This window comes from Bos taurus, chromosome 29, assembly GCF_002263795.3.
Source record: "Bos taurus isolate L1 Dominette 01449 registration number 42190680 breed Hereford chromosome 29, ARS-UCD2.0, whole genome shotgun sequence".
In the NCBI taxonomy this organism is placed as follows: Eukaryota; Metazoa; Chordata; class Mammalia; order Artiodactyla; family Bovidae; genus Bos; species Bos taurus.
The window spans coordinates 41,830,439-41,902,290 of record NC_037356.1 but is presented as its reverse complement, the minus strand read 5'-3'; the positions used below and the strand labels follow the sequence as shown (position 1 = coordinate 41,902,290).

At 45.0% G+C, this 71,852-nt stretch overlaps 2 protein-coding genes across 2 annotated transcripts; one reads left to right on the top strand and one right to left on the bottom strand.

The window, feature by feature from the left end:
* Positions 1-20,845: 20,845 nt before the first annotated feature.
* Positions 20,846-38,721, bottom strand: LOC618367 (uncharacterized). Its single transcript, NM_001105009.2, has 4 exons — positions 38,654-38,721; positions 34,730-34,832; positions 29,329-29,597; positions 20,846-21,615 (listed from the first exon to the last, which is right to left on the bottom strand). The coding sequence occupies exons 1-4, from the start codon at positions 38,660-38,662 to the stop codon at positions 21,517-21,519; spliced, it is 480 nt and encodes a 159-aa protein (NP_001098479.1). The 5' UTR covers positions 38,663-38,721; the 3' UTR covers positions 20,846-21,516.
* Positions 38,722-43,381: 4,660 nt separating this feature from the next.
* LOC536947 (pregnancy-associated glycoprotein 1-like) lies at positions 43,382-71,604 on the top strand. The gene is made up of 8 exons (XM_059883151.1): positions 43,382-43,618; positions 64,917-65,034; positions 65,133-65,251; positions 66,434-66,627; positions 67,550-67,666; positions 69,336-69,484; positions 69,572-69,663; positions 71,353-71,604. The coding sequence occupies exons 1-8, from the start codon at positions 43,382-43,384 to the stop codon at positions 71,500-71,502; spliced, it is 1,176 nt and encodes a 391-aa protein (XP_059739134.1). The 3' UTR covers positions 71,503-71,604.
* Positions 71,605-71,852: the final 248 nt, after the last annotated feature.

The following is a 71,852-nucleotide window of genomic DNA, read 5'->3' as shown; positions in this document are numbered from 1 at the left end:
ATAAGATGGACAGTTTATGTGACAAGTCATTTGACATCCTGAAAACATTAATGTTATCAAGGAAAAAAATTGAGGGTGTGTATAAAGTGTCCTAGACTGAAAGACATGTTGAGGACAAAGTTACTAAATATGAGAAAGGATTCTAAAAGCAATTTGGGTTTACTGGGGAAATTTGAATGTGAACTGGATAATGAATATTAAGGAATCATGAATCTTATTAAGTGTGATAAAGGTATGAGGTTTACGTAAAACACATGGCATAAAAAATAGATGCAGATAAAGCAAAATGACCAAAAATCAGCTTTTGACCCACGCCTTAGGTATATGGGTGACCATTTTACTGCTACTTTTGTATACTAAAACATTTACATAGTAAATACTTTATAAATAGCTGAAACTTGAAAATTTAAACAAAATAAAACTTTCAAAATTATTTTAATAAATTTTATAGTAATATTTTTAATAAAAGAAGATATACTAGGCAACTACTAACTAAAAACTGGTTAATTCATTGATATTAATTAACTGAAAGCTGGCATAGCTATATTGATATCAGAAAATATAAGCTTTAAACCAAAAATGAGTAGTAGACAGAAAGTGTGAAAAGTGTGGCATAATAAGAAATACCCTTGGTCCTTGTCCTTGGTTCTGGGCCAGAGCTCCTAAAACCCTCAGAATTTCCTTGTTGATAGGCTTTATCTTTTGCTATTTCTAAGGAGACCCCTTTGATCAACCTGAGTTTGTGCTAATGGGGTGACGTGGACCCTAAGATAACCTTAGGATGGGGCTGGTCATCAGGAAGACCCAGTGATTAGAGGGTTGGACATTTCAGGCTGCTGATCTCTAAGAAGGGAACGTGGGAGGGGTTGCTGAAGATTAAGCTCTATAAAAACTGTTCAGCGAGGAGACTTGATGAACTTCCTGGTGGTGAACACACCAAGGTGTCCAGAGAGTGGCTGCCTGAAGAGGAGAGGGAAGCTCCTTGCATCTTCTGCCCCCACGCCTTGCCCTCCACCTCTCTTCCATTTGGTTGCTTCTGAATTGTATCCATCCTAATAAATTGGTAAACATTTAAGGTGACTTTCTGAGTTCTGTGAGCCTTTCTGGAAAACTGCTGAAATGTAGGAGGGGTTTTGACAAAAGTACAGGTGAGTGGTGAAGGACATCTGATGTGAAGGAAGACAGTCTTAGGGGACTGAGCACTTAGGCTATGAAGTCTGTGTTTAGTGTCAAAATCGAACCGATTCAGTGAGCACCCAGTTGGTGTCTGGAAACTCAGAATTAACTGCTGGTGTCGAGAAACGTTCCACAAAGATCCTGAAAACACTTTCAATTCCCTAGGAAGGTATGATATTAATACTTCTAAAATTGTTTGCATCTAATAAAAATCCTAAAAGAGATATTAAAAATTTTGGTCTGTTGTAAGGAGAAAATGACCAGTTCACCATAGTGGGAGATCTACCTATGCCTCTGTCAGGATCTGATAAATCAAGGGGACACAAAAATCAGTTAAGATACAGAAACTTCGCAAAACATACTGACAAGCTGATTCAATGAGCACGTAGAGTGAACTAGGAAATACAGATTCTTTCTGACTGCACACAAGGGAATGCTTATGAAAACTGACCATGCCAGGGTAGGAGGCAGACGGCCCTTTAGGAGGCATTTCAGACCTACTGGGAGTCAGGACTCACTCTCTGACACACACACACTCTGCACATACAGTGCGCTCACACCCAACCTGTGTACATCACTCGGACTCACTCCCCTGCTGCATGTCCACCCACACTGCCTTCTGGACCCCCTCACCTTCTCTTCTTTGTCCCCCAAACAGCTTTCCAGCCCAGTCACCCCAGTTAAGGGAGGGACTTCTCACCAGTGCAAGAAGGGCTCCCAACTGTTGACTGCAGGTAATGAACAGAGGGAGCCTGCAGGCTGGACTGGAGCTCCTTGAGGGTCAGGTTCTAGAATGTTCCCTGCCAGGGCTCCCCTCTGCCTGTCTCTGGTTTTCCTGTCTCAGGCCAAGCGAAAACCGAGACTTGGAGACCTGACTGAGATTTCTGCCTCTGGCTATGAACACTGGGCCTTCTGTATGAGCAGGGTCTGTGTGAGCCATCTGGCTCCCTCAAGCAAGGACAGGTTCTCTGTTTAAGCCCCAGGGTTGAGGTGGAGAGGGGGAACAGTTGCACCATCATGCACTGGTTCTCCCTTCAGTGCCTGGCACAACAGGCACTCAAGGGCCATTTGCTGACTTCATCATGCTCCCCACCCCCACAGTGTACCAAGGGCTCGTCGTCATTAGAAGTGAGTTCATGGGCAGACTGTTGACTTTATTCCATTAGAGAGTGGGGTTCAGTTCAAGCCAACCCCGGTTCTTGGGAAGCATCTCATCTTGGGTCCAGTCTCCTTTATATTAGTTGTTTTGGAGTGACGAACAGAAATAAGACACAGTTACTTCCTTTCAATAGTTTACAACTGGCTGCACAGTGTAAGGAAAGGAGCGTGGGCCTCCCAACTGGACAGAAGCAGTTGGGGATCCTCAGTCTCCTGCTCCCTGAATGTGCAACTTGCACATGTGACTTCCCCCACCCCCCTGCTAAGTTCAGCTGCACTTCGTGCAGAGCAGATAATAATCCCTACCTGCGGGCTGTGTAGGGATGGAGTGAAAGCCTGCGTGGGGAGGCACTGGGGCAGGCTTGGCCAAGTCCTGGACCAACTCCTTACTGCCTTCCATAGCATCGCAGCATTAAAGAGAATGTCCAAACCCTGGGAACCACTCAATAGCAAGAAACTGGCCAAATAAAATAGATGTCTGCATTTAATGGCGTGTTATTCAACCATTAAAACAGATGGACAGCACGTGTGTGTGTGTACACATGTAGGCATATGTGTTTATATATATGTTTATATTCAAAATAAGTATAAATTTAGACTTATTGAAAAACATTTAGTAGTTATAAATTGACCCTTTTTGTATATAGTTCTTTGCCTGTTGACACTCTCACATATCCATGTGACCATCAGGAGAACGCAGATCACAGGAGAGTCACTCGCCCCTAAAGCTCCCCAGGCCCCTTTGTCTTCAGCCAGCCCCTCACCCCAGCTCCACACCTCAGCTCCTGCGATCTCTTTTCTCTCCCTATAGCTTTGCCTTTTCTAGAATGTCATACAAATGGAATCATACAGAAGCTTGCTTTTTGTGTCTGGGTTCTTTAACTTAGCAGAATGCGTCTGACGTTCATTTTTGTTGTAGCACGTGGCGCACTTTGTTCCTTGTTACTGCTGAGTGGTATCCTGCTGCATGCATGGGCCAGCCTTTCTTTATTCACCAGCTGAAGGACATTTGTGTAGTTTTTGATATTTGACAATAATTATTACAGCCACTCTAGATATTCCCATACAGGTTTGTTTGTGTGCATGAACGTGGATTCTAATTTCTTTTGGGTAAACACTAGGTGTAGGATTGCAGAATCATAAACTAAGATTAGTGAAGTCCCATCACTTCATGGCAAACAGAGGGTGAAAAAGTGGAAGCAGTGGCAGATTTTATTTTCTTGGGCTCCAAAATCCCTGCGGACTGTGACTGCATCCATGAAATTAAAAGTCGCTTGCTCCTTGGACGGAAAGCTATAACCAACCCAGACAATATATATATTAAAAAGCAAAGACATCACTTTGCCGACCAAGGTCCATATAGTCAAGGCTATGGTTTTTCCAATAGTCATGTGCAGATGTGAGAGTCAGAGCATAAAGAAGGCTGAGTGCTGAAGAATTGATGCTTTCTAACTGTGGTGCTGGAGAAGACACTTGAGAGTCCCTTGGACTGCAAAGGAGATCAAACTAGTCAATCCTAAAGGAAATCAATGAACATTCCAATGAATATTCATTGGAAGGGCTGATGCTGAAGCAGAAGCTCCAATACTTTGGCCACCTGATGCGAAGAGCCAACTCATTGGAAAAGACTCTGATGTTGGGGAAGATTGAGGGCAAAAGGAGAAGAGGGTGGCAGAGAATGAGATGTTTACATAGCATCACCAACTCAATGGACATGAATTTGGCCAAACTGCAGGAGGTGGTGAAGGACAAGGAAGCCTGGCATGCTGCTGTCCATGGGGTCACAAAGAGTTGGACAGTACTTAGATACTGAACAACAACAACGGTAAGTGAATGTTTATTATAAGAAATGACTCAGTTGTTGTCCAAGTACCTCACAGCACTGCAGGAGCACACGCCCTCTATTGGGGAAAGAAGAGGCCCTCGAGAATGCAGGAGGCGCTTGGGGGTGTGTGTAGTCCCTTCATCTGTTCGTTTTCCCTGGCCCTGGCATCTCTATTTCTGAACTCTTCCCACTGAAGGTAACTCACTAACTTGCCTTTCTTTCTCTCCCTCACCCCTTCCTTCTCATCACCTGTTTCTCTAGAAAGACTCTCCTCTGTCTCATTCTCTGTAGGTGAGAACGTGGGCCTGTGAGAGCCGTGGAACTCGAGTCACAGAACAAACGCATCCAGACTTTTGCACCAAGGGACCGTCAAACTCCAGCAGGGCTTCTGGCAACATAAGGCCATATCTGCAGGATGACCCCTCAGATGCCTGCCTGAAAAAGCTCAATACTGCCAGGACCTGAAGCCATCTCTTTGAACGTCATCCCCAGGAAGGATGGGGCCACTGTCTCCAAGTCTCTGTTGGGTATAGAAGCCCAGCTTCCAATCTTACCAGCTGGCCCACCCCGTCCATGTCACTGTGTCCGTGAGTACAGCAGAGCTGGGCTGAGTACACTGGTCTCCGGGGTCATCCTCACATAGCTACTGCATCCTTTTGTTTTTCTGAGTATCCATGTCTTTATCTAGATTCATTTTCTGACCAGTGCTGTTGGGACTTGGGGTGGACTACTCCCAAATATATTACAATGGAACATTGCTTATTTTGAATTAAAGTTATGAAATGGCCAAGGCAAGAGGGATGCTCTGACTCTCCTTTCTGATGCCCTGAAAGCAGGAAATACACCCCTCGTGAAAGGTGCCCCCGCTGCCCCTGGACGTAGAAGGACATCCTTATTGCCAGGGACAGGGAATCCGGGGGAAGAAGCCTGGATAAACGCCTCGTTACTTCTTTAGTTTACCACCCCAAGCGCAAACTCTGCTTAGATTCCTCACTAATTGAACATGCAATACCTAAGTTTTGGGACTTCCCTGGTGGTCCAGTTCAGGATGGGGAACACATGTATACCTGTGACGGATTCATTTTGATATTTGGCAAAACTAATACAATTATGTAAAGTTAAAAAAAAAAAAGAATCCATCTTCCAATGCAGGGGACTCGGGTTCGATCCCTGGTCAGGATACTAAGATCCCACATGCCTCAGGGCAACTAAACCTGCGCAGTGCAATGGACGGAAGCCTGCAACCAGAGCAAGCCTTCAGCTAGAGAAACCTGTGCACTACAACCAGGAGCCCTTGTGCTGCAACAAAGACGAAGGGCAGCCAAACAAACAAACGGCAACAATAACGACAACACAAACCACCCAATACTCAGAACACAGTAGTTTCTTTGCCCTGTCAGTTTCTCACAAATGTATTGTTTCTTTGTCTAAAATGTCTAAAAGCTGTCTGCTTTGGCTACTTCTTAGGGACCGTTTCCACGAGGCTCTGTGTATGCATTAAAATGTTTTTCTTTTTTTCTATGAGTCTATCTTGAGTCGATTTTATCATTCAGTTCAGTTCAGTCACTCAGTCATGTCCGACTCTTCGCGACCTCATGGACTGCAGCATGCCAGCCTTCCCTGTCCATCACCAACTCCCGGACCCTACTCAAACTCATGTCCACAAGTCAGTGATGCCATCCAACCATCTCATCCTCTGTCATGCCCTTCTCTTCCCACCTTCAATCTTTCTCAGCATCAGAGTCTTTTCCAATGAGCTGGTTCTTCATATCAATTGGCCAAAGTATTGGAGTTTCAGCTTCAGCATCAGTCCTTCCAAGGAACATTCAGGACTGATTTCCTTTAGGATTGACTGATTTGATCTCCTTGTAGTCCAAGGGACTCTTAAGACTCTTCTCCAGTACCACAGTTCAAAAGCATCAATTCTTCAGTGCTCAGCTTTCTTTGTAGTCCAACACTCACATCCATACATGACTACTGGTAAAACCATAGCCTTGAGTAGACAGAGCTTTGTCCGCAAAGTAATGTGTCTGCTTTGTAATATGTTGTCTAGGTTGGTCATAGCTTTTCTTCCATGGAGCAAGCGTCTTTTAATTTCATGGCTGCAGTCACTACCTGCAGTGATTTTGGCGCCCAAGCAAATAAAGTCTGTCATGGTTTCCACTGTTTTTTGATTTTATCATTAGTTTTATCTTTAGTTCAGCCACAATAACGCAAGAGGCAGAGAGGGGAAATTTCCTCTCCCCAACAGCACACAAGTGAGACAATATTATCTCATAAAAGCAGAACCTCAGTGCTACCCCGAGTTCAGTCACTTGTTCAGCAGGTCAGTCACGAGCCTGCTATGCGCCTGGAGGTGGTCGGGCACCTGGGACACAGGGCGGTCCAGGCAAGCTTCCTGCCCACAAACTCTGGGCAGCAAGAGGGCACGGGGTGGTTTTCTCCCCTTTACACCGGCTCCCAGGATCCCAGTTGGTCAGCCCTGACCTACGTCATCTGGGCACCCATGCCCTCCAGGGGTATTACACCCACAGGGCCATTGAGTTTCCCTCCTTTGATCCCTCCCTTCCCTGAATTTCATATCTCGGCTCCTCCTCCCACTTATTCTTTCCCCTCTGGCCAGCCAGTTTCTGCCCTCCTTCCTGGGTGTCCGGCTTTCTCCGGATGTCCCCTTTCATGGCTGTATTTATTCCTGCTGGAATTGCTTTGAAGAGGACCAGATCAGATGGTCTTCCCTGAGCTGAAGGTTCTTGGTGTTCTATGTATCTGTGGTCAGACCCCTGGTATTGAGTGTTACCCCGCTTCTCTTCTTGCTGCAGGTCACTGATGTGCTCATGAGTGTAGGTGTGATCGCAGGTGTCATTGTACAAGTGGGCCTGGTCCCTGCCTCACTGCGATCCTGCAGAAGCAAGAGGGAAAAGCAATAAGTTTGAGGAGTTGTCATGAAGGCAGCCAGTTACTATAGGGAAATCTTGCTTAGCTAGCAGGCATGGAGTTTAGTTTATCGATTTCCCTGTTTTGTGATCATTTAGGCTTATTTTAATGGAACTCAATAAAAGCACAGGAAGATTTTATTTGGGGAAATGCAGACTAGCATGATTCTATTAAAGACACAGTTGAGGGCTTCCCTGGTGGTCCAGTGGTGAAAAATTTGCCTTCCAAAGCAGGGGGCACATGTTCAGTCCCTAGCTGGGGAACTAAGATCCCACATGCCTCAGGGCAAGTAAATCTAAGTGGGGCAACTACTGAGCCCATGCCCTCTGGAGTCCACATGCTGCAACTGGAGAGTCCATAGTGAAAGTGAAAGTCACTCAGTTGTGTCCGACTTTTGTGATCCCATGGACTGTACAGGCCTGGATCACTTTTGTGATCCCAGGACTGTACAGGAATTCTCCAGGCCAGAGTACTGGAGTGGGTAGCCTTTCCGTTCTCCAGAGGATCTTCCCAACCCAGGGATCGAGCCCAGGTCTCCCACATTGCAGGCAGATTCTTTACCAGCCGAGCACACAAGGGAAGCCCAACAAGAGAGTCCATGCGCTGCAACAAAAGATTTTGTATGCTGCAACTAAGATGCGATGCAGTGAAAAACAAAAAAAAAAGACAATTTAACTCTGTTACGGACTGCTATCGGAGAAGGCAATGGCACCCCACTCCAGTACTCTTGCCTGGAAAATCCCATGGACGGAGGAGCCTGGTAGGCTGCAGTCCATGGGTTCGCTAAGAGTCGGACACAAATGAGCGACTTCACTTTCACTCTTCACTTTCATGCATTGGAGAAGGAAATGGCAACCCACTCCAGTGTTCTTGCTTGGAGAATCCCAGGGACAGGGGAGCCTGATGGGCTGCCGTATGGGGTCGCACAGAGTTGGACTCGACTGAAGTGACTTAGCAGCAGCAACGGACTGCTATTTTGTCTTGTTTATGCCTCTCTCTCCATGCCAGCCACTGTCATTGAGGTTCCTGGCTCATTTGCTCTGTGGTTCTATATAAGTCCTCCTCTTCTCACTGCTTTTATTTATTTATTTTTAAAAATGTATTTAGTTTTGGCTGTGCTGGGTCTTCGTTGCTACACAGGCCTTTTTTTGGTTGCGGAAAGTGGGGATTACTCTCTAGTTGTGGTGCACACGGTTCTCATCGTGGTGGCTTTTTTTGGTTGCAGGACGCGGGTGAGTAGCTGCAGCTCCTGGGCTTTATAGCACAGACTCAGTAGTTGTGGTGCCCGGGCTTATTTGCTCCACAGCATGTGGGATCTACCCAGACCAGGGATTGAACCCATGTCTCCTGCACTGGTAGGCAAATTCTTTACCAATCAGCACCAGGGAAGCCCTCACCTGCTTTTATCACATGTCAATGGAAAGCACTGGACCTGGTGTTGTCCACATTCTCCCAACTTTAAATTCTCTGATTCACCTCTAAAGGCTGGCTGCTTGCCTCACCCAGTTTTTTTCAGTCTTCAAATATATTTTTATTGGAAGGCCACGCGTTGCCTTCATTTATTGGATTTCAAATCACAGTACGTCTACTTTGGTGAAACATGCCTGCATTTTCTAGTACAAAAAAGCTTTACAAATTGTTTCAGGCATGAAAAGAAATATCTAACTTAAATTGCAGAAAAAGTGCAGCATACTTCCTGCTGCCCTGCAGTCATTTCTGCATTCCCCATGTTTCTTAAGTAACTATTGTCTGACTGCACACAATGTGAAGAGCAAGTATGAAAATCAGACATTTACATATACTTCTAAAGTCCTCTTGAGAATATCCTGTTGGCATTAAAGGCTCAGCTGCGGTGGCAGGATATGCATATGCCTGTTGGAAAGTTGGAATGACCGCCTGGTGATGCGCCTGGAACTGTCAGGGAGGGGCCGCTGGACACTCAGGACACAGCGGAGCTCACAGGAAGGCGGCGGACGAATGTCCGTCTCTGAACAGCCGAGTTATCGAACGACCAACTTCTAAATGCACTCGTGTGTGTTTCCCCTTTAGCTCACCTGTTTTATTTTCTTTCAAAAAGCCATTTAAAAAAAGTCCCTGCCCCAGCTTGCTCCAGCTATAGGAGCAGGGATGGAGGTAGAGAAAGAGACTGCTGAGTCAGTACCAGGAGGGGCAGCGCTTAAGTTTTGCCAGGGTTGCCGATCCCAACGAGAAGGGGAAGGTGGAGGTAACAAGGTTAATATAGGCATGGGTATACGTCGTCAAGAACTGATTCTTTCCCATGAGAAAAGCACGTTGTCTCCTCTGTCTCTACCCCCGAGAATCCCCCAACCTCGAGTCTCTCCTGGGTTCATTTTCCTTTTTCTGCCTCCCAGACTCCGCATCTCCGCGATGGGCTTCTTCCTTTCCCCAGTAGAGGGCGCCCTCTCCTAGGTTGCTGAGGGGAACTTGAACAATAGCATTTTGTTTTCTTTTTTTGAGGGGGTGAGTAGGCAGTTTCTTAAGATTAACTATTTACTTACCGGTAAGTCCACAACCCTACTTGTGTTTACCCAAAAGAAATGAAAAAATACGTTCATGCATGCAAACAAACCGATATAGTAACGTCCATCAGTTCACTTCAGTTCAGTTCAGTCGCTCAGTTGTGTCTGACTCTGTGACCCCATGGATTGCAGCACCCCAGGCTTCCCTGGAGCCTACTCAAACTCACGTCCATCGTGTCGGTGATGCCATGCAACCATTTCATCCTCTGTCGTCCCCCTCTCCTCTCGCCTTCAATCTTTCCCAGCATCAGGGTCTTTTCCAGTGAGTCAGATTTTTACATCAGGTGGCCAAAGTATTGGAGTTTCAGCTTCAACATCAGTCCTTCCATTGAATATTCAGGACTGATTTCCTTTAGGATTGACTGGTTTGATCTCCTTGCAGTTCAACGGACTCTCAAGAGTCTTCTCCAACACCACAGTTCAAAAGCACCAATTCTTCAGCTTCCCTGATGGCTCGGCGGTAAAGAATCTGCCTGCAATGCAGGAGACACAAGAGACGTGGGTGCAATCCCTGGGTTGGGAAGATCCCTTGGAGGAGGAAATGTATACCCATTCCAGTATTCTTGCCTGGAGAATCCCATGTACAGAGGAGTCTGGTGGGCTACAATCCCTCAGGTTGCAAAGAGATATCACGACTGAGCAACTGAGCGTGCACGCACACATTCGTACATCACAGGGTTGTTTCAAAAGCTAAATAAAAGCCTTTCTCACACTGCAGGCTGTGGTGAGCACTCAGGGAATGTGGATATTTTTGAGCCAGAAGGGAGAAGGACCACGTGGAGGAGGATAAAGGGATGGAGGGAGAGCAGAGGGGCTGCTGCGATGGCAGATGAGCGGGGACAAGGACGCCTTCTGACAGCCCACCCAGGCCCAACGTTGTGAACCACGCTCCTGGTCCCACTGATACAGACAGCGTGACCGAGGAGGTGGGGCTGGGCTCCCCGAGCCCACCATTCCTGCCTTCTCAGGACTGCCCGTAGGAATTCTCCCCACCCAACCTGGACCCTCAGGTCTCAGCTTGTACCTGTGCCCCTCTGAGCCAGAGCTGCAGACCAACAAGGAAATCACCACCAACAGAGTTTGTTTTTAATTCCTTTAATGGTAATAGTGCTGCTTAGAGTTTTTTGATTCATCCTGGATTCAATTTTGATTACATGTTTTCCTTAGAATATATTAATTACATCCAAATTTACTAATTTATTGTCTTCAAGTTATTTATTGATTTCTTGTTGTTTGATCTTAGCATCTGTAGTTATATCTCCATTTTCTAAAACATTAACTTGTGCATTCTCTTTTGTTGCTTATTTTGATTCATTTCTCTTGGTTCATATCTTTTTACTTTCTTCCTATTTTTTCCCTTCTGCTTCTTTCTAGCTTCTTTTTTTTTTCAGTCTTTTAAAGGTATAAATAACATACAACATTGTCTTATTTTATCTTAGTTTCAGGAGCACAACATAATGACTTGATATTTGGATATATTGCAAATCATTGCTACAACAAATCTGGTTAACATCTGTCATCATACATAGTTACAAACTTTTCTTTTTCTTTTGATGAGCACTTTTAAGATCTACTCCTAGAAACTTTCAAATATGCAATGCAGTATTTTAGCTATAGTCACCACGTGGAACATTACATCCTCATAACTTATTTATATATAACTTTAAGTTTGTACCTTTTGATCTCTTTCATCCATTTTGCCCACCCCCAAGCCCCACCTCTGCCAACCACCATCTGTTCTTTGTGTCAATAAGCATGAGTCTTCTTAAAGATCCAGTATATAAGTAAGGTCATACAGTATTTGCATTTATATGACTTATTCACTTAGCATAATGCCCTCAAGGTCAATTTATACTGTTACAAATGGCAAGATTTCTTCTTTCTTATGACTGAATACTGTCCTGTTCCATATATATATACCACAAATTTTTTCATTTTTTAGTTTGCAGTGAATCAACACCTTTTTAAAATTAAAAAAACATTTTTTTAACCACCAAAAACATTTTGTATACCACAATTTCTTCATCCATTTATTGATTGATGGATACTTGGGTTGTTTCCGTATCTTGGATGTTGTGAATAATGCTGTGACAAACATGGGAGTGCACATATATTTTCAAATTAATTTTTTCTTTTCTTTGGATAAATACCTGGAAGGGGGATTGCTGGATCATATGGTAGTTCTATTTTTAATTTTTTGAAGAACCTTCTTACTGTTTTCCATAGTGGTTCCACCAATATACATTCCCACCAACAGGGGACAGGGTTTGTCTTTTCTCCACATTCTCACGAACATTTGTTATTTCTTGCCTTTATGTTAATAGCCATGAACTGTTATCTCGTTGTCGATTTGATTTGCATTTCCCTGATGATTATTGCTGTTAAACATTTCTTCATTTACCTATTGGCCATGTGGGCTTCCCTTGTGGCTCAGCTGGTAAAGAATCTGCCTGCAATGAGGGAGACCTGGGTTAGATCCCTGGGTTGGGAAGATCCCCTGGAGAAGGGAAAAGCTATCCACTCCAGTATTCTGGCCTGCAGAATTCCTTGGACTGTGTAGTCCATAGGGTCTCAAAGAGTTGGACATGACTGAACGACTTTCACCTCCCTTTACTTCATTGGCCATCTATATGATTCTTTCTGTTAGTATCTTCTTAAATTGGATGATTAATTCATTCAGTTCAGTCACTCAGTCGTGTCCGACTCTTTGCCACCCCATGAACCACAGCACGCCAGGCCTCCTTGTGCATCACCAACTCCCAGAGTCCACCCAAACCCATGTCCATCGAGTCAGTGATGCCATCCAGCCATTTCATCCTGTCATCCCCTTCTCCTTCTGCCCCCCAATCCCTCCCAGCATCAGAGTCTTTTCCAATGAGTCAGCTCTTTGCATCAGGTGGACAAAGTATTGGAGTTTCAGCTTCAGCATCAGTTCTTCCAAAGAACACCCAGGACTGATTTCCTTTAGGATTGACTGGTTTGATCTCCTTGCAGTCCAAGGGACTCGCAAGAGTCTTCTCCAACACCACAGTTCAAAAGCATCAATTCTTCAGTGCTCAGTTTTCTTTATAATCCAACTCTCACATCCATACATGACCACTGGAAAAACCATAGCCTTGACTAGATGGACCGTTGTTGACAAAGTAATGTCTCTGCTTTTTAATATGCTGTCTAGGTTGGTCATAACTTTCCTTCCAAGGAGTAAGTGTCTTTTAATTTCATGGCCGCAGTCATCATCTGCAGTGATTTTGCAGCCCAGAAAGATACAGTCAGCCACTGTTTCCACTGATTCCCCATCTATTTCCCATGAAGTGATGGGACTGGATGCCATGATCTTAGTTTTCTGAATGTTGAGCTTTAAGCCAACTTTTTCACTCTCTTCTTTCACTTTCATCAAGAGGCTCTTTAGTTCTTCACTTTCTGCCATAAGGGTGGTGTCATCTGCATATCTGAGGTTATTGATGTTTCTCCCGGCAATCTTGATTCCAGCTTATACTTCCTCCAGTCCAGCATTTCTCATGATGTACTCTGAAGATAAGTTAAATAAGCAGGGTGACAGTATACAGCCTTGACGTACTCCTTTTCCTATTTGGAACAAGTCTGTTGTTCTGTATCCAGTTCTAACTGTTGCTTCCTGACCTGCATACAGATTTCTCAAGAGGCAGGTCAGGTGGTCTGGTATTCCCATCTCTTTCAGAATTTCCCACAGTTTATTGTGATCCACACAGTCAAAGGCTTTGACATAGTCAGTAAAGCAGAAATAGATATTTTTCTGTTATTCTCTTGCTTTTTCTATGATCCAACGGATGTTGGCAGTTTGATCTCTGGTTCCTCTGCCTTCTCTAACTTTCAACTTGAACATCTGGAAGTTCACGGTTCACATATTGCTGAAGCCTGGCTTGGAGAAGTTTGAGCATTACTTTACTAGAATGTGACATGAGTGCAATTGTGCAGTAGTTTGAGCATTCTTTGGCATTGCCTTTCTTTGGGATTGGAATGAAAACTGACCTTTTCCAGTCCTGTGGCCACTGCTGAGGTTTCCAAATTTGCTGGCATATTGAGTGCAGCACTTTCACAGCATCATCTTTCAGGATTTGAAATAGCTCAACTGGAATCTTTCACCTCTACTAGCTTTGTTTGTAGTGATGCTTCCTAAGGCCCACTTGACTTCACATTTCAGGATGTCTGGCTCTAGGTCAATGATCACACCATCGTGATTATCTGGATTGTGAAGATCTTTTTTGTACAGTTCTTCTGTGTATTCTTGCCACCTCTTCTTAATATCTTCTGCTTCTGTTAGGTCCATACCATTTCTGTCCTTTATCGAGCCCATCTTTGCATGAAATGTTTCCTTGGTATCTCTAATTTTCTTGAAGAGATCTCTAGTCTTTCCTGTTCTATTGTTTCCCTCTATTTCTTTGCATTGATTAACTCATTAATTTGCACCTTTTTCTTTCTTAATGTTAGAATTCATGGTATAAATTCCTTTCTAGGTATCTCCTTAGTGCAATAACCCAAGTACTGATATCTTAATATTTTTGTTATCATCTAGTTCTAAATATTGTCTAGTTTCCATCGTGTTTCCTTCTCTGACTCATAATTTATCGAACAGTGTGTTCTGAAATGTCTTAAAGTATAGGATTTTTCTAGCTATCTCTTTGTTATTGATATCTAACTTAATTGCCTTAGGGTTAGAAAAAATGATCTTTGTCTTACCGGTCCCTTGAAATTTGTTCAGACTTGCTTCAAGGTCAAGGACATGGTCAGTTTCATAAGCATTCCTTTGTGTGTGGTCAAAAGGAATCTGTGTTGCACAATTGTACTGTATATGTTCATTAAACCAGCGTGTAGGTAACTTCTTCAAAGCTCCTTTATCTTTACTGATTTTTGTGTACCCTTAATTTATCAGTTCCTGAGAGAGGTGTCTGTAGATCTCTCACTGTCATGGTGAATATGTTATTTTCCCCTTGCAACAGGCTAACATTTCAATACCTATTTGCGGACTTTTATGAGATGCAAACAATTTTAGAATTATCGTACTTTCCTACCGAGTTGCAACTTTTATCAGAATTGTTGTGGAGTATTTTTTAACACCAGTCACTAATTCTCTGAATTCCAGACACCAACTGGTTGCTCAACAAGTCAGTTTGATTTTGCCACTAACCACAGACCTCACAGTGTCAGTACTCAGCACCCTAACTGCCCTCCTTCACCTTCAGATGCTGTTCACCACTTGCAAGTCCCAGGCCACATGTATTTCTGACAATGGATTAAAAATCACAGGTTCCCACAACCCCTCCGATGGTTCAGTAATTTACTAGAGAAGCTCACAGAACTCAGGAAAGCACTTTAATTATGTTTAGTGATTTATTGTAATGGATACAACTCAGGAACCACTAAGTGGAAAGATGCATAGAAAAAGGCGTGGGGGCAGAGGAGGCAAGCAGCTTCCCTGTCCTCTTCAGGCAGCCACTCTCCAGATACCTTGGTATGTTCACCACCAGGAAGTTCAAGTCTCCTCACTGAACAGTTTTTACAGAGCTTAATCTTCAGCACCCCCTCCCATGTTCCCTTCTTAGAGATCTGTAGCCTGAAATTTCCAACCCTCTAATCACTGGGTCTTTCCGATGACCAGCCCCATCGTAAGGCTATCTTAGGGTGTAAGTCACCCCATTAGCACAAACTCAGGTTGATCAAAGGGGTTCCTTAGAAATAGCAAAAGACAAGCCTATCACTCGGGAAATTCTGAGGGTTTTAGGAGCTCTGGCCCAGAACCAAGGACAAGGACCAAGTGTATCTCTTATTATGCCACACTTTTTATCCTCTTTCTGTCTAGTAATCATTTTTGCTTTAAAGCTGATATATAAGATATGAAAGTGCTATACAAGCTTTTAGCTAATTAGTATTACTAATCAACCAATTTTTAGTTAGTACTGGCCTAGCATATCTTGTAATTAAAAATAATTATATAATTTATTGAAGCCATTTTGAAAGTTTTATATAAATTTTCAAGTACAAATTTCGAAAATTTTAAGATGTTTTATGTGAAAATTTTAATATACACAAAATACTAGAAAGACTAGTACAATGACTATTCATATATCCAGTGCATGGATTAAAAATTTATTTTTTGTCATAATTCGCTTTATCTGCATCTATTTTTAAACTGGATCATGTGCTTTACATAAAATTTCATGCCTATCACATTTAATAAAATTCATAATTTTTAATATTGTAAAATACTCATTCCATATTTAAATTTCCCGAGTTATTCCAGATTGTTTTATCATCATTTTTCATATTTAATTGTTTTGCCTCCAACATGTTTTTCCGTCTAGGACAATTTATACACACCCTCAATTTTTCTTCTTGATAAGATTAACATTTTAAAGACATCAGATGAGTTGCCATGTAAAATGTCCATCATTTTAATTTGCCTTCTTATATTTCATTTTATCTGCTGTAAACAGTGTTCCCTGCATTAGTTTTCTAATCCAGTGTAATGTTTGCTTTTACTTTGCAAGTTTGTCAAGTTTAATCCATTTCTATTTATGGTCATGACTAATACATTCGGAATTGGTTCTTCCATCTTATCTGGTTCTTTCTACCCACCACAGTTTTTGTGTTTTATTTATTTTTAAATTGAACTGGGTGTTTTGATTTGCTTTCTTTTTTTTTTAAATTTTATTTTATTTTTAAACTTTACAATATTGTATTAGTTTTGCCAAACATCAAAATGAATCCTCCACAGGTCTACATGCGCTCCCCATCCTGAACCCTCCTCCCTCCTCCCTCCCCATACCATTCCTCTGGGTCGTCCTAGTGCACAAGCCCCAAGCATCCAGTATCGTGCATCGAACCTGGACTGGCAACTCATTTCATACATGATATTATACATGTTTAAATGCCATTCTCCCAAATCTTCCCACCCTCTCCCTCTCCAACAGAGTCCATAAGACTGATCTATACATCAGTGTCTCTTTTGCTGTCTCGTACACAGGGTTATTGTTACCATCTTTCTAAATTCCATATATATGCGTTAGTATACTGTATTGGTGATTTTCTTTCTGGCTTACTTCACTCTGTATAATAGGCTCCAGTTTCATCCACCTCATCAGAACTGATTCAAATGTATTCTTTTTAATGGCTGAGTAATACTCCATTGTGTATATGTACCACAGCTTTCTTATCCATTCATCTGCTGATGGACATCTAGGTTGCTTCCATGTCCTGGCTATTATAAACAGTGCTGCGATGAACATTGGGGTACACGTGTCTCTTTCCCTTCTGGTTTCCTCAGTGTGTATGCCCAGCAGTGGGATTGCTGGATCATAAGGCAGTTCTATTTCCAGTTTTTAAAGGAATCTCCACACTGTTCTCCATAGTGGCTGTACTAGTTTGCATTCCCACCAACAGTATAAGAGGGTTCCCTTTTCTCTACACCCTCTCCAGCATTTATTGCTTGTAGATTTTTGGATCACAGCCATTCTGACTTGCTTTCTTGTGTTTAGTTTTCCTCATTCCTCTTTTCCTACATAGCTAGTTTGGAGGTTTATATCTATGTGTCCACATCACATTCTGCCCCATGTGAGAGAAGGGGCTCTAAGATACCCACCCTTTTATGTTTGGCCTGTGTCTCTTGGGTTTGGGGAGCTTGAGAGCTGGCATGACATGTTACATCAATAGGGCTGAACTAAAAAAGAAAAAGAAAAACTACACTGGGTGAAAATTATTCTTTATCAACACTGGGGCATAAAAAGGCACAAGCTTATCCTAGGCCAGATATGGTCCAAGCAGGAGGGAGCTGGCAAGGGGCCATTTATAAGATCTGTCCAGGATTCCACAGACAGATGGTCCCTATACAAGCAGAGCTGATCAAGGAAACACTGGCAACTAGATGGAGGAGAAGACTTGTTCTGTGGACTGAAGGACAAATTGGCCCCATCAGGGTGCTTCTGAGGAATGCATGAAAGCTCTTTTCAGGAAAATGGTCACTTTGAGCATTTGCCAAGCCCAGTGAGTGATAGCAGCAAATCTCAAAGGTCCAACCAGGAATGGTCGTACCTCCTTCACTAAGCCCTCTCCAGAGGCCTCAGCAGCAGGCAGGTCAGGTATAGGACCATCCACAACCATACTCCATAAGGTCTGAGACAGCCTTGTACCATGTGACCTGGCTCCACTGGGCAGAGCTGATCGGTCTAGTGGGGCCACCTGACCCAATGGCAGTCAACCAATTGGTAGACAGCTCAGTGTGGTGAGTGAGCCAATCAGATTCTTTCTCAGGAGCTTGTGCTAGGAGCTCCTCTCAGGCCAGGGTAGGGATGGAGCTAAACGGATGTGGGAAGAGAAGCCACAGGAGTGGGTGTGGGATCAGAGACTTGGGGGCCATGAAAGCCCCAAGAAGAGAGGATGCAGGATCACTAGAGGGTTGAAGTGATAAGGCAGAGAAAAGCTGTGGAGAGCAGGGGAGGTTTTAAACAAGATTGGCCACAGCATATAATTTTCATTATGGCTGTGGTTTGGTTTGGTTTGAGCCCCATTGGACATCTACAGACTCCAGCTGCTGACTCCTGGAAGCCGGCCTGGGTCTAGTTCCAGGTCAAGAGTCTGGTTTCCCTTGGTTCCTGTTCTTGCATATCAGTCAGGTTTGTCTGTCTGTCTTGCTGCTGACCTGTTCCTACACAACTGGAAACACCCATTACTTGAAATATCCAGAGCTGGACTTTGTTTCCTACAGGTAAAGAACACAGCCCACAAATCGAAAGTGAGAGAAAATCACCAAAGAGCCAGAGCACAGCCTGGCATCAGCAGGAACAGAGCCTCACTGCAACCTCAACAGACTTCATGCCAGGCAGTTCTCGATGCATGTCCCCCAATAAAATCCTCCCTTATTGGGTTTTGTTTTATTATTTGCAGAATTTCAAAGAATAGAAAAAAGAGATAAGAAAGCCTTCCTTAGCCATCAATGCAAAGAAATAGAGGAAAACAACAGAATGGGAAATGCCGGGAGCCAGCATGAGGAACTCCGCCCGTGGCAAAGGTCATGAGGAAGGAGGCTGGGCACATGCAAAGGCGGGATCGAGCCTCAGGAGTCCCCCTGGAAATTCTCGAACATCTACCCCCAAAACCAGAGCCTGCCTACTTTACTGCTTTGTGCTCTCACCTACACCTGTGACTTTACGGGGGGCTGTCCCCCACCACCTCTCTCTGAAAAGGAGTTAACTTACAGCTCTAGTTGATAAAGTTTCTGGGCGTGACAAGAGTGTTTCAACCTACAAACTCCTCTGAAGGTATTCCGGCCACATGTGATTGTTCACAGCCTCCCAACCATGAGATGCATGAGATGTTCTAAACTGTCTAAATACACATTCCTTTGAGCAGTTAAAAGATTGATTAGAAATTGTATTGGTGAAGGGTTTTTCACTTGCTGGGTCAATGTTTGCTGCTAAGTTTCCATATCCATTACTTACTGTGTCTCTGTGAGTGTATTGATGAATATAATTGGTGTATAGGAATGTAAGTAGTACCTTTAATGTTTGTAACCTTGGACCCTTGAGTTAATTCTTTTCTTGTTATAGCCCACCACACCTTTGCCCTATAGGAATGCAACTCTATCTAATGCTTTTGGAGGGTGGCACCTGACTTTAGAATAATCACCTTTAGAGAAAAATAAGTTTTCTGAAGAAAGGATCTTAAAATGTTAACAGGCCTCTTGGCCAGAAGACGATGTAATTCACCTAAACTTTTGCATATGATAAGTTTTCAGGAAGAAAGCCTGGCTTACTGCTAACTCTACCCCTTCCCCCATTATCCTCCATGCACAACTTAAGGTATAAAAACTACTTTGGAAAATAAAGTGTGGGCCTTGTTCACCAAAACTTGGTCTCCCCATGTCATTCTTTCTCTCACCTTCTTGCTGAATTCCCATCTGGGGCATGGAGGCTCGTCAAGCCTACTAATTTTGCCTGGGCTTCTAAGATCTGACCGGGGAGGCCTTAGTATCTCCTCTCCTTCGGGAGAACAAGAGGATGCCTGCGGCCTAGGTAGGTGATGTAAATTCCTTATTTTGGAATTTTATTAGCTTTCCACATAAACCAAGTTATTCAGCCTCTTTTCTCCACTGAATTTTCTCACTGAGCTATCCTTATTTAACCATTCTTTATATCTTTCATTCTGTCATATCCTGATCGCCGATGCTGTCTCCCCTTCGAATTCCCTGGATCCACCGGGGCTGGACCCTGGTAGGGAAAGACTAGAGATCTCTTCAAGAAAATTAGAGATACCAAGGGAACATTTCATGCAAAGATGGGCTCGATAAAGGACAGAAATGGTATGGACCTAACAGAAGCAGAAGATATTAAGAAGAGGTGGCAAGAATACACAGAAGAACTGTACAAAAAAGATCTTCAAGACCAAGATAATCATGATGGTGTGATCACTGACCTAGAGCCAGACATCCTGGAATGTGAAGTCAAGTGGGCCTTAGGAAGCATCACTACGAACAAAGCTAGTGGAGGTGATGGAATTCCAGTTGAGCTATTTCAAATCCTGAAAGATGATGCTGTGAAAGTGCTGCACTCAATGTGCCAGCAAATTTGGAAACCTCAGCAGTGGCCACAGAACTGGAAAAGGTCAGTTTTCATTCCAATCCCAAAGAAAGGCAATGCCAAAGAATGCTCAAACTACTGCACAATTGCACTCATCTCACACGGACCTGTGGTGTTGGAGAAGACTCTTGAGAGTCCCTTGGACTGCAAGGAGATCAACCAGTCCATTCTGAAGGAGATCAGCCCTGGGATTTCTTTGGAAAGAATGATGCTGAAGCTGAAACTCCAGTACTTTGGCCACCTCATGCGAAGAGTTGACTCATTGAAAAAGACTCTGATGCTGGGAGGGATTGGGGGCAGGAGGAGAAGGGGATGACAGAGGATGAGATGGCTGGATGGCATCACTGACTCGATGGATGTGAGTCTGAGTGAACTCCAGGAGTTGGTGATGGACAGGGAGGCCTGGTGTGCTGTGATTCATGGGGTCACAAAGAGTCGGACACGACTGAGTGATTGAACTGAACTGAACTTTTATTATTGTAAGAAAAAATGAAATCCACAAACCAGACCAGAATCTGATAGCTTATGGTGTTTGGTGTCGAATTTGTGGTCTCCAAAGGAGATTTAACTCTGGGACCAAAGATGCAGTCTCAGTCACTCAGAGCTTTGTGCAGCAAAGATTTTTGTTTAATGTAAAAGGACAGAGAAAGCTTCTGACATAGGTATCAAAAGGGGGTAGAAAGAGCACCCACCTCAGTAGTTTAAGCAGGGCATTATATACTTTTCAACTGGTTGCTGAGACTAGATAAAAAGAATGCCTCAAGACTGAGAAAGTTTTATCCAGACCCTCTCCACAGCATACATCTTGAGATAGCGTTGGCCCAAAACTAGTCTGGAATAACGGGTTTCAAGTACTCTGTCCCTGAGAGAGATGTGTTATGGCTGTGTAAGCAGTGAGGAAACAGGCTCCCAGGCAACATTTGTTACAGTTATAATGACTAACATAGAGACATATAATGACTAACATAGAGTCTGAGAAAAGCATACCCAGCAGTAAGATATATTATGCTTAAAAGGCCAGTTTTCAAATGAAATAGACTGTTGCAAAATTAACACAGAGCTTTTCAAATTAGCCCATCCTTGGAAAGATATATCATAGCTTACAGAGCCTACGAGACTAAGGCAAAAGAATATGAAAAAGAAAGAAAGTTTACTTCCTCCTTAAAGGGGCCTTGAACTCCCTATGAACCTGCCTGTTAACTCTCTCAAAACTGTATAGCGAAACAAGACTCCCCTCAATGTATAATGTCACTGCTGACAAGACACTCCCTTCAGGTCACTGACTTTGCTTCTTGTTTCTTGAGAACATGACTCCAGCGGATAGGGCTATCAGGCCCACTCCCGAGATGGTAGCTGCTGTGACAGCATCTCTGACCTGCAAGAGACAGGAGAGTGAGTCAGACTCTGTGTCAGTAAGCTGAGTACAGACTGTACATTCAACAAGGATGTCCAGCTCAGGGAGCTTCATGTGCCTCATAGCCTCCTTGACAAACTCAGGAGTCAACAAGTATTGGCTGGGAAGTGCAGAGAGGAGGGCAGCATGAGGAAGGAATTTGTGAATGGGGCAGCTGGCCAATGACATACACAGGCCTGAAGAAGGAAATTCCCTTCAGCCTGTGGGTTTTTAAAGCAGACAGATCCCCAGAGGGTGACTATGGAAAGGACAGTGAGATGAAGCCAGATGGTTGAAATCCTGGCTGATCAACAGGGAGCTCTTGAGATACGTATAAAGTTGAAGAGGAATTGCTATTGAATCCTCCTCAATGAACTCTGACCTGGGTCCTAACAGAGCCCTCCCTTGTCTTCATCTTTGGTGTATCCCCAGTGCCCAGACCTGCCAGACGCCAAGTGCTCTCTGCACGTTCTTCAATAAATGACTCAACTATGAAAAAGAGTGGTGATGTTATACTTTAAATTATTAAGATACCTTACTTATATTGCCTGTAGTAGAAAAAAAAAACAGCAAAAATAAGAGAAAGTTTCAGGGTAAAAACAGAACATGTATCAAATTTCACTCCTTCCTGAATTCCAAATAAAAATAAAGTAAGACATTAATTTTAGGCACAATTCCACTAGGACTCAGAGAACACTAAAAGCTAAGGCAGCTGTGGAAAAAGCTGAATATTAATCCTAAATACAATAAGTCCCCTACACACTAACCTGGTCAGTTCTGAGAGCACGTTCTTAAGTCCAATTTGTTTATAAGTTCAACAAAGTTAGCTTAGGTACCCAAGTAACACAATGAACTATACAGTACTGTACTGTAAAAGATTTATAATACTTTTCACACAAAAAATACATAAAAAACAAAAACAAAGAATAAAGAACACATTTTTTTTTACTTCAAAAATTTTACTTTAAATTCTTTATTATCACACTCAAAGATACTTATTGAAAGTGCAAGCTTTAGCTGCTCAGTTGTGTCTGTTTCTTTGCAACCTCATGGACTGCAGCCTGCCAGGCTCCTGTGTCCATGGAATTCTCCAGGCAAGAATACTGGAGTAGATTGCCACTCCCTTCTCAAGGGAGACTTCCTAACCTAGGAATCGAACCCCAGTGTCCTGCATTGAACGCAGATTCTTTACCATCTGAGCCATCCTTTAAATAGAGTTCTCATACATTTAAAAACAATATTTATTCATTTATTTTTGGCTGCACTGGTCTTCATTGCTGTGTTCAGACTTTCTTGAGTTGCAGGAAGTGGGGACTCCTTTCTGTTGTGGAGCATAGGCTCTAAACTTGGGCTCAGTAGTTTTGGGCTCAGCAGTTGTGGCACAGGGGATCCTCCTGGACCAGGGATCAAACCTGTGTCCCCTACATTTGCAGGTGAATTCTGTACCACTGGAATCACCAGGGATGTCCCTCTGATATATATTTTTTATTTTATTTTTTAACTTTACAATATGGCAAAACCTCTGATATATTTTTAATCTTACAGTATAGTACGTTGAAAAGGACAGTAGTGAAGAACGACAGCTGGCATCCAGGGGCTGGTGTCACGTGAACAACAAGAAGAGTTACTGACTGGAGGAGGGAGAGGAGGTGGAGATGGTTGAACTGTCAGGAATAGGAGATGGAGGGCAAGCTTCAATGTCACTCATTCCTGACTTTGCTGGAACACAAGTTAGCATCTTTGAAAGTTCAAAACTTGAATGTTTATATGTCAGGGGCTAACTGTATACAACAGAATCCCTGAAGAAGATCACATATTGACATCACCAGGTACTTCTGGAAGTGGATGAAAGAGAGAGAGAACTGAGGCCCCTCCTTAACCACAATGAAAATCAGAAGATTTGGGGGTCTGAAAACAGAAGCACATGTGAGGGTGTGGGTATCATACTTCCAAAAAGGGATTGAGAGGCCATAAATGTGCTAAATGGAGACTCTTGGACTTCCCATCCCCTCTGCTCCCAGTACTTTACCCTCTACATAAGAGTCAGGAAAACTTTTCTGGGGAATTGGACTGGCCCAAGTGAAAACAATGAAAGGTACCAATATGAGGGTTCCCAGTCTACTCTGAAGTGAAAGTCAAAGTCAACAAGCCACTGTGCCCTCTGATCTCACTCCGCAAGTCCCCTACTCTTAATCATGAGCCCACAATCCAGATGTACCAGACATCTAGCAGGACCACTGAAATAGAAGACAGAGAGCAAAACAAGAAGGAAAATGCAATCTGGAGAAAGAAAAGATAACATCTTAAAAAAACTGTCTTTAGACAATGGAATGTATACAGTAAAGAAGAGGGACTTCCTGGTGGCTCAGTGGTAAAGAATCCACCTGGCAATTCAGGATCCCTAGGTTGGGAAATATGAACAGTATGAAAGGCAAAATGATAGGATACTGAAAGGGGGACTCCCTGGGTCGGTAGGTGCCCAATATGCTACTGGAGATCAGTGGAGAAATAACTCCAGAAAGAATGAAGGGATGGAGCCAAAGCAAAAACAATACCCAGTTGTGGATGTGACTGGTGATAGAAGTAAGGTTCGATGCTGTAAAGAGCAATATTGCACAGGAACCTGGAATGTCAGGTCCATGAATCAAGGCAAATTGGAAGTGGCCAAACAGGAGATGGCAAGAGTGAATGTCGACATTCTAGGAATCAGTGAACTAAAATGGACTGGAATGGGTGAGTTTAACTCAGATGACCATTATATCTACTACTGTGGGCAGGAATCCCTTAGCAGAAATGGAGTAGCCATCATGGTCAACCAAAGATTCTGAAATGCAGTACTTGGATGCAATCTCAAAAACGACAGAATGATCTCTGTTTGTTTCCAAGGCGAACCATTCAATATCACAGTAATTCAAGCCTATGCCCCAACCAGTAACGTTGAAGAAGCTGAAGTTGAACGGTTCTATGAAAACCTACAAGACCTTTTAGAACTAACACCCAAAAAAGATGTCCTTTTCATTATAGGTGACGGGAATGCAAAAGTAGGAAGTCATGAAACAGCTGGAGTAACAGGCAAATTTGGCCTCGGAGTATGGAATGAAGCAGGGCAAAGGTTAATAGAGTTTTACTAAGAGAACGCACTGGTCAAAACAAACACCCTCTTCCAACAACACAAGAGAAGACTCTACACATGGACATCACCAGATGGTCAACACTGAAATCAGATTGATTATATTCTTTGCAGCCAAAGATGGAGAAGCTCTATACAGTCAGCAAAAACAAGACTGGGAGCTGACTGTGGCTCAGATCATGACTCCTCTTTGCCAAATTTAGAATCAAATAGAAGACAGTGGGGAAAACCACTAGACCATTCAAGTATGACCTAAACCAAATCCCTTATGATTATACAGTGGAAGCGAGAAATAGATTTAAGGGACTAGATCTGATAGATAGAGTCCCTGATGAACTATGGATGGAGGTTTGTGACATTGTACAGGAGACAGGGATCAAGACCATCCCCATGGAAAAGAAATGCAAAAAAGCAAGATGGCTGTCTGAGAGGCCTTACAAATAGTTGTAAAAAGAAGACAAGTGAAAAGCAAAGGAGAAAAGGAAAGATATAAACATCTGAATGCAGAGTTCCAAAGAATAGCAAAGAGAGATAAGAAAGCCTTTCTCAGCAATCAGTGCAAAGAAATAGAGGAAAACAACATAATGGGAAAGACGAGAGATCTCTTCAAGAAAATCAGAGATACCAAGGGAACATTTCATGCAAAGATGGGCTCGATAAAGGACAGAAATGGTATGGACCTAACAGAAGCAGAAGATATTAAGAAGAGGTGGCAGGAATACACAGAACTGTATTTGGCCTTGGAGTACAGAATGAAGCAGGGCAACAAAAAAGATCTTCACGACCCAGATAATCATGATGGTGTGAAAGTGACCTAGATCCAGACATCCTGGAATGTGAAGTCAAGTGGGCCTTAGAAACCATCACTATGAACAAAGCTAGTGGAGGTGATGGAATTCCAGTTGAGCTATTTCAAATCCTGAAAGATGAGGCTGTGAAAGTGCTGCACTCAATGTGCCAGCAAATTTGGAAAACTCAGCAGTGGCCACAGGACTGCAAAAGGTCAGTTTTCATTCCAATCCCAAAGAAAGGCAATACTAAAGAATGCTCAAACTACCACACAATTGCACTCATCTCACACGCTAGTAAAGTAATGCTCAAAATTCTCCAGCTAGGCTTCAGCAATATGTGAACTGTGAACTTCCAGATGTTCAAGCTGGCTTTAGAAAAGCCAGAGGAACCAGAGATCAAACTGCCAACATCTGCTGGAGCATTGAAAAAGCAAGAGAGTTCCAGAAAAACATCTATTTCTGCTTGATTGACTATGCCAAAGGCTTTGACTGTGTGGATCACAATAAACTGTGGAAAATTCTGAAAGAGATGGGAATACCAGACCACCTGATCTGCCTCTTGAGAAACCTATATGTAGGTCAGGAAGCAGCAGTTAGAACTGGACATGGAACAACAGACTGCTTCCAAATAGGAAAAGGAGTACGTCAAAGCTGTGTACTGTCACCTGCTTATTTAACTTATATGCAGAGTACATCATGACAAACATTGGGCTGGAAGAAGCACAAGCTGGAATCAAGATTGCCGGGAGAAATTTCAATAACCTCAGATATGCAGATGAGACCACCCTTATGGCAGAAAGTGAAGAGAACTAAAAAGCCTCTTGATGAAAGTGAAAGAGGAGAGTGAAAAAGTTGGCTTAAAACTCAACATTCAGAAAACGAAGATTGTGGCATCTGGTCCCATCACTTCATTAGAAATAGATGGGGAAACACTGGAAACAGTGTCAGACTTTATTTTTTTGGGCTCCAAAATCACTGCAGATGGTGACTGCAGCCATGAAATTAAAAGACGCTTACTCCTTGGAAGGAAAGTTATGACCAACCTAGATACCTATTAAAAAGCAGAGATATTACTTTGCCAACAAAGGTCCGTCTAGTCAAGGCTATGGTTTTTTCCAGTCATCATATATGCATGTGAGACATGGACTGTGAAGAAAGCTGAGCGCCAAAGAATTGATGCTTTTGAACTGTGGTGTTGGAGAAGACTCTTGCGAGTGCCTTGGACTGCAAGGAGATCCAACAAGTCCATCCTAAAGGAGATCAGTCCTAGGTGTTCATTGGAAGGACTGATGATAAAGCTGAAACTCCAATACTTTGGCCATCTGATGTGAAGAGCTGACTCATTGGAAAAGACCCTGATGCTGGGAGCGATTGGGGGCAAGAGAAGAAGGGGACAACAGAGGATGAGATGGCTGGATGGCATCACTGACTCGATGGACATGAATTTGAGTGAACTCCGGGAGTTGGTGATGGACAGGGAGGTCTGGTGTGCTGAGATTCATGGGGTCGCAAAGAGTCGGACATGACTAAGCGACTGAACTGAACCGAAGGTTGGGAAGATCCCCTGGAGGAGGCACTCCAGGATTCTTGCCTGGGAAATCCCATGGACAGAGGCACCTGGTGGACTATGGCCCATGGGGCTGCAAAAGAATAAAATATGACTTAGTGACTAAACAACGTCAACAATAAAGAAGAACACAGTGCTATTAAAAATAATGGAATATTTAGAGAATAAAAGCAATTCTCAGAAAATAAAAATATGATGGAAATTACAAACTCAATAGACATTTTAGAAATAAATTTGGGGAAATCTCTCAGAAGGAACAGCAGAAAAGATGAAGGTATAGAAAACAGCTTCCAAGGTAAAAATGAAGGAATAATCCAGTCAGTATGACCTTTGAATAATAAACTTTCCAAAAAGAGGGACTAGCGGAAACTCAGAGGCGGGGAAGCAAGAGTGAACTAACTCATGAAAATTTACTAGGACCAAAAGGATATATGTTTTCAGATTGAAATGGTGCTTTGAAGATAAAAGAGGACCTATGCCAAGGCACCTTAGTGTGAGATTTTAGAACACTGGGTAAAGACAAGACATTACATCTTCTAGAGCAGGAGAGAAAAACAGGAAACCGAGAAATGATCAGGAATCAGAATTACTTTAGCTTTCATCATAGCAATGCTGGAATCAAGAAGACAATGGAAGAATGCCTTCAAAATCTTAAAGTAAAACAATTTCTAACCTAGAATTATATACCTATGTGATTAGTTGCTCAGTCGTGTCCAACTCTTTGTGACCCTATGGACGATAGCCCACCAGGCTTCTCTGTCCATGGAGAATCTCCAAGCAAGAATACTAGAGTGGGTTGCCAGGCCCTCCTCCTCCAGGGGGTCTTCCCAACCCAGGGATTGAACCCAGGTTTCCCACATTGCAGGCAGATTTTTTCCTGTCTGAGCCACCAGGGAAGCCCAAGAATACTGCAGTAGGTAGTCTATCCCTTTTCCAGGGGATCTTCCTGACCCAGGAATCAAACCAGGGTCTCCTGCATTTCAGGAGGATTCTCTACCAGTTGAGCTACCAGAGAAGCCCTGGAATTCTATACCTATACAGACTATTAAATCAAGTGGGAGGGTAAATTGAAAAATAATTCAGACATGCAGGATATCAAAAAAATTCTCCTTCCATGCATCCTTTTTTAGGAAGCTGCTGAAGGAGTTTCCACCACAAGAAATGTGTAAAGCAAGACAGGGCTTCCCAGGTGACTCATTGGTAAAGCATCAACCTGCCAAAGCAGGAGACATGGGTTTGGTCCCTGGATTGGGAAGATCCTCTGGAGAAGGAAATGGAACCCCCTCCAGTATTCTTGCCTGGAAAGTCCCATGGACAGAAGAGCCTGGAGGGCTAAAGTCCATGGTGTCAGAAAAGAGTCAGACACAATTTAGCTATTCAACAATAACAACAAACCAAGAAAGAGGACATGAGAAATGGAAGATGGTGCTCTGCTGCAGGAGACAAGAGAGGGAAATCTTTCTAGAATAACAGCAAGAGGAGCTCCCAGGACAATAACCGTACCCAGTGTAAAGAGTAACTGGTAGGCAGAAAAATATCCCCCAAAGATGTCTAGGTCTTAATTCCATAATATGTCCTCATTCCGAATACTTGTAAATACATTATGCTACATGGAGAGAGAGAATTAATATTGCAGATAGAATTAAGGTTGCTAATCAATTTACCTTAGAATAGGAAGATTATTCTGGATTTCCAGATAAGCCCAATGTAATCACAAAGTTTCTGATGGAAGGGGGAAGGAGTAGAGTCAGTATCATAGTGATGCAATTGAGAGAGACTCAACCAGCCATTTCTAACTTTGAAGACGAAAGGGAGCCACAAGCCAAGAAATACAGGCAGCCTCTTGAAGCTGGAAAAGACTACAAAACAGGTTGTCTGTGAGAGCCTCTATAAAATAACACAGCCTTGCTGACACCTTGATGTTAGCCCCGTGAGACCTGTTTCAGACTTCTGACCTCCAGAACTATAAGACAATACATTTGTGTTGTGTTAAGCCACTGAATTTCTGGCCATTTGTTACAGCAGCCACAGGAACTCATACAGCAACCAATTCAAGTTCGATCCTGGCATGTAGAATTAACTGTTGTCACCATTATCCTCTATATCTTAAGGCAACGTCTGGGGCATGTGGCCTACCTGAGTGAGAGAAGCAGCAGAGAAAGAAGAAACTAAGAGACCATGGAGCTAGGGACACACTGAGGACCCACCTGGTCGCTGCGGGAGACCCCGTAGCGCAGCTCATTGACGAAATGCTCGCAGTTCTTACTGGTCAGACTGTAGCACAACTCCCGGCCCACCAGCTCCTCTGCCCACTGGACGATTTTGCTGGGAGGGAATGGGTTGTACTTGTCATCGTGCTTGTTGTTGACCCTGTACGGATCTCTCCCAACCACGTCACACAGCCGTTCCTTCTTTACTATGGCCCTGTCGGCCACTGCAGACATGATACTGGCCCCACCAGCTCCCGCGATTTCACCTGTGGATTCAGGATGAGGAACACGATTGGTCTTGGGCTGGTGGGAGCCTAGCATCCACCACATCCACAATGGGATGAGCAGATGAGTCAGGGTCAGAGTGGTGTGGCCTTGGATAAAACCCTTGTGGTCTCTGGTCCCTGGTTTTCTTATCTGAAATAAGGAGGAGTAAAATCCTATGATTTGCTGTGATTTTTTTTTTTAACATAGAGAAGCTGGCCTTGTACACCCTGTGACACTTCAGTGGCCCTCTTGATTGTGCAGTATGGGCCCTGAGCACACCCACTTCCCTGGGGGAAGAGAGTGTGAATTGTTTGTGACCCTGCAAAGGCTCCACTTTTCTGACACACACAAAGCTGATTACTGCGGAAAACTTGAATGGTTTTGCAGAAGGGGATTCCATCCTTCTGGGAATAAAGGGACCAAAACCCTGCAGCTGCTCCCAGGGGAGTGACACCAGGGAAGTCAAGGAGGGGTACATTCGCACAGCCCTGGTCAATGCTGAGGGCCTGGAAGGTGCAACAGATTTCCAGAAATAAAGCTGCCTTGAAGAAAGGGATTTGGGGTCAATACAGGGGCCAGGATGGTGTGGAGCAAAAGCTGGTGCCTGCACAGAGATTCCTGTTGAGGTCACCAGCTTATATCATGTAGGGAGGGTATGAAGACTGAAAACTGGGCTTGCATTAAAGAGGTGTACCCCAGGGAACATCACAGCTGAGACTCATGTCCCTCAGAGAGCCTCTGTGGCCCTGCCATGATTGGGAACCCCTGGTCTCTCCCAGGAGGGGAAGCATCCCATTACATGTGGCAGGACCCATGTTGCACTGTGACGCCATGTGACAGCAACAAGCAATGGCCAGAGGGTCTGATCAGAGTCCAGGTCCTGTTCTGCTCAGCTTTCCAGAGAGGGCTGAACCCCTCTGCCCTGAGAACAACTCTGAGGTTTAGAAAATCAAGGAATTCAGATTTTCTCCTAGTAGGGCAGGAGGTGCTTAATAGATTCAGTGAGGTAAATAGAAGAAGATTCTGTGTTTGAGCCCCGAGTCTATTGAAAGGGTCAGCGTGGGAACTGGGTCAGGGGAGCTCTGGAGACCCATCCACCTTCAGCCCTTTGGCGGGCAGATAAGATCCTGGGACTGGGGAGAGGCAAGCAAGGTGCCTGGGGCACAGAATTTCAGGAGATTCCTGCTCCAGAGGTGCAAGTTCAGAGTCAACACCCAACAGTGAGGGCTTCCTTACACTCCACGTGCTGGGTGCCACCCTGGTGAGAGTGTGCGCAGGCTCAGAGGCAGAAGCAATGGGTGCTGATTCTGGTTCCATCACTGCATGGTCTAGACACATCACGTTACTTAGCTGAGCCAGTGCTGGGAATCCACAAATACAAGCTAAGATGGATTAATGAACACACATCAATTTATGAATTTAAGGCTCCTTTTAAAAGAATTATTTTCCTTTTTAAAGTTAGTCATGAGAGACTATTTTCTTGGGCTCGAAAATCACTGTGGATGGTGACTGCAGCCATGAAATTAAAGGACGGTTGCTCTTTGGAAGAAAAGCTATGACAAACCTAGACAGCATCTTAAAAAGCAGAGACATTACTTCACTGACAAAGGTCCATGTAGTCATGTATGGATGTGAGAGCTGGACAATAAAAAAGGCTGAGTGCTAAAGAATTGGTGCTTTTGCACTTGGTGTTGGAGAAGACTCTTGAGAGTTCCTTGGGCTGCAAGGAGATGAAACCAGTCAATCCTAAAGGAAATCAATCCTGAATATTCACTGGAAGGACTGATGTTAAAGCTGAAGCTCCAACATTTTGGCCCCCTGGCTCAAAGATCTGACTCATTGGAAAAGACCCTGATGATGGGGAAGACTGAAGGCAGGAGAAGGGGATGACAGAGGATGAGATAGATGGATGGTATCAGTGACTCAATGGACATGAGTTTGAGCAAACTCTGGGAGATGGTGAAGGACAGGAAAGTCTTATATGCTGCAGTCCATGGGGTCACAATGAGTCGGACACGACTGAGAAAGTGAACAACAACATTAAAGAAAATACCAATTAAACAATTGGAGAAAGGTCACATGAATATGGCCAATAATCAATGAATGAAATTTGGGGAACCTCAGACTTCATAGCAGAGCATCAGGTTTAAAGGCAGGAGACAGAGTAAGAGCCAGGGTTTGAGTCCCACCACTGCGACACTCTGCTATATGACTGTGGACAAGTTGCTTAACTTCTCTGAGTCCCCAGTTCCTTGTTGAACAGGTCCAATAAGTCCTACCCGTGCCTACAGCTGTGGATGAGGAGCTGCAAGGATTGAAGAAACAGATTAGGTAAGGTGCCTCCACCAGTGCCTGGCATAGGGTTAGTGCCCAGCAAGTGTTGGCTCTCATTAGTACTGGGCTGTTCTCTAAGTTTCCTTCCAGCTCTGACTTCCACCATTTGCTCAGTAGTATGAGGTCAATCCCGCTGCCTCACCTATTTCACAAGATTCCTGTGAAGCTCCAAAGTGAAGATGTATATAGAAGCATCTTTTCCCTTTAAGGAGCATTTCTCACCCAGTGACGGGTATCACACTGTCTACCCAGATCCCTGTCATGCCTTTCCTGTCTCCTGTCCAGCAGTTACACCCACTCAGCACAGTCAGTCAATACTGAGGCCCTACTATGTGCCAGGTCTTGTCCAAGGTGCTGAAGCCTTCCATGAACTTGACAGCGTACCTTCCCTCAACTAGTATACACTCTAGTGAAAGGACACGGACAGTGAACAAATAGAACAAAGAAAATACTTTCAGGTTTTGAAAAGGCTGTGGGGAAGATTAAGTGAAGTCACACAGGAGAGGATGACCAGGGGAGGCTGCCCTCGCTCAGGCTGGGGAGTGCCACGCCCAGGAATGGCCATGTGAGTTGAGACTTGAATGATGAAAGGGAGGCAGCTGTGGTGAGAGCCAGGAAAGAGCATCACAAGCAGAAGGGAGAGCAAAAGCAAGGACCTCAGGAAGGAAGGCTGCCAGGAGGCCAGTGAAGTCTGGAGACCCAAGAGGAGAGAAGAAGAAGAGGCAGATAAGATAGGCAGCCTGGCCCAGACCATGCTAGGCTCAGAGGCCACAGCACAGATTTGAAATTTTTTCTATACGTGACAGAAATGCCAGCTGAAATTTTAGGGAGAGGAGTGACATAATAAGATTTATATTTTACAATGATCATGCTGGCTGCCCAGTGAAGGAAGGACTGACAATCGTGGACAAGAGGCAGAGAGACCAAGCAGAACTGCAGTAGCATCAGATGAGAGAGCATGGTATCTTACCCCAGGCACATCAGTGGAGATGCTGAGAAGTGAACAGATTGAGGGTCTGCTTTAGAGATAAAGCCAATAGGATTTCCTGATGGATTAGATACAGGGTGAAAAGGATCAAGAATGATGTGTAGACTTTTGGTCTAAGTAACTGAATGATGTTGTCGTCTGGAGCCCTCCATCTGGTGTGTGTCAAGTTCAACATGCCAGTTAGACACCTAAGTGAAGATGCCAAGTAGTCAAGAGGTTATACAAGTCTGAAGCTGAGCAGGATGAAGCCTAAGTTAAGGTTGTGGTGTTAGGGAGACATCAACAAATAGAAGGTATTAGAATCCAGGGCACAGATGAGGGAGGAGTAAAAATGAGAGATAAGGGAGAGGAGGAGGAACCCACCCCACGCCCCTCCCACAGGAGGCCACAAGGAAGGGCCTAGAGGGAAAGGAAGAAAGGCAGTGCCAGGGAGCATAGAAAGAGGTCACTCATACTAAATGCTGCAGAGAAGCAAGAAGACGTGGAACCAGCATATTGATGAAGCCTTGATAAGAGCTGTTCCAGGAGGGGCGTAAATACCTCTCAGAACAGAAGAGAGGATGGGAAGTGAGGAGCCAGCAATGGCCATGGCAGACAAGAGATCTACCCCATGGGAAGTTAGTTAGAATGTGTGGTCAAGGGGGTCTTTGTTTACCAGTGGGAGATACTCCAGTAGTTTCAAAGGCAAGAGGAACAACACAGAAGGCAGGAGGGAATTTGAGGGCAAAATGCTTATGAAAGTAAGAGGAGGAGTCCAGGGCGCTAGTCCACCCCAGGGGCTGTCTTTATAAATAAGGGCAAAGGCACATTCTGTGGATGTCGAGATTGGTGGTTTGGTTGATCAGGGTGGGACAGTGATTCTACCCTGGTTACTTTGATTTCTCTGTAAATGCTGCATGAGGTCACTGATTTTGCTACCAGTCTAGGTCAGCAGAAGACACACCCAAGAATGTCCACAGCATCCGCACGCAGAGCAGCCTACAACTGGAAACATCCAATGCCAATCAGCAGAAGAGTGGTTAACAAAGTGAGGGATTCCCATTGTCCGAGGATACACAGCAATGGAGAAGTAAGAACAGCATGGGTGACTTCATGGGGCCAGTGAAAGAGCTGGACACAAGAGTTGCCCTGAAGTTCTAGAACAGGCAAAAAAAGCATGGGGATCTAGAGGAGTGGCTGCCTCTCAGGAGGGAGAGAGGGTCCTGAAGAGGTATGAGGGGCTTTTAAGGGCCGTGGAGATGTTCTAGGCTTTGATCTGTTCATCGTCACATGGATGGATATATTTTTAAAAATTCATTGACTATACACTTGACTATATTGTGCATTTTACTGCATTTAGGTTTGTCCACATTTAAGTAATTTAGGAAAAGGGAGTGGGGGAATCCTCAGAACAAAACCCCAAGTTAAGAATTCTCAACCTCAGTTTACAGATGAGGAAACTGAGGGTGGAGAATGAAACTGGATCCACAGTCACCTCTGCTGCCCAAACACCTGTGCTCTTTCCAAGTGATTTATTTAATTAAGATTAAAGTTAAAGGTTGAATATATTTTATACAAGGTCATAATATATACAATGCATTATAGTAGAACTGACCCCTTGAAATCCCACCACAATCTCTCTGCACACCCCTTGGGTTCCAAGGACAGAGTTTGAAAACCATGGCCCTACCCCAAGATGTCTTCTTGTAGCACTCAGGAACCAACTGCCAGTTGGGGAGCAAGAGGAATATTGGGGTCCCCTGTTACCCACAGCTCCTCCATCCCCTCTGCTTTCAGCCTCAGCACGGTGGAGGCCCTGGGTGCCCTTACTTGAGGGTGCCAGGTGGACCACATATCCACCGCCAACGTAGACAGCCCAGTGTCTGTAGAAAGGGCGGAAGATTTCAATCAGGTCTCCGGGCTGGGGTTCAGGCTGCAAAACCAAGAAGAAGGCTGTTAGAGGTTATGGGAGAGCTGGGAACCAAGGGTGGGGCTCAGCCCAGAGGGAGCAACTCAGTGGCCTTCATCTCACAGCTCTCCAGGATGTCCTCCCGAGTTTGCCCGGCCATGCTGGTGCCCGGCCCACTTCACATGTCTGCCAGGGACTATGGGCCTGCCCACCTGTCATTACTACTTGCAAAGTGCACACCTCGCTGGGACTTCTACCTTATTGTTTCTCTTTCTAGTATATTATTTACTGAACACTTACTCTGAGCCAAAGACTCTGTTGACCAGTTTTACAGGAATAGTCAATAAATTCACACAACCTGCCTATGAGGTGGGCACTGTTGTGAACCCCGTGTGATGAAAGAGGAAATCAAGGCTCAGAGATGGAGAGGAGATTTTGTAACACCACCCAGCCCCTGAGTGATGTGAGCAGGACTCAGCTCTAGGCCGCCTGATTCCCAGGCCATCGTCTTGACCACCACAGTGACTGTCAGGCAAGCACACGGGTTATCTGACTAGAGCTGCCCACCTGGGGGCCCTGCAGAGGCTGCCAAATCTAGGGGCAATGGTATTCCACAGACACTCCCCCTACCTGACCCAGAGCCTGGCAGACAGGTGGAGTCTGCCTCTGGCAGTAATGTCCCCCTGGCTGCTCCTCCTAAAGGTGAGAGTGCGTGCATGAGCGTGTGACAAGCAAAGGAAAACTCTCTCTGCACTGTGCTCACTCCTCTACTTCTGACACCGGATGTGTGGGTTTCCCACACTAAGCAGTTCAATCCTCGGTGCACACTGACTGGGTGTCCCACTGTTTAACTCAGTTCTGACACTCACGGCTCAGAGTCAGCGCAGACCCTACAGGCTTAGTCCCAGGAGACTGAGCTTCAGATGCCAGGTGCAAGTTGAAGTTGTTTCCTGCTCTCTCAATAACTGGCTGTAAATTGATGGTTCCCACAGTCCCCTCCCTTGGGTTCAGTGGTTTGGTGGAACAGCTCATAGAACTCAGGAGAACAGTTTACTTGCTAGATGACCCATTTACTAGAAAATATGCAACTCAGGAATGCAGAGGGCAAGCTGTGGGGCAGAGGGGGATTCAGAGCATCCTTGCCCACTCCAAGGAACTCTGCTCTCCAGCACCTCCACGCTCTCACCAACACCCCAGCTTAGCAGTTTTATGGAGGCTTTATTATGTAGGCTCGGTTGATGAGATCATTGGCCATTGGTGATTAATGCTACTTCCAGCTCTTTGATCACTTGGTCAGTTGAAAGGGGCTTCTTCTGAATGATGAAACGGATTCCTCTCTCCCCTGCTGCTGCTGCTAAGTCACGTCAGTCGTGTTTGACTCTGTGCCACCCCACAGACGGCAGCCTACCAGGCTCCGCCCTCCCAGGGATTCTCCAGGCAAGAACACTGGAGTGGGTTGCCATTTCCTTCTCCAATGCATGAAGGTGAAAAGTGAAAGTGAAGTCGCTCAGTCATGTCTGACTCAGCGACCCCATGGACTGAAGCCTACCAGGCTCCTCCATCCATGGGATTTTCCAAGCAAGAGTATTGGAGTGGGTTACCATTGCCTTCTCTGCCTCTCTACCCTACTGCTCAGGAAATTACTCGGGTTTTGGAAGCTCTGTGGCGGGAACCCAGGACCAAGACTAAATATACATGTCTCATTACATCACAGGGGGCATGTGTGGGAGTGAGGGTTTGCGTGCGTTTGCAGGGGAAGGTGGGAAGGATGCTGAAACGCTCATCAGAGCCCCGCCCTGTGATAGGAGCAGTGGCCCAGAGCCTGAGAACAGTCAGGAGATTTTCAAGATCATTGTCATTCAATGTACTGAGGTCCCAATACCAGACACTGTGCTAAGAGCTGCAGGTAGGGGCACTCCGATCTGGACTTCCCTCGTCTAAACCAACCATAAATCCTTTTGGGACACCTGGAGACAGAGCTCCTCAGAGGTTGTTCCAGCCCTCTGTCCTTTTCCACTCACCCCTTGCTCTTAGGGGACAGACCCATAGGGGCCTGCCCACATCCCACCTCCAAACTCTGGCCTGACTGAGAGACTCCATCAAAGATGAGTAGGGAGTGTGGACTCCCCCATGTATGGCCTCCCCTAGGATAGCAATGATGGGCAGTGGGAATAGCTCATCACCAGTCTCTAGTGGCTGTGAAGCAGGGTCAAGGGCAGTTCATTTCTATTTATAGAAGCACTAAAACTGCCAAGAAGCATCCCATGTGGCAGGAAAAATATCTTTTTGCTGCAATTTTACAGACAAGTCATGCTATCTTATTGCAGTAACTATAATTTATCTTCCTAGAAGAAGTCACCCAGACCTTACTGAGAACCGATTTCAGAACACTGGACAATGGTCACAATTTATGAACCTCATTTGTTTTCCAGAACAGAAGAAAAAAAAAGTACATTAATTGTTGGGTGAGAGTTAGGAGGTTGTCAGGGATCTCAGTGGACAAGGAAATGGCAACTCACTCCAGTATTTTTGCCTGCAGAATCCTATGGACAGAGGAGTCTGGCAGGCTACCTCTCATGGGGTTGCAAAGAGTCAGACACGACTGAGCGACTGAGCACAGGGCTCCCCAAAGGGGAATTTAAATGAGCTTTTCTATGAATAATCCAGGACTTAAAGGCAAGGCAGAGACCCAGCCCTCAAGGAGTTTATAGATTAGAAAAAGACATTTTGGACATGAGTACTATGGGGTCAAGTAATAAGCTGCCAGTAGGTACACAGACTCAAGGAGTTCACTGTGTCCCAGGAAATACCAATGAAAGGAGAGCTATGCAGAGAAACAAGCTTGCAAATATATAGATATATGTGTGTGTGTGTGTGTATATATATATATATATATACACCCAGCAGCAAAATTATCTACAGAGAAACTTGGACTCATCTCACCTCCCCTTTCTTTATTAAGTTCATGTCCAACTGAGAAGGCTGACCCTAAAAGTTGTCCCTGAATTCACTGTCTCCTCATCTCCTGTCCACTGACTTGGTCCGGGGCAGCCCCTGTGACTCCCTCTGAACCCTGAACCCCCCACCCCCACCCCACTTCCTGTCTCCATCTGGAGAACATATAGATGGACTGTTCACTCCATCCCTAAGTAATCCCAGATGTCTAAGACCATGGCCAGGGCACTGGCAACAGCAGACAGGGAAAAGGCAGAACATCAGCTGTGTTTCTACTTGGAAAGGAAATGGGGCAGTAACCAGGCACGAAGTAGCTCAGAGCGAGGCTTGATGCCTCCTTTCTTTAGAAATATGACACCTCTTCCCAGAATTGGTTGATTTTCAGTAATGGCAGGAATCTGGCTTGTTCCTTTCCAGCTGCACACTAGGTAAGGAGCCTGCCCCCCGATGGAAACTTCTCTCATTCAGAAACACTGGCTGCTTGGGAGAGAGCTTTTCAGGAACAGAACGCTGAAATGCAAGTGCATTCTCTGCAGCAGGACTGATGCCTTGGGTGATGGAGGAGGCAGAGCAGGTGGGCCGCATTCATCTCCCTTGTCCCAGGGTTGCCCCCTCTGCTGCCACGCCAGCTTCCTCCCTGCAGCCCCCAGAGCACCCACCACTCCTCCCCATGGAAGTCCCTACCCCCCACTGCACTGGGTGCAGACAGGAAGCTCACTATGCCCCAAGACCTCGCGGTTCCAGCAGGAAAAGGGAGTTTTAAACAACCAATATATTTTCCTATGAAAGCCGTCTCCAGACAGGCTCTAGGAAGAGTAAGATCCGGCCTTTACAGGAGGGGAGCTGCCCTCTCATTTAGAGTCAGTGGTGGGGAATTTCAGGGGACTTACCGAAGCCATCACAAGCCAGAGCAGTACTGCAATCTTTCTGCTCTCACACCAGCTTTTGTGTTAAAGCTAAGAATTTCACTTTCGCTTTTCTTCTCTTCTTAAAAACTACAAAGCTGTAAACTTTTTTTCTTCTTTTTTTAAAGGGAGACTATGGTTTGCTGTAAGTGGAAAGGTCAATGATTACCTACCTCAAAACATAAAGTTGCTGGGACTTTAAAGCCCCCTGGAAGTAGAGTAGGAGGCTGGTGCTATCATCTGGCCTTGCTTGAGAAACCCAAGGTCTCTTTCAACAAAATCCTGGATGACTGTTCCTACTCCAGGAAGAGGGGCATTTAGAGGCTCAGAGGTGCCAACCCCCTAGTACACCTTCTAGGCCATTGTAACGACTCTAGGAAATACTGGGGCAGAAGCCATGGGGTGGGCCAGATGGGGTGTTGCACTCCACGGGACAAGCCTTCAGGAGGTGGGTGCCTCGTGGCATGTGGGACCCAGGACCTCGATGCCCCTGTAGGATGCATTTGGCTGCAAGAAGCAGAACTTAACTAAAACAGGTTTTGACAGCCTGGGCAGTCACTGACTCTGTAATAGGAAGACAGAAGCTGGTGACTCAGATCCATTTCAGTAGCTCATCAAGGCCACTAAGGACCTAGGCTTTTCCATCATGCTGGTGCTGTGTCCCCAGTGACACCCTGCCTGGTCACCATGGCTGCAGCAGCTTCAAGGGGCACATTTTTTCCTGGCGATGTCCAAATGCACTAAAGGAAGATCTTTCTCATCACTTGTCTTTTTTTTTTTTTTTTTTCTTTTCCTCCAGGGAATACATCTTTCCTATAACCCCCTGGCTGGCCTGCTCTTCCTCTTCACTGGCCAGAACTGAGTCATGCTTCCCCTTCCAAACGAATCGTGGGCAAAGAGAAAGGGGCTTCCAGAGCAGCTTCAGACCACTCACGGTGCAACAACTGGAGCTGGAGGGTTGCCTGCTGCCTGATGAACAGCAGGATTGTGAGCCTGGGAGAAGGTGAGTGACTGTGGTGTGTGCGTGCATCACGGGGAGGGATGGCTACTGACTATCCAATCAACATATGGGATGCACTCACCTGCTTCTCATCTGGGTGAAAACCAACTTATTTCAAGGCTACAAACAGACAGGAACCAGTTCTCCAACAATCAGACAGCATCTGGATGGAAAATCAGGGGCGATTGACTCACTGGGAATGGGAGGAGGATGCAAAGCAGGCTTGTGGATATGTTGAGAGCCCCCGAGTTACTGAAACTCAGTCAATTCCTGGAAAAGGTATCATATTTCTCAGAAAGGCGGGCCTGTGTGGCTTTGCTCTGTGGTGCTCTGCACCTTCATCCTGTCCATTTCCTGTCTAAGTAGAGACACAGCTGACTGCCTTTGTTAGTATCTGCTATTGTTAGCTGTTGTTAGCTGTTGTTACCATCCCAGCTGTGGTCTTAGACAACTGGGGACATTTGGGGATTGAATGATGGAGATAGGAGGTCTCGGGGGCAGTCAGAGGGTAGAGGGGGTCACAGAGGCAGGGTAGGGGCTGGCCTGGACCAAGTCAGTGGATGGGAGATGGACAAGGCAGTGAATTCAGGATAAACTTCCAGGGTGGGCACTGACTGGACTTTGTGGTTGGATGCAGGTGGCAGGGGTGGGTGTGAGTGTGGGGAAGAAGGAAAGGATGTGTAAGGGAGCTGGAGGACTTCGGATGGCCCTCTCTGGGGACTAGGAAACCTGGAAGAGGGGTTGGAACAGGGAACATCATTCCCCAGATCAGGAATGTAGCGGGAACAGAAAAATGATCAGTTTTTGCAGCTGAGGTGCCCTGGGGTGGAACACAGACCATGAGGAATGGGGTGAGGAAAGGGAATCAGGCAGGACTGTGGGGTGCCTAGTGGGTGATGTGGACAAAGGCCCGGCTTGGGCTCTTGGCACAAGTGACCTTGAGCAGGGCATCGCCCTCTGGGAACCCTGGTTCCTGTGCCTCCACAATGGGATGATGCTTCTTGTCAGGTTGTGTGGGTGGAAGGGCCACGTGGCAGGTGTCCACCCCATTGCTGACTGCTGTGTGATCCCACAAGGTTCTGGTCCCTGAACTGCACGTTGGGTCACATTAAGATCTCTCCAACTTGCATCTCTCAAGACATAAGGTATGAGAGACGGGCATCCTGAGAGCAGGAGGGGACCTAAAGATGGGGCTGAAGGAGGCCATGGACACCATGAGCACAGGGTGGTGGGCTTGGGGGTCTGTCCACAGACTGACTGCCCAGCATTGCCCTGGGTGGGCCTGGTGCTGGGACATGTTGGGAAAATGCTGTGCATGCTGTGTCTTGAGTACACACGTGCAGAAACACATCTGCACAGCCCCGGGCATGTGAAGGTACACCTGAGTGGACACGGACTCAGCCAACACAGTCCCAGGACCCTCCCTCCTTTCCCATGTCTCAGCAGGGGTGGGGGCTGGTGCCCAAGACAAGTGCTTGCACCGTCCTGGTTGCCCATCACGTGATGAAGACTAAACATCACCCCTTCTCCCCAAAGAAGCCACTCTCTGTGATGGCTTAGGTTCATGTACATCTGGTTTTTCTAGAGCAGGCAGGCCAAACGCTCTACCTGGAGATCTGGCTGAGATGTTTTCAAAGTGGCTATTAGACAAGAACGTGGTCCATCTGGTCCCTGAAAGCAAGGAAGGATTTTCTGTCTAAATGTCAGTCCTGTCTGACTCTCAGTCATGTCCGACTCTTTATGATCCCAGGACCTATAGCCTGCCAGACTCTTCAGGCAGGAAGTCTCAATGGATGTTAGCAAACATTGTAAAATGAACAAAAAAGCAAACACAAAATATCAAAATTTGTGTGCTATAGATAAAGTGCTGAGAAAAAATGTATTATCTTAAATGCTTATAGTAGAAAAGAAGAAAAGTTTAAAATCAGTACTCTGAGCTTTCAACTGAAGAAATTAGAAAAAGAGAGCAAAATAAACCAAAGCAAGTAAAAAGAAGGAAATAGAAAAGATAAGGGCAGACATCTATAAAGTTGGAAACAGGAACCAGTAGAGAAAATCAATAGGGTCAAAGCTGTTTTTCTGAAAATACCATGAAATTGGTAAAACTCTAGTGAGACTGACAAAGAAAAAAAGGGGGAAAGATTCAAATTACCATCATCAGAAATGAAAGAAGGATTTTCACTAAAGACCCCACAGACATTGAAAAGATAAGAAAATCTTATGCACTGAGTGTATGTATTACATTTGATGACTAAGATTAAATGTAGATTGGTACAGCCACTATGGAGAACAGTATGAAGATTCCTTAACAAATTAGGAATAAAATTACCATATGACCAACAACCCCACTACTGGGCATATGCTCTGAGAAAAGCACAATTCAAAAAGACACATGTACCCCAGTGTGCGTTGCAGCACTATTTATAATAGCCAGGACATGGAAGCAACCTAGATATTCATCGATAGATGAATGGATAAAGAAGATAGCGTACATCAGTACAATGGAATATTAATCAGCCATAAAAAGGAATGAATTTGAATCTGTTGTAGTGAGGTGGATGAACCTAGAACCTGTTTTACGGAGTAAAGTAGTCAGAAAGAGCAAAACAAATATTGCATAGTCATGTATATATATGGAATCTGCATTAAATGGATCAATTTCTTGAAAAACAGAAACTATCAAAAGCAACCCAAGATAAAATAGATACACAGTCTATTTCTATGTCCTATTAAAGGAATTGAATTTTTTTTAAATTTTATTTTATTTTTAAACTTTACATAATTGTATTAGTTTTGCCAAATATCAAAATGAATCCGCCACAGGTATACATGTGTTCCCCATCCTGAACCCTCCTCCCTCCTCCCTCCCCATACCATCCCTCTGGGTCATCCCAGTGCACTAGCCCCAAGCATCCAGTATCGTGCATCGAACCTGGACTGGCATCTCGTTTCATACATGATATTTTACATGTTTCAATGCCATTCTCCCAAATCTTCCCACCCTCTCCCTCTCCCATAGAGTCCATAAGACTGTTCTATACATCAGTGTTTTTTTAATTAAAAAATCTTCCAAAGGAAATATCCAGGTCTAGATAGCTTCCCCAGCAAATTTCATGAACAGTTTAAGGAAACAGTCCCAATTTTTACAAAATTTCAGGAAGTAGAGAAGGGGACAGCACTTCTGAGAGAACACACAGATGGAAAATTAGCACATGAAAAGATGCTCAACATCTTTAGCTGCTAGGGAAATACAAATTAAAGCCACGAGATACCTCTACACATTAAGAATGGATCTGTTCCCCAAATCCATACACCTTTTGTGCAGTAATCAGCTTTGTGTGTGTCAGGGAAGTGGAGTCTTGGCAGGATCACAACAAATTCACACTCTATTCTCCCAGGGAGGTGGGTGTGCTCAGAGCCTGTATTTGCACAATCAAGAGGGCCACTGGGGTGTCACAGGGTGTGCAAGGCCAGCTGCTGTAGGTTAAAAAAATCCCAACAAATTATGGAACTTCATTCCTCATTTCAGATAAGGAGACCAGGGACCAGAGACCACAAGGGTCTTATCCAAAGCCACACAGCTCTGACCCTGACTCATCTGCTCATCCCCTTGTGGATGTGGTGGGTGCTGGGCTGGGGGCCAGCCCAGGACCAATTGTGTTCCTCATCCTGAATCCACAGGCGGAATCTCGGGAGCTGGTGGGTCCAGTATCATGTCTTCAGTGGCCAACAGGGCCATAGTAAAGAAGGAGCGGCTGTGTGACGTGGTTGGGAGAGATTTGTACAGGGTCAACAACAAGCATGGTGACAAGTACAACCCATTCCCTCCCAGGAAAATCGTCCAGTGGGCGGAGGAGTTGGTGGGCCAGGAGTTCTGCTACAGTCTGATCAGCAACAACTGTGACCATTTTGTTAATGAGCTGTACTACAGGGTCTCCTGCAGCCACCAGGTGGGTCCTCAGTGTGTCCCTAGCTCCATGGTTTCTTAGTTTCTTATTTCTCTGCTGCTTCTTTGACTCAGGTAGGCCACATGCCCCAGAAGTTGCCTTAAGATATAGAGGATAATGGTGACAACAGTTAGCTCTACATGCCAGGCTCAAACTTGAATTAGTTGTTGTATGAGTTCCTGTGGCTGCTGTAACAAATGGCCAGAAATTCAGTGGCTTAACACAACACAAATGTATGGTCTTATAGTTCTGGAGGTCAGAAGTCTGAAACAGGTCTCACGGGGTAGAATCTAGGTGTCAGCAAGGGTGTGTTATTTTCTAGAGGCTTTCACAGAGAACCTGTTTTGTAGTCTTTTCCAGCTTCAAGAGGCTGCCTGCATTTCTTGGCTTGTGGCTCCCTTTCGTCTTCAAAGTTAGAAATGGCTGGTTGAGTCTCTCTCAATTGCATCACTATGCTGACTCTACTCCTTCCCCCTTCCATCAGAAACTTTGTGATTACATTGGGCTTACCTGGAAATCCAGAATAATCTTCCTACTCTAAGGTAAACTGATTAGCAACCTTAATTCTATGTGCAATCTTAATTCTCTCTCTCCATGTAGCATAATGTATTTACCAATATTAGGAATGAGGACATATCATGGAACTAAGACCTAGACATCTTTGGGGGCTATTTTTCTGCCTACCAGTTACTCTTTACACTGGGTACAGTTATTGTTCTGGGAGTTCCTCTTGCTGTTATTCTAGAAAGATTTCCCTCTCTTGTCTCTTGCACCAGAGCACCATCTTCCATATCTCATGTCCTCTTTCTTGGTTTGTTGTTAGTGTTCAATAGCTAAATTGTGTCTGACTCTTTTCTGACACCTTGGACTTTAGCCCTCCAGACTCCTCTGCCCATGGGACTTCCCAGGCAAGAATACTGGAGGGGGTTCCATTTCCTTCTCTAGAGGATCTTCCCAATCCAGGGACCAAACCCATGTCTCCTGCTTTGGCAGGTGGATGCTTTACCAATGAGTCACCTGGGAAGCCCTGTCTTGGTTTACACAGTTCTTGTGGTGGAAACTCCTTCAGCAGCTTCCTAAAAAAGGATGAATGGAAGAATTTGTTTGATATCCTGCATGTCTGAATTATTTTTCAATCTACCCTCCCACTTGATTTAATAGTCTGTATAGGTATAGAATTCCAGGGCTTCTCTGGTAGATCAACTGGTAAAGAATCCTCCTGAATTGCAGGAGACCCTGGTTTGATTCCTGGGTCAGGAAGATCCCCTGGAAAAGGGATAGACTACCTACTGCAGTATTCTTGGGCTTCCCTGGTGGCTCAGACAGGAAGGAGTCTGCCTGCAATGTGGGAAACCTGGGTTCAATCCCTGGGTTGGGAAGACCCCCTGGAGGAGGAGGGCCTGGCAACCCACTCTAGTATTCTTGCTTGGAGATTCTCCATGGACAGAGGAGCCTGGTGGGCTATCGTCCATAGGGTCACAAAGAGTCGGACACGACTGAGCAACTAATCACATAGGTATATAATTCTAGGTTAGAAATTGTTTTACTTCAAGATTTTGAAGGCATTCTTCCACTGTCTTCTTGCTTCCAGCATTCCTATGATGAAAGCTAAAGTAATTCTGATTCCTGATCTTTTCTCAGTTTCCTGTTTTTCTCTCCTGCTCTAGAAGATGTAATGTCTTGTCTTTACCCAGTGTTCTAAAATCTCACACTAATGTGCCTTGACATAGGTCTGCTTTTATCCTCAAAGCACCATTTCAATCTGAAAACATATATCCTTTGGTCCTAGTAAATTTTCATGAGTTAGTTCACTCTTGCTTCCCCGCCTCTGAGTTTCCTCTAGTCCCTCTTTCTGGAAAGTTTATTATTCAAATGTTATACTGACTGGATTTTCCTTCATTTTTACCTTTGGAAGCTGTTTTCTATAGCTTCATCTTTTCTGCTGTTCTTTGTGAGAGATTTCCCAACTTTATCTCTAAAATGTCTATTGAGTTTGTAATTTGCATCATATTTTTACTTTCTGAGAATTGCTTTTTTTCTCTCAACATTCCGTTATTTTTAATAGCACTGTGTTCTTCTTTATTGTTGTTGTTGTTTAGTCTCTAAGTCATATTTGATTCTTTTGCTGCCCCATGGGCTATAGCCCACCAGTGCCTCTGTCCGTGGGAGAAGAATCGTGGAGTGCCTTCTGCAGGGGATTTTCCCAACCTGGGGATCCTGAATTGCCAGGTGGATTCTTCACCACTCAGCCACCAGGAAATCCCTCTACTTTACTGTAAACATTCTATTCTCTAAAGACAGTTTTTTAAAATATGTTTTCTTTTCTTTCTCCAGGTTGCTGTTTCCTTTTTGTTTTGCTCTCTGTCTTCTATTGCAGAGGTCCTGCTAGATGTCTTGGAGAAGACAACGGCACCCTACTCCAGTACTCTTGCCTGCAAAACCTGATGAATGGAACAGCTGGCTAGGCTGCAGTCCATAGGGTCGCAAAGTGTTGGACATGACTGAATGACTTCAGTTTCATTTTCACTTTCATGCCTTGGAGAAGGAAATGGCAACCCCCTCCAGTGTTCTTGCCTGGAGAATCCCAGGGACAGGGAAGCCTGGTGGGCTGCCGTCTATGGGGTTGCACAGAGTCGGACATGACTAAGTGACTTAGCAGTAGCAGCAGCAGCAGCTATATGTCTGGTACATCTGCATTGTGGGCTCATGATTAAGAATAGGGGGGTTGAGGAGTGAGCTCAGAGGGCAGTGGCTTGTTGACTTTGAGGTTCACTTCAGAGTAGACTGGGAACCCTCATATTGGTACCTTTCATGTTTCCACTTGGGCCAGTGCGATTCCCTGGAAGAGTTTTCCTGACTCTTATTTAAAGGGTAAAGTACTGGGAGCAGAGGGGATGGGAAGGCCAAGAGTCTCCATTTCGCATATTTATGGCCTCACAATTCCTTTTTGGAGGTATGATACCCACACCCTCACATGTGCTTCTGTTTTCAGACCCCCAAATCTTCTGATTTTCATTGTGGTTAAGGAGGGACCTCAGCTCTCTCTCTCTTTCACCCACTTCCAGAAATACCTGGTGATGTCAATATGTGATCTTTTTTAGGGATTCTGTTGTACACAATTCAGTTCAGTTCATTTTAGTCACTCAGTCGTGTCCGACTCTTGCCAACCCCATGAATCGCAGCTCCGCAGGCCTCCCTGTCACTCACCAACTCCCGGGGTTCACTCAAACTCATGTCCATCGACTCCGTGATGCCATCCAGCCATCTCATCCTCGGTTGTCCCCTTCTCCTCCTTCCCCCAACCCCTCCCAGCATCAGAGTCTTTTCCAATGAGTCAGCTCTTCGCATGAGGTGGCCAAAGTACTGGAGTTTCAGCTTTAGCATCATTCCTGTCAAAGTACAACCAGAGCTGATCTCCTTTAGAATGGACTGGTTGGATCTCCTTGCAGTCCAAGGGACTCTCAAGAGTCTTCTCCAACACCACAGTTCAAAAGCATCAATTGTTTGGCACTCAGCTTTCTTCACAGTCCAACTCTCACATCCATACATGACCACTGGAAAAATCATAGCCTTGACTAGACATCTGGACCCTTGTTGGCAATGTAATGTCTCTGCTTTTGAATATGGTATCTAGGTTGGTCATAACTTTCCTTCCAAGGAGTAAATGTCTTTTAATTTCATGGCTGCAATCACCATCTGCAGTGATTTTGGAGCCCCCCAAAATAAAGTCTGACACTGTTTCCACTGTTTCCCCATCTATTTCCCATGAAGTGATGTACACAGTTAGCCCCTGACATACAAACATTCAAGTTTTGAACTTTCAAAGATGCCAACTTGTGTCCCAGCAAAGTCAGGACTGAGTGACATTGAAGCGTGCCCTCCATCTCCTATTGCTGATGATCCTTCAGTTCCTCCATCTCCACCTCCTCTCCCTCCTCCAGTCAGTAACTCTTCTTGCTTGTTCACGTGACACCAGCCCCTGGATGCCAGCTGTTGTTCTTCACTACTGTACTTTTCAACGTACTATATAGAAACTCCCCAGGTCAGTAGGTGCCCAATATGCTACTGGGGATCAGTGGAGAAATAACCCCAGAAAGAATGAAGGGATGGAGCCAAAGCAAAAAGAATACCTAGCTGTGGATGTGACTGGTGATAGAAGCAAGGTCCGATGCTGTAAAGAGCAATATTGCATAGGAACCTGGAATGTCAGGTCCATGAATCAAGGCATATTGGAAGTAGTCAAACAAGAGATGGCAAGAGTGAATGTTGACATTCTAGGAATCAGCGAACTGAAATGGACTGGAATGGGTGAATTTAACTCAGATGACCATTATATCTACTAATGCAGGCAGGAATCCCTCAGAAGAAATGGAGTAGCCATCATGGTCAACAAAAGAGTCCGAAATGCAGTACTTGGATGCAATCTTAAAAAGGACAGAATGAACTCTGTTCGTTTCCAAGGCAAACGCTGAAGAAGCTGAAGTTGAACGGTTCTATGAAGACCTACAAGACTTTTAGAACTAACATCCAAAAAAGATGTCCTTTTCATTATAGGAAACTGGAATGCAAAAGTAGGAAGTAAGAAATACCTGAAGTAACAGGCCAATTTGGCCTTGGAATACGGAATGAAGCAGGGCAAAGACTAATAGAGTTTTGCCAAGAAAATGCACTGGTCATAACAAGCACCCTCTTCCAACAACACAAGAGAAGACTCTATACATGGATATCACCAGATGGTCAACACCGAAATCAGATTGATTATATTCTTTGCAGCCAAAGATGGAGGAGCTCTATACAGTCAGCAAAAACAAGACCAGGAGCTGACTGTGGCTCAGATCATGAACTCCTTATTGCCAAATTCAGACTTAAATTGAAGAAAGTAGGGAAAACCACTAGACCATTCAGGTATGATCTAACCACTCAAATATGATCTAAATCAAATCCCTTATGATTATACAGTGGAAGTGAGAAATAGATTTAAGGGCCTAGATCTGAGAGAGTGCCTGATGAGCTATGGAATGAGGTTCGTGATATTGTACAGGACACAGGGATCAAGGTCATCCCCAATAAAAAGAAATGCAAAAAAGCAAAATGGCTATCTGGGGAGGCCTTACAAATAGCTGTGAAAAGAAGAGAAGCGAAAAGCAAAGGGGAAAAGGAAAGATATAAGCATTTGAATGCAGAGTTCCAAAGAATAGCAAGGAGAGATAAGAAAGCCTTCTTCAGTGATCAATGCAAAAAAAATAGAGGAAAACAACAGAATGGGAAAGACTAGAGATCTCTTCAAGAAAATCAGGGATACCAAAGGAACATTTCATGCAAAGATGGGCTCGATAAAGGACAGAGATGGTATGGACCTAACAGAAGCAGAAGATATTAAGAAGAGATGGCAAGAATACACAGAAGAACTGTACAAAAAAGATCTTCAAGACCAAGATAATCATGACGGTGTGATCACTGACCTAGAGCCAGACATCCTGGAATGTGAAGTCAGTTGGCCTTAGAAAGCATCACTACGAACAAAGCTAGTGGAGGTGATGGAATTCCAGTTGAGCTATTCCAAATCCTGAAAGATGATGATGTGAAAATGCTGCACCCAATATGTCAGCAAATTTGGAAAACTCAGCAGTGGCCACAGAACTGGAAAAGTTCAGTTTTCATTCCAATCCCAAAGAAAGGCAATGCCAAAGAATGCTCCAACTACCGCACAATTGCACTCATCTCACACGGTAGTAAAGTAATGCTTAAATTCTCCAAGCAGGCTTCAGCAATATGTGAACCATGAACTTCCAGATGTTCAAGCTGGCTTTAGAAAAGGCAGAGGAACCAGAGATCAAATTGCCAACATCTGCTGGATCATGGAAAAAGCAAGAGAGGTCCAGAAAAACATCTACTTCTGCTTGATTGATTATGCCAAAGCCTTTGACTGTGTGGATCACAATAAACTGTGGAAAATTCAGAAAGAGATGGGAATACCAGACCACCTGATCTGCCTCTTGAGAAATTTGTATGCAGGTCAGGAAGCAACAGTTAGAACTGGACATGGAACAACAGACTGGTTCCAAATAGGAAAAGGAGTACATCAAGGCTGTATATTGTCACCCTATTTATTTAACTTATATGCAGAGTACATCATGAGAAACGCTGGACTGGAAGAAACACAAGCTGGAATCAAGATTTCCGGGAGAAATATCAATAATCTCAGATATGCAGACGACACCACCCTTATGGCAGAAAATGAAGAGGAACTAAAAATCCTCTTGATGAAGGTGAAAGTGGAGAGTGAAAAAGTTGGCTTAAAGCTCAACATTCAGAAAACGAAGATCATGGTATCCAGTCCCATCACTTTACAGGAAATAGATGGGGAAACAATGGAAACAGTGTCAGACTTTATTTTTCTGGGCTCCAAAATCACTGCAGATGGGGACTGCAGCCATGAAATTAAAAGACACTTACTCCTTGGAAGGAAAGTTATGACCAACCTAGATAGCATATTCAAAAGAAGAGACATTACTTTGCCAACACAGGTTCGTCTAGTCAAGGGTATGGTTTTTCCTGTGGTCATGTATGGATGTGAGAGTTGGACTGTGAAGAAGGCTGAGCACTGAAGAATTGATGCTTTTGAACTGTGGTGTTGGAGAAGACTCTTGAGAGTCCCTTGGACTGCAAGGAGATCCAACCAGTCCATTCTGAAGGAGATCAGAAATCCTGGGATTTCTTTGGAGGGAATGATGCTAAAGCTGAAACTCCAGTACTTTGGCCACCTCATGCGAAGAGTTGACTCATTGGAAAAGACTCTGATGCTGGGAGAGATTGGGGGCAAGAGGAGAAGGGGACAACAGAGGATGAGATGGCTGGATGGCATCACTGACTCGATGGACATGAGTTTGAGTGAACCCGGGAGTTGGTGATGGACAGGGAGGCCTGGCTTGCTGCTATTCATGGGGTCACAAAGAGTCGGACACGACTGAGCAACTGATCTGATCTGATACTGTAAGATTAAAAATATGAGATGGCCATCCCTGGTGGTCTCAGCGGTAAAGAATTCACCTGCCAATGCGGGGGACATAGGTTCGATCCCTGGTCAAGAGGATCCCATATAAGGTGAGATAACTAAGCCCTTGTGCCACCTCTACTGAGCCTGAAACTACTGAGCCCAAGTTCTAGAGTCTATGCTCCACGACAAAGAGGAGTCCCCACTTCCTGCAACTCAAGAAAGTCTGAACACAGCAATGAAGACCCAGTGCAGCCAAAAATCAATGAATAAATCTTTTTTTTTTTTGTAATGTATGAGAACCCTATTAAAAGGATGGCTCAGATGGTAAAGAATCTGCATTCAATGTATGACACTGGGGTTCAATCCCTGGGTTAGGAAGTCTCCCTTGAGAATGGAGTGGCAACCTACTCCAGTATTCTTGCCTGGAGAATTCCATGGACAGAGGAGCCTGGCAGGCTGCAGTCCATGAGGTTGCAAAGAATCAGACACAACTGAGCAGCTAATGCTTTCACTTTCAATAAGTATCTTTGAGTGTGCTAATGAAGAATTTAAGTTGAAGTAAAAAAAATGTGTTCTTTATTCTTTGTTTTTGTTTTATGTATTTTTTGTGTGAAAAGTATTATAAATCTTTTACAGTACAGTACTGTATAGTTGATTGTGTTACTTGGGTACCTAAGTTAACTTTGTTGAACCTATGAACAAATTAGTGTTAAGAACATGCTCTCAGAACTGACCAGGTTAGTATGTAAGGGACTTACTCTATTTAGGATTAATATTCGGCTTTTTCCACAGCTGCCTTAGCCTTTAGTCTTCTCTGAGTCCTAGTAGAATTATGCCTAAAACTAATGTCTTACTTTATTTTTATTTGGAGTTCAGGAAGGAGTGAAATTTGATACATGTTCTGTTTTTACCCTGAAACTTACTCTTACTTTTGCTGTTTTTTTTTCCTACTACAAGCAATATAAGTAAGATATCTTAATAATTTAAAGTATAACATCACCACTCTTTTTCATAGTTGAGTCATTTATTGAAGAATGTGCAGAGAGCACTTGGCGCCTGGCAGGTCTGGGCGCTGGGGATACAGCCAAGATGAGGACAAGTGAGGGCTCTGCTAGGACCCAGGTCAGAGTTCATTGAGGTTCAATAGCAATTCCTCTTCAACTTTATATGTATCTCAAGAGCTCACTGTTCATCAGCCAGGATTTCAACCATCTGGCTTCATCTCCCTGTCCTTTCCACAGTTACCCTCTGGGGATCTGTCTGCTTTAAAAACCCTCAGGCTGAAGGGAATTTCCCTCTTCAGGTCTGTGTATGTCATTGGCCAGCTGCCCCATTCACAAATTCCTTCCTCATGCTGCCCTCCTCTCTGCATTTCCCTGTCAATATTTGTTGACTCCTGAGTTTGTCAAGGAGGCTATGAGGCACATGAAGCTCCCTGAGCTGGACATCCTTGTTGAATGTACAGTGTGTACTCAGCTTACTGACACAGAGTCTGACTCACTCTCCTGTCTCTTGCAGGTCAGAGATGCTGTCACAGCAGCTACCATCTCAGGAGTGGGCCTGATAGCCCTATCTGCCTGAGTCATGTTCTCAAGAAACCAGAAGCAAAGTCAATGACCTGAAGGGAGTGTCTTGTCAGCAGTGACATTATACATTGAGGGGAGTCTTGTTTTGCTATACAGTTTTGAGAGAGTTAACAGGCAGGTTGATAGGGAGTCCAAGGCCCCTTTTAGGAGGAAGTAAACTTTCTTTCTTTTTCATATCCTTTTGCCTTAGTCTCTTAGGCTCTGAAAGCTATGATATATCTTTCCAAGGATGGGCTAATTTGAAAAGCTCTGTGTTAACTTTGCAACAGTCTATTTCTTTTGAAAACTGGCCTTTTAAGCATAATATATCTTACTGCTGGGTATGCTTTTCTCAGACTCTGTGTCTCTGTTAGTCATTATAACTGTAACAAATGTTGCCTGGGAACCTGTTTCCTCACTGCCTACACAGCCATAACACATCTCTGCCAGGGACAGAGTGCTTGAAATCCATTTTACCAGACTAGTCTTGGGCCACTGTGATCTCAAGATGTATGCTGTGGAAGAGGGTCTGGATAAAACTTTCTCAGTCTTGAGGCATTCTTTTTATCTATTCTCAGCAGCCAGTTGAAAAGTATATAATGCCTTGCTTAAACTAGTGAGGTGGGCACTCTTTATACCCCCTTCTGATATCTATGTCAGAAGCTTTCTCTATCCTTTTACTTTAAATAAAAATCTTTGCTGCACAAAACTCTGAATGATGGAGACTGCATCTTTGGTCCTGGAGTTAAATCTTCTCCTTTGGAGACCACAAATTCGACACCAAACACCATAGGCTATCAGTTTCTGGTTTGGTTTGTGGATTTCATTTTTTCTTACAATAATAAAAACAAAACCCAGTAAGGGAGGATTTTATTGGGGGACATGCATCAATAACTGCCTGGCTGGAGTCTGTTGAGGTTGCAGCGAGGCTCTGCTCCTGCTGATGCCAGGCTGTGCTCTGGCTCTTTGGTGATTCTCTCTCATTTTCTATTTGTGGACTGTGTTCTTTCAGTTCAGTTCAGTTTAGTTCAGTCACTCAGTCGTGTCTGACTCTTTGGGACCCCATGAATCGCAGCATTCCAGGCCTCCCTGTCTATCACCAACTCCCGGAGTTCACCCAGACTCAACGTCCATCGAGTCAGTGATGCCATCCAGCCATCTCATCCTCGGTCGTCCCCTTCTCCTCCTGCCCCCAATACCTCCCAGTGTCCGAGTCTTTTCTAATGAGTCAACTCTTCGCATAAGGTGGCCAAAGTACTGGAGTTTCAGCTTTAGCATCATTCCTTCCAAAGAAATCCCAGGGCTGATCTCCTTCAGAATGTACTGGTTGGATCTCCTTGCAGTCTAAGGGACTCTCAAGAGTTTTATCCAACACCACAGTTCAAAAGCATCAATTCTTCAGTGCTCAGCCTTCTTCACAGTCCAACTCTCACTTCCATACATGACCACAGGAAAAACCATACCCTTGACTAGATGGACCTTTGTTGGCAACGTAATGACTCTGCTTTTGAATATGCTATCTAGGTTGGTCATAACTTTCCTTCCAAGGAGTAAGCGTCTTTTAATTTCATGGCTGCAGTCACCATCTGCAGTGATTTTGGAGCCCCCCAAAATAAAGTCTGACACTGTTTCCACTGTTTCCCCATGTATTTCCCAGGAAGTGATAGGACCAGATGTCATGATCTTCGTTTTCTGAATGTTGAGCTTTAAGCCGACTTTTTCACTCTCCACTGTCACTTTCATCAAGAGGCTTTTTAGTTTACCTGCACGAAACAAACTCCAGCTCTGGTTATCTCACGTAATGGGTGTTTCCAGTTGTGTAGGAACAGGTCAGCAGCAAGAGAGATAGACAAACCTGACTGATATGCAAGAACACAAATCAAGGGAAACCAGGACCCTTGACCTGGAACTAGACCCAGGCCGGCTTCCAGGAGTCAGCAGCTGGAGTCTGTAGATGTCAGTGGGGCTCAAACCAAACCCAACCACAGCCATAATGAAAATTATATGCTCTGGCCAATCTTGTTTAAAATCTCCCCTGATCTCCACAGCTTTTCTCTGCCTTATTACTTCCACCCCGCAATGATCCTGCATCCTCTCCTCTTGGGGCTTGTCACGGCCCCCAAGTCTCTGATCCCACACTCACTCCTGTGGCTTCTCTTCCCATATCCGCTCATCTTCATCCCTCCCTGTGGCCTCCAAGGCATCCTAGCACAAGCTCCTGAGAGAGAATCAGATTGGCTCCCTCACCACACTGAGCTGTCTACTGATTGGTTGACAGCCATTGGGTCAGGTGGCCCACTAGACCAATCAGCTCTGCCCAGTGGAGCAGGTCACGTGTACAAAGCTGCCTCAGACCTCATGGAGCGTGGGTGTGGATGGTCTTATCCCTGACCTGCCTGCTGCTGAGGCCTCTGGGGAGGGGTTAGGGAAGGAGGTGTGACCATTCGTGATTTGTCCCTTGAGGTTTGGCTCTGTTACTAGTTGGGCTTGGCAGATGTTCAAAGTGACCAGATTCCTGCAAGGGGCTTTTGTGGGCTCTCGGAAGCACCCTTCTGGGGCCAATTGTCCTTCCCTCCACAAGGCAAGTCATCTCCTCCATCTGGTTGCCAATGTTTCCCTTGGCAGCCTTGGTTGTCTGGGGACCATCTGTGTGTGAAATCCCGGACAGGACTTATAAATGGCTCCTTTCTAGTTTGCTCCTGCTTGGACCATACCTGGTCTAGGAAAAGCTTATGCTCATTCTTTCCCCAGTGTTGACATAAGCATAGTTTTCTCCCAGTTAGTTTCTTTTCGTTTTATCTTAGCTCTATTGATATAACATCTCATGCCTGTTTTCAAGTGTGCCAAGCTCAAGGGACACAGGCCAAAATTAAAGGGGAGTCTCTTGAAGGCTCTTCTCTCACACTCGGGAGAATATGATATGGACCCATGGAGTATAGATCTCCAAATTAATTATGGAATAAAAAGGAATGAGGTAGACTAAACACAAGAAAGCAAAACAGAAGCCCCCTGTTCAATTAAAAAATAATGAAACATTACCTATAAAAAGTGAGATTTGTGCAAATAATCAGATAAAATGGAAGAACTAATTCCAAATATATTGATAGAGACCATAAATATAAATGAACTAAACTTGCCAAGTAAAAGACAAACATTATACTGGATTAGAAAACGAATCCAGGGAATACTGTTTACAGCAGATACAATTGAAATATAAGGACATAAAGACTGAAGGTTACGTGACAAGTTATTTGACATCTTGAAAACATTAATGCTAGGGAGAGGGTGGGATGATTTGGGAGAATGGCATTGAAATATGTATAATATCATATATGAAACGAGTCGCCAGTCCAAGTTCGATGCACGATACTGGATGCTTGGGGCTGGTGCACTGGGACAACCCAGAGGGATGGTATGGGGAGGAAGGAGGGAGGAGGGTTCAGGATGGGGAACACATGTATACCTGTGGCGGATTCTTTTCGATATATGGCAAAATCAATACAATATTGTAAAGTTAAAAAATAAAACAAACAAACAAAAATAAAACATTAATGTTATCAAGGAAAAATATTGAGGGTGTGTATAAAGTGTCCTAGACTGAAAGACATGTTGGAGACAAAGTAAGTAAATGTGAGAAAGGACTCTAAAAGCAATTTGGGTTTCCTGGGGAAATTTGAATGTGAATTGGATAATGAAGAATATTAAGGAATCATGTATCTTATTAAGTGTGATAAAGTTATGAGGCTTATGTAAAACACATGGCATAAAAAATAGATGCAGATAAAGCAAAATGACCAAAAGTCAGATTTTAACCCATGCCTTAGGTATATGGGTGGCAATTTTACTGCTATCTTTGTATATTAAAACATTTACATGCTATATACCTTATAAATAGTTGAAACTTGAAAATTTAAACAAAAGAAAACTTTCCAAATTATTTCAATAAATTTTATAGTAATATTTTTAATAGAAGATATACTAGGCAATTACTAGCTAAAAACTGGTTCATTAGTTGATATTAATTAACTGAAAGCTGGCATAGGTATATTGATATCAGAAAATATAAGCTTTAAACCAAAAATGACTATTAGACAGAAAGGATGAAAAGTGTGGCATAATAAGAAATACATTTGGTCTTTGTCCTTGGTTCTTGGACAGAGCGCTTAAAACCCTCAGAATTTCCTTGTTGATAGGCTTTATCTTTTGCTATTTCTAAGGAACCCCTTTGATCAACCTGAGTTTGTGCTAATGGGCTGACTTTGACGCTAAGATAGCCTTAGGATGGGGCTGGTCATCAGAAAGACCCAGTGATCAGAGAGTTGGAAATTTCAGGCTACTGATCTCTAAGAAGGGAATGTGGGAGTGGGTGCTAAAGGTTAAGCTCTATAAAAACTGTTCAGCGAGGAGACTTGATGAACTTCCTGGTGGTGAACATACCAAGGTATCCGTAGAGTGGCTACCTGAAGAGGAGAGGGAAGCTCCTTGCATCTTCTGCCCCCACGCCTTGCCCTCCACCTCTCTTCCATTTGGTTGCTTGATGAAAGTGAAAGTGGAGAGTGAAAAAGTTGGCTTAAAGCTCAACATTCAGAAAACGAAGAGCGTGGCATCTGGTCCCATCACTTCATGGGAAATAGATGGGGAAAAAGTGGAAACAGTGTCAGACTTTTTTTCTGGGCTCCAAAATCACTGCAGATGGTGACTGCAGCCATGAAATTAAAAGACGCTTACTCCTTGGAAGGAAAGTTATGACCAACCTAGATAGCATATTCAAAAGCAGAGACATTACTTTGCCAACAAATGTCCGTCTAGTCAAGGCTATGGTTTTCCTGTGGTCACGTATGGTTGTGAGAGTTGGACTGTGAAGAACCTGAGTGCCGAAGAATTGATGCTTTTGAACTGTGGTGTTGGAGAAGACTCTTGAGAGTCCCTTAGACTGCAAGGAGATCCAACCAGTCCATTCTGAAGGAGATCAGCCCTGGGTGTTCTTTGGAAGGAATGATGCTAAAGCTGAAACTTCAGTACTTTGGCTCCCTTATGCGAAGAGTTGACTCATTGGAAAAGACTCTGATTCTAGGAGGGATTGGGGGCAGGAGGAGAAGGGGATGACCGAGCATGAGATGGCTGGATGGCATCACTGACTCGATGAACTTGAGTCTGGGTGAACTCAGGGAGTTGTAGATGGACAGGGAGCCCTGGCGTGCTGCAGTCCATGGGGTTGCAAAGAGTCGGACACAACTGAGCGACTGAACTGAACTGAACTGAATTGTATCCATCCTAATAAATTGGTAAACATTTAAGCTGCCTTTCTGAGTTCTGTGAGCCTTTCTGGAAAACTGCTGAAATGTAGGAGGGGTTTTGACAAAAATACAGGTGAGTGGTGAAAGACATCTGATGTGAAGGAAGACAGTCTTAGGGGACTGAGCACTTAGGCTGTGAAGTCTGTGTTTAGTGTCAAAATCGAACCGATTCAGTGAGCACCCAGTTGCTGTCTCGAAACTCAGAGAATTAACTGCTGGTGTCAAGAAACGCTCCATAAAGATTCTGAAAAAACTTTCAATTCCCTAGGAAGGTATGATATTAATAATTCTAAAATTGTTTGCATCTAATAAAAGTCCTAAAAGAGATATTAAAATTTTTGGTCTGTTGTAAGGAGAAAATGACTAGTTCACCATAGTGGGAGATCTACCTATTCCTCTATCAGGATCTGATAAATCAAGGGGACACAAAAATCAGTTAAGATACAGAAACTTCGCAAAAGATACTGACAAGCTGATTCAATGAGCACATAGAGTGAACTGTGAAATACAGATTCTTTCTGACCACACACAAGGGAATGCTTATGAAAACTGACCATGCCTGGGTAGGAGGCAGGAGGCCCTTTAGGAGGCATTTCAGACCTCCTGGGAGTCAAGACTCATTTTCTGACACACACACACTCTGCACATACAGTGCACTCACACCCAACCTGTGTACATCACTCGGACTCACTCCCCTGCTGCATGTCCACCCACACTGCCTTCTGGATCCCTCTCCATCTCGCCTTTGTCCTCTAAAGAGCACCTTTCCAGCCCAGTCATCCCAGTAAAGAGAGGGACTTCTCACCAGTGCAAGAAGGGCTCCCAACTGTTGACTGCAGTTGATTTACAGAGGGAGCCTGCAGGCTTGACTGGGGCTCCTTGAGGGTCAGGTTCTAGAATGTTCCCTGCCAGGGCTCCCCTCTGCCTGTCTCTGGTTTTCCTGTCTCAGGCCAAGCCAAAACTGAGACTTGGAGACCTGACTGAGATTTCTGCCTCTGGCTATGAACACTGGCCTTCTCTGTAAACAGGGGCTGTGTGAGCCATCTGTCTCCCTCAAGCAAGGATGGGTTCTCTGTTTAAGTCCCAGGGTTGAGATGGAGAAGGGGAACAGTTGCACCATCATGCACTGGTTCTCCCTTCAGTGCCTGGCACAACAGGCACTCAAGGGCCATTTGCTGAATTCATCATGCTCCCACCCTCACAGTGTACCAAGGGCTCATCTTCATTAGAAGTGAGTTCATGGGCAGACTGTTGACTTTATTCCATTGGAGAGGGGTTCAGTTCAAGGCAACCCCTGGTTCTTGGAAAGCATCACATCTTGGGTCCAGTCTCCTATATATTAGTTGTTTTGGAGTGATGAACAGAAATAAGACACAGTTACTTCCTTTCAATAGTTAACAACTGGGTGCACAGTGTAAGGAAAGGAGCATGGGCCTCCCAACTGGTCAGAAGCAGTTGGGGTCCTCGGTCTCCTGCTCCCTGACTGTGCAACTTGCACGTGTGACTTCCCCCACCCCCCCTGCTAAGTTCAGCTGCACCCTCTGCAGAGCAGATAATAATCCCTACCTCTAGGCTGTGTAGGGATGGAGTGAAAGCCTGCGTGGGAAGGCACTGGGGCAGGCTTGGGCAAGTCCTGGACCAACTCCTTACTGCCTTCCATAGCATCGCAGCATTAAACGGAATGTCCAATCCCTGGAAACCACTAAAGGAACTGGCCAAATAAAATAGACACCTGCATTTAATGGCGTGTTATTTAACCATTAAAACAGATGGACAGCACGTGAGCATATACACATGTAGGCATATGTGTTTATATATATATATATATGTTTATATTCAAAATAAGTATAAATGTTAGAGTAAATTGACCATTTTTGTATATAGTTCTTTGACTGTTGACACTCTCATGTATCCATGTGACTGTCAGGAGAACACAGATCACAGGAGATTCACTCGCCCCTAAAGCTCCCCAGGCCCATTTGTCATCAGCCAGCCCCTCACCCCAGCTCCACACCTCAGCTCCTGCAATCTCTTTTCTCTCCCTATAGCTTTGCCTTTTCTAGAATGTCGTACAAATGGAATCATATAGAAGCTTGCTTTTTGTGTCTGGGTTCTTTAACTTAGCAGAATGCGTCTGACGTTCATTTTTGTTGTAGCATGTGACATGCTTTGTTCCTTGTTTCTGCTGAGTGGTATCCTGCTGCATGCATGGGCCAGCCTTTCTTTATTCACCAGCTGAAGGACATTTGTGTAGTTTTTGATATTTGACAATAATTATTACAGCCACTATAGATATTCCCATATAGGTTTGTTTGTGTGCATGAACATGGATTTTAATTTCTTTTGGGTAAGCACTAGGTGTAGGATTGAAGAATCATAAACTAAGATTATGGCATCCAGTCTCATCACCTCATGGCAAACAGAAGGTGAAAAAGTGGAAGCAGCAGAAGGTTTTATTTTCTTGGGCTCCAAAATCCCTGCAGACTGTGACTGCATCCATGAAATTAAAAGTCACTTGCTCCTTGGGTGGAAAGCTATGACCAACCTAGACAATATATATATTAATAAGCAAAGACATCACTTTGCCGACCAAGGTCCATATGGTCAAGGCTATGGTTTTTCCAGTAGTCAGGTATGGATGTGAGAGTCAGACCATAAAGAAGGCTGAGTGCCGAAGAATTGATGCTTTCTAACTGTGGTGCTGGAGAAGACACTTGAAGGTCCCTTGGACTGCAAAGGGGATCAAACCAGTCAATTCTAAAGGAAATCAATGAACATTCCAATGAATATTCATTGGAAGGGCTGATGCTGAAGCAGAAGCTCCAATACTTTGGCCACCTGATGCGAAGAGCCAATTCATTGGAAAAGACTAATGCTGGGGAAGATTGAGGGCAAAAGGAGAAGAGGGTGGCAGAGAATGAGATGTTTAGATAGCATCACTGACTCAATGGACATGAATCTGGACAAACTGCAGGAGGTGGTGAAGGACAAGGAAGCCTGGCATGCTGCCATCCATGGGGTCACAAAGAGTTGGACAGTACTTAGATACTGAACAAGAGCAACGGTAAGTGAATGTTTATTAGAAAAAATGACTCAGTTGTTGTCCAAGTACCTCACAGCACTGCAGGAGCGCACGCTCTCTACTGGGGAGAGAAGAGGCCCTCAAGATTGCAGGAAGCGCTCGGGGGTGTGTATGTTCATCTGTTCATTTTCCCTGGCCCTGGCACCTCTATTTCTGAACTCTTTCCACTGAAGGTAACTCACTAACTTGCCTTTCTTTCTCTCCCTCACCCCTTCCTTTTCATCACACTGTTTCTCTAGAAAGATTCTCCTCTCTCTCCTTCTCTCTAGGTAAGACTGTGGGCCTGTGAGAACAGTGGAACTCGAGCCACAGAACAAATGCATCCAGACTTTTGCACCAAGGGACCGTCAAACTCCAGCAGGGCTTCTGGCAACATGAGGCCATGTCTGCAGGATGACCCCTCAGATGCCTGCCTGAAAAAGCTCAATGCTGCCAGGACCTGAAGCCATCCCTTTGAACGTCATCCCCAGGAAGGATGGGGCCACTGTCTCCAAGTCTCTGTTGGGTATAGAAGCCCAGCTTCCAATCTTACCAGCTGGCCCACCCCTGTCCATGTTACTGTGTCAGTGAACTCAGTGGAGCTGGGCTGAGTGCACTGGTCTTTAGGGATCATCCTCACATAGCTACTGCATCCTTTTGTTTTTTTGAGTATCCATGTCTTTATCTAGAACCGTTTTCTGACCAGTGCTGTTGGGACTTGGGGTGGACTACTCCCAAATATATTACAATGGAACATTGCTTATTTTGAATTAAAGTTAAGAAATGGCCAAGGCAAGAGGGATGCTCTGACTCTCCTTTATGATCCCCTGAAAGCAGGAAATACACCCCTCATGTGAAAGGTGCCCTCACTGCATCTGGACGTAGAAGGACATCCTTATTGCCAGGGACGGGGAATCCGGGGGAAGAAGCCTGGATAAACGCCTCGTTACTTCTTTAGTTTTACCACCACAAGCGCAAACTCTGCTTAGATTCCTCACTAATGAACACACAATACCTAAGTTTTGGGACTTCTCTGGTGGTCCAGTGGTTAAGAATCCGTCTTCCAATGTGGGGGATTTGGGTTCGATCCCTGGTCAGGATACTAAGATCCCACATGCCTCAGAGCAACTAAACCTGTGCAGTGCAACGGAAGGAAGCCTGCAACCAGAGCAAGCCTTCAGCTAGAGAAATCTGTGCACTACAACCAGGAGCCCTTGTGCTGCAACAAAGACACAGGGCAGCCAAACAAACAAACAGCAACAATAACAACAACACAAACCACCCAATACTCAGAACACAGCAGTTTCTTTGTCCTGTCAATTTCTCACAAATGTATTGTTTCTTTGTCTAAAATGTCTAAAAGCTGCCTGCTTTGGCTACTTCTGAGGGACCGTTTCCATGAGGCTCTGTGTATGCATTAAAATGTTTTTCTTTTTCTCTATGAGTCTATCTTGAGTCGATTTTATCATTCAGTTCGGTTCAGTCGGTCAGTCATGTCCGACTCTACGTGACCCCATGGACTGTTGCATGCCAGCCTTCCCTGTCCATCACCAACTCCCGGACCCTACTCAAACTCATGTCCATGCATCAGTGATGCCATCCAACCATCTCATCCTCTGTCATGCCCTTCTCCTCCCGCCTTCAATCTTTCTCAGCATCAAGGTCTTTTCCAATGAGTTGGTTCCTCACATTAGGTTGCCAAAATATTGGAGTTTCAACTTCAGCATCAGTCCTTCCAATGAACATTCAGGACTCATTTCCTTTAGGATTGACTGATTTGATCTCCTTGCAGTCCAAGGGACTCTCAACAGTCTTCTCCAGCACCATAGTTCAAAAGCATCAATTCTTCGGTGCTCAGCTTTCTTTGTAGTCCAACTCTCACATCCATACATGACTACTGGTAAAACCACAGCCTTGACTAGACAGACCTTTGTCCGCAAAGTAATGTGCCTGCTTTTCACTATGGTGTCTAGGTTGGTCATAGCTTTTCTTCCAAGGAGCAAGCATCTTTTAATTTCATGGCTGTAGTCACCATCTGCAGTGATTTTGGAGCCCAAGCAAATAAAGTCTGTCACTGTTTCCATTGTTTTGTCATTTTATCATTAGTTTTATCTTTAGTTCAGCCACAATAACACAAGAGGCACAGAGGGGGAAATTTCCTCTCCCCAACAGCACACAAATGAGACAATATTATCTCATAAAAGCAGAACCTCTGTGCTACCCAGCGTTCAGTCACTTGTTCAGCTGGTCAGTCACAAGCCTGCTATGCGCCTGGAGGTGGTCGGGCACCTGGGATACAGAGCAGTCCAGGCGAGCTTCCTGCCCACACACTCTGGGCAGTGAGAGGTCACGGGGTGGTTTCCTCCCCTTTACACCGGCTTCCAGGCTCCCAGTTGGTCAGCCCTGACCTACGTCATCTGGGCACCCATGCCCTCTGGGGGTAATACACCCACAGGGCCATTGAGTTTCCCTCCCTTGACCCCTCCCTTCCCTGCATTTCACACCTGCGGCCCCTCCTCCCACTTACTCTTTCCCCTCTGGCCGGCCACTTTCTCCCCTCCTTCCTGGGTGGCTGGCTTTCTCCGGATGTCCCCTTTCATGGCCGTATTTATTCCTGCTGGGGTTGCCTTGAAGAGGACCAGACCAAATGGGTCTTCCCTGAGCTGAAGGTTCTTGGTGTTCTATGCATCCGTGGTCAGACCCCTGGTATTGAGCGTTACCCCACTTCTCTTCTTGCTGCAAGTCACTGATGTGCTCATGACTGCAGGTGTGACAGCAGGTGTCATCGTAGAAGTGGGCCTGGCCTCTGCCTCACTGCGATCCTGCAGAAGCAAGAGGGAAAAGCAATAAGTTCGAGGAATTGTCATGAAGGCAGCCAGTTGGGAAATCTTGCTTAGCTAGCAGGCATGGAGTTTAGTTTATCGATTTCCCTGTTTTGTGATCATTTAGGCTTATTTTAATGGAACTCAATAAAAGCACAGGAAGATTTTATTTGGGGAAATGCAGACTAGCATGATTCTATTAAAGACACAGTTGAGGGCTTCCCTGGTGGTCCAGTGGTTAAAAATTTGCCTTCCAAAGCAAGGGGCACATGTTCAGTTCCTAGTTGGGGAGCTAAGATCCCACATGTCTCGGGGCAATAAATCTGAGTGGGGCAACTACTGAGTCCAGGCCCTCTGGAGCTCGAATGCTGCAACTGGAGAGTCCATAGTGAAAGTGAAAGTTGCTCAGTTGTGTCCGACTTTTATGATCCCATGGACTGTACAGGACTGGATCACTTTTGTGATCCCAGGACTGTACAGGAATTCTCCAGGCCAGAGTACTGGAGTGGGTAGCCTTTCCGTTCTCCAGGGGATCTTCCCAACCCAGGGATCGAACCCAAGTCTCCCACATTGCAGGCAGATTCTTTTTTAAAAATTTTTATTTTGTTTTATTTTTTAATTTTACAATATTGTATTGTTTTTGCCATATATCAACATGAATCTGCCACAGGTATACACATGTTCCCCATCCTGAACCCTCCTCCCTCCTCCCTCTCTGTACCATCCCTCTGGGTCGTCCCAGTGCACCAGCCCCAAGCATCCAGTATCGTGCATTAAACCTGGACTGGTGACTCATTTCATATATGATATCATACATGTTTCAATGCCGTTCTCCCAAATCATCCCACCCGGTCACTCTCCCACAGAGTCCAAAAGACTGTTCTATACATCAGTGTCTCTTTTGCTGTCTCATATACAGGGTTATTGTTACCATCTTTCTAAGGCAGATTCTTTACCAGCCGAGCACAAAGGAAAGCCCAACAAGAGAGTCCATGTGCTGCAACAAAAGATTTTGTATGCTGCAACTAAGACTCGATGCAGTAAAAAAAAAAAAAAAAAAGACAATTGAACTCTGTTACAGACTGCCCATGCCAGTCTGAGAGATAGGCAAAGGGTAAATACATGTCAAATGAAAGCATCACCTGTGTGGTGTTGATTGGATGTGGTCTGAGTTTAGAGGGAGTAGCTGGGGTTGATCAAGAAGGACCTCCTGGAGAAGGGGCTGCTAAGGCTGGGTTTGAAGAGGCTACAGAGCTTCTCAGATGAAGGCACCAGGACCTCCCTGGGTGTCCAGCAGTCCTAGAGGCCCAGTGGTTATGCCTCTGGGCTTCCCATGCAGGAGGTACCACTTCAACACTTGGTCATAGAGTCAATATCCTACATAAAATGTAGCACAGAAAAAATATATCAAATGCAGATACATCTGTGACCAAAGTCTGTGAGCTGCACAGTGGTTAGAAAGTGATCTCAAGAGATATGTGACACCCAGAGGGAGGCATCAGTGTGGGAATAGAGGGAAGCCAGTTCTGCACTAACCCACTCCCTCCTTCTCCCTGTAGCTGGTCTACGTGGGTAACATCACCATTGGAACACCCCCTCAGGAATTCCAGGTTATCTTTGACACAGCTTCATCTGACTTGTGGGTGCCCTCCATCTTTTGCACCAGTCCAGCCTGTTGTGAGTACAGACACCCTCTACCCGGACCATCCTTCACTTGCCCTGCCACCATGTTTCCACCCTTGGCACCTGATGACACTCATCTCTTGTGTCTGCAGCTACACATGTTAGGTTCAGACATCTTCAGTCTTCCACCTTCTGGCTTACCAATAAGACCTTCAGGATCACCTATGGATCTGGGAGAATGAAAGGAGTTGTTGTTTATGACACAGTTCGGGTAACAGTGTAACAAATGCTGAGTCAGGACTGACTATGGAGTGACCACTGCTTGCAAAACAGATGCAGGACCATCTGGCAGGACCCTTCCTAGCCTAACTCCCATAGATATTGGCCATCTTATCCACAGGATATGTCTCTGGGGAGGCAGTGCCCGTGGTGACACACGAGCAAACAAATTAGCTAACCCAGAGAGTGGCTTGAGGTGTGGACTTGCAGCTCCTCTGCCCATGAGAAGTTCAAGGTTCATTTTGCTGGGAGCAAGAAGAAGGGATAAAAGCACACACTTTTATATTCGGACTGTTCTAGGCACTTTCAGGTGGTAACTGGTTTAATCCTGCAACAACCCCATACAGCAGTTACTCTGATAGCTCATGAGACATATGAGGAAACTGAGGTGCAGACAGCAAGGGCCTTGCTGAGGGCACACATGTGGTAAACGGTGGAGTTAAGCTGGCTTTTCAGGGCTGAAGTTGCTGTGGGGTGTTTGAAGACAGGATAAAACTGATCTGGGGACCCTGGGGGCAGTCAAGGGCTTCAGGTATCCAGAGTGGGAAACTGGGGGCCTGAGAAGTCAAGGGGCCTGATAATTGAGTGCTCACTCTAGAGGACCCTTGAGAGTCTAATAAACCTATGGCCTGCCCCCCCCCAAAATACCTAAGTAGTTCCCCCCCTCTCTCTTTCTCTCTCATACACACTCACAGAAATATACACATATCCCCAAAAGTGAATTCCTCAGGCAGTAATTTCATAGACCCTGGAAGCAAGATTGTGTTTTCAGCTTCTGTCTTCCTGGACAGATGCAGAATGCACAGTACATTACAGAGAACGCAGTCCATTCCTGTCATTAGGTCACAGTGATGCCAAATGCTCTCGTTCATTTTGTCCATAAGGTGGCACCAATGGGACCTGGCCTGACTCTTGGTTGCCCCACCTGGACAGAAGCTAAGAGGGCAATTTGACTCACTCAGGTGGTGTTTTTCAGAGGGGTAGATGTTTTAAAATTCACAGCCTCTCACAAATGGAACCCAAATTCCCCTCCCAGCTTGGTCTAGCCGTCTGAGGTCCACCAAAGACAGAGCCCAGCCTCAATTCTTCCTTGAGGATCTAATGTCAATGCACCCAGCCCAGTCCTAGCCCCACTTCACGTATCTGTAAGTGGGAACACTCTTCTCTCCCACAGATTGGGAACCTTGTAAGTACTGACCAGCCGTTTGGTCTAAGCGTGAAGGAATACGGGTTTGAAGGCAGAGCTTATGATGGCATCTTGGGCTTGAACTACCCCAACGTATCCTTCTCTGGAGCCATCCCCATCTTTGACAAGCTGAAGAATCAAGGTGCCATTTCTGAGCCTGTTTTTGCCTTCTACTTGAGCAAGTAAGTCTGAGATGGACAATCCCTTTCTATAACTTAGCTGTAAGATGCTTTCAGTTGCATGAAAATTATAGAACACTTGGTAAAGAAATATCCTGAGAGATAATCTAACCCAGGATAACTATGGCCCCTGGGCCCTACCTGGCTTCACTACTGGCTTTTATAAATAAAATTTCATTGGAACACAGCCCTACTGCTGGGCTCAAGACCAGTAACTTGGTCTAGGGGGGTGAGCGAGGAGGAAGGCTAATGGAAGGCAACAGGAAACAAGTTGAAGGAAAAGGCACTAGGATTTGCTTATGAATCTGATAAGGAAGGAAGGAGAAGGATGCTGGATATCTTTCCCTCCTCATTAGCATTTCACTGGGAGCCCAGGACCAGCTACCCAATTTGTGGAGCCAGTGAGAAATGAAAGTGTGGGACACAAAAGTGTGGGACCCCTTGTTCAAGAAATATTAGGCATTTCAAGACAGGGAGAGCAGAGGTGGGGTCCCTTCTGAGTGTGGGGCCCTTTGACAGTAGAGGTCACAGGCCAGTGGAGCCAACTCTGGGTGACCTGAACCCATACCCTTAGAACTCCCAGGCCTTGATTTTTCTTAAAAATGACAAGGTGGACAAGGGGAAAGCCAAAACACTTCAGCACCATGTCCTCTGAGGGTGTCTGAGCACTCAGGTCACAGGAGATCCAGGGCGTCTTCAGAAGACATAGTGGGTGGGGCCCAGCCAAGTGATTCAGCTTCTAGCCTCCTCTGTGCCACTCACTAACCAGTAACCGACCTTGTTCTGGATCTCAATCTCTCCTAGACTCGATTTCTGCATCTGTACATGGGACCTTATTAGGGCCTTGATGGGTGGACAAGCACAGCTCTCAGTCAGTGCTGTTGTTACTGTCCTCCAAGGATCCCCGCCCCTCTTATCTCTACAGAGACAAGCGGGAGGGCAGTGTGGTGATGTTTGGTGGGGTGGACCACCGCTACTACAAGGGAGAGCTCAACTGGGTACCATTGATCCAAGCGGGTGACTGGATTGTACACATGCACAGGTAAGCCTCTCCCTCTGAGGATCAGCCCAAGTGATGCTCCCGCTACTGTACATGGACACAGGCAGACACACACAAATGCATTCTCAGACACACAGTCACACAGACATATACACCACCCACAATGACACAGACAGACACACAGACACATGGAAAGACACAAGCAGACACATATAAACATACACAGAGACACATAAAAACATGCATAGCTAGTCAGAGACACACAAGCACTCACAGAGACACATACAAACACACATACAAACAAACACACAAGCACATAGATACACAAACAACCCATGGGTTCATAATCCCCAGGCCTTCTGACCAGGGCTCTGACCAGGGTCCTAAAAGGGTCTTGAGAGGTCTGTGCAGCTGGGAGAGGGCTGCACCCACTGCCCTTTGAGGTGGGGAGCATGGTTAGAGGACTCTACAGTGTGGTGAACAGACGATCAGGGAGAATTTCACCAGCCTGAACAGAGTTATGATAAGATGACCGACTGTCCAGGGCTACCTAGGACATAGGAAGTTCTCAGTACAGATAAATGTCAGTTAAAAAACAGGGACAGTCCTGAGAAAATGGGGAAAACTAGTCTTCTTAGGGAGCAGCTACCCAGCAGTGGAGAGAGGCTGGCTGCAGTCTTAAGACGTGAAAGCGACTAATAAAACAGACATTCCATGTTCTTGGGCACACAGTGGGACAGGGGCTGTAACAGAGAATCAGGAAGGTGGGATCCAGGAGTGACCTGAGGACAAGAGGCATAATTGATAGGATTCTGTGTGATACCCTCAGACAAAAGCTGACCTGTCCTTTGGAGTTTCTGTGGGCTAGTAATGTATTTCCTGGCCAGGGTCTCAGGGTCTGAGCTGGTTGTAGGAGCAGTGCTGGGAGACACACTATCCCAGAGGAGCCCCTCTCTCCCCCAGTATGAGAATCTGCTGCCCCTGCGAATCTCCATCTTCACTCTGTGTGCAACCCGCTATTTGTTCCCCACCAGATACAGCTCTCTGGAGGTTTCTATTGTTTTCTCAGTCTTCATTCACTCATTGAACAGACAAGCATTGGGCATCCACTGTGTGCCAGGCACTTTAGGGAGGCAAGGAGAATAAAACTCGCCCTCACATCTAAGTAGGCAGATGTACATGAAGTGACTCGCCCACATAGTGAATTGTGACTTTGGTATATGCTAGACATGAGGAGGAGAAGGCAATGGCAACCCACTCCAGTACTTTGACTGGGAAATCCCAGTGATGGCGGAGCCTGGCGGGCTGCCCTCTATGAGTTCTCCCAGAGTCGGACACGACTGAAGTGAGTCAGCAGCAGCAGCAGCAGCAGACATGAGGAAGGGTCTACAGAGAGAGACCAAGACAGGAGACTGATAAACACCGGGAGAAAGAAAACAATACAATTAAGGTGGAATCTGGAAGATGAGAAGAAATTTGCTAGTCAAAGTGGAGTGGAGTCTTTTAGGAAGGAAGACCAGCTTGTGTCAAGGTACAATATATCCTGGTGCATTCAAGTACTGCATTCGAGGATGTCAAGAAAGGTGCTGTGTCGAGAGCCAAGGAAAAGAGGGCAAGAGACGAAGGGCTGTTTAGGAGACAGTCGGGAAGGGAGCAACTCTGGGGAGAATCTGAGTGACCTTGATGCCCTCTTTCTTCCATTGTCTCTCAGCATCACCATAAAAAGAAAGGTTATTGCTTGTTCTGATGGCTGTGAGGCCCTTGTGGACACTGGGACAACACATATCGAAGGCCCAGGAAGACTGGTCAGTAACATACAGAAGCTCATTGGTGCCAGACTACGGGGTTCCAAGGTGAAGGGTCATGCCCCAGGGTTACTTCCAGTCTCCAAACACAACAAGGAACTCCAGGGCCAACCTCTCACCCTCTCTCTCTAACTGCACTAAGTTTATTGTTCTGTGGTCAATACCCTTCCCTCTATTACCTTCACCATCAACGGCGTCAACTACCCAGTGCCAGCTCGAGCCCTCATCCTCAAGGTGAGGGAACAACATTGAGGGTTGGTTCTCAAACCGGAGCTTGTAGGAACCCTTGGGCTGCTGCTGGGAGGAGGGCGTCCTCTGGAGGCCATGTCACACCACTGCAGATGCTGCTGAGCCCTGTGGCTGGGCGGGTGACTCCCACAAAACCAATCACTTGACAGTAAAGGGCTGTGTGGGACACTGATCTTCCTGAAATAAATGTGGAGATACTACACCATATGGCATAGTGGGAGTCAGGCAGAGGGGAACACTAAGGTCCTCAGTCCTTAAAGAGCTTCAATTCTATCTGAACCCAGAGGTGCATGAACATGATATTCAGCTCTAGCGGTCCCTGAAATAGGCCATGTTACAAGGAGAATGGCTGGGGACAGTCCCAGTGTGATGTCCCAGCATAAGTTAACAGTCTCCCTTCCCTTCTCAAAGTTTTCCTGGTGTGGATGATAAATTACATGGTCAGCCTAGTTCTCGCCTACATCTTCCCCTTGCTCTGGCCAGGTGCCCCCTTTGTGAGTTGGGGCACCCAACCCATCTGTGGGGAGGCTGAATGCTAATGTGAATAAAGGGTGAACAGTGACTGCTCAGGCCCGGCACAGGGTGGAGGCTTCATGTCAGCTCCCTGTGGGAGTTCAAAGCAGGCTGATGGGCTCAAAGAAGGCTTTGAGGAAGAGAGGGAATTTCAGGAATTCTAAAACCACAAACTCATTGAACCATCTGAAGGTTGCTGGGTTCTGGGCAAAACTGCCCTGGATTCTATGCAAATGGCATCTCAAGGTGGTCTGCACTGGGGCACTGGGGACTTACTAGGGGTGATGAGGGCTGTGGACTGACTAGTGCGGATGGGGAACCAGAGTATGTTACCCACCCAAGCCTGGAGTGGCCAAAGAGGGTGAGTGTGGGCTGAAGGAGGCTTCTCAGAGTTCCTGAGTTAAGTCTTCAAGAACGTGTTTGGGCACTGCTCTATTTAAGAGGGATAACCAACAACGAGTTACTTTGTGGCACAGGGAACTCTGCTTAGTTATATGACAGCCTGGATGGGAGGGGTGTCCTTGGGACCAGGATACCTGGATACATACGGCTGAGTCCCTTTACTGTCCACCTGAAACTCAGAATATTGTTAATCAGCTATACTTCAATACAAAATAAAGTTTGATAATAAAGTACAGATTGTGGGGATGCAGGAGGAGAACCAGCATTCTCTGGAGAGAAAATAAGGAGTAGGAGTCAGAAGGAAAGAAACAGGGAGTGAGGGGAACTATGGACACGCTTGTTCTTTTCTAAATAATTATATTGAAGTGTGGCTAATCTATAGTGTTGCATTAAGTTCTGCTGCACAGCAATGTGACTCAGTTATACACATAAAATATTTTTTTTTCTTATTCTTTTTCATGTGGTTTATCACTGAATATTGAATATAGTTCCTTACTCTCTACAGTAGGACTTTGTTGTTTTTCATTCCTCTGTTTCCCCAACTCCCAGTCCTCCACTCACCACACCCTTCCTCATAGCAACCTCATGTCTTGGCCCTCTTTGGTTTTGGATGAACTCTCATATCCCCTGCTGCTGAGAAACCCCCTTGATACTTACCAAAAGAGGGAAATAAAACAAAGAATTGAGCTGGGTCTGGATACTGAGGGGAGTCACCGGTAAGGGCTCATGCTGACTGGTGTGTGTCTCTGACTCCCCCAGGATTCTAGAGGCCACTGCTATACCACCTTTAAGGAGAGCAAACTGAGTCCATCTACAGAGACCTGGATCCTGGGTGATGTCTTCCTGAGGCAGTATTTCTCAGTTTATGATCGAGGAAATGACAGGATTGGCCTGGCACAAGCAGTGTAAATGCTTGGAGTGGTTCAGGAACCAGTAAGGCCGCTCCTAACACACAGTCACTCACACTTTGGGCACTGCTGCCCAGGATGCTGGTGAACTGTATTTGGTGGTCTGTACACCCTATTCTCAGTAAAGAATAAAGGGTTTCACTCTTAATGATGCTGAAACAAATGGTGCCTCTGTGTCTGGGAGTGAAGGATCTAGAACCAAGTCTGAATCAAAATTGAGAGGAGCCCTACTCCAACTGGCTTCAAGGAAAAGGGAGACTCATTGAAATGATTCTGGGAATCCAGGACACAAGAATCAGAGCAAATACAAAGATCTCAGTGAATGGACCCAAGAAACCAGAAGTCATCAAT

Coding starts and splice junctions, on each gene's coding strand:
- LOC536947 (XM_059883151.1), top strand. CDS start 43,382: ATGTCTTCAGTGGCCAACAGGGCCATAGTAAAGAAGGAGCGGCTGTGT. Junction 43,619..64,916: donor GGGTCTCCTGCAGCCACCAG/GTGGGTCCTCAG, acceptor TTCTCCCTGTAG/CTGGTCTACGTGGGTAACAT. Junction 65,035..65,132: donor TTGCACCAGTCCAGCCTGTT/GTGAGTACAGAC, acceptor TTGTGTCTGCAG/CTACACATGTTAGGTTCAGA.
- LOC618367 (NM_001105009.2), bottom strand. Junction 29,598..34,729: donor GGTCCACCTGGCACCCTCAA/GTAAGGGCACCC, acceptor CTGAATCCACAG/GTGAAATCGCGGGAGCTGGT. Junction 21,616..29,328: donor GGGTCTCCCGCAGCGACCAG/GTGGGTCCTCAG, acceptor TGTCTCTTGCAG/GTCAGAGATGCTGTCACAGC.